The sequence below is a fragment of the Haliotis rufescens genome, unplaced genomic scaffold (assembly GCF_023055435.1).
Source record: "Haliotis rufescens isolate VD_foot unplaced genomic scaffold, xgHalRufe1.0.p SCAF_32, whole genome shotgun sequence".
Classification (NCBI taxonomy): Eukaryota; Metazoa; Mollusca; class Gastropoda; order Lepetellida; family Haliotidae; genus Haliotis; species Haliotis rufescens.
In genome coordinates, this window is record NW_025964024.1 from 5,091,232 (window position 1) to 5,148,244 (window position 57,013).

General features: G+C 39.6%; 4 protein-coding genes across 4 annotated transcripts; 2 read left to right on the forward strand and 2 right to left on the reverse strand.

Annotated features, from left to right (window-relative positions):
- Positions 1 to 375: 375 nt before the first annotated feature.
- Positions 376 to 19,333, reverse strand: LOC124147674 (importin subunit alpha-6-like). The gene is made up of 14 exons (XM_046518392.2): positions 19,235 to 19,333; positions 14,914 to 15,045; positions 14,059 to 14,151; positions 12,212 to 12,308; positions 11,799 to 11,890; positions 10,519 to 10,650; positions 7,581 to 7,669; positions 6,813 to 6,912; positions 6,359 to 6,522; positions 5,889 to 5,967; positions 5,054 to 5,179; positions 4,380 to 4,507; positions 4,089 to 4,264; positions 376 to 3,605 (listed from the first exon to the last, which is right to left on the reverse strand). Exons 1-14 carry the CDS (start codon positions 19,244 to 19,246, stop codon positions 3,412 to 3,414), a joined length of 1,614 nt encoding a protein of 537 aa, XP_046374348.1. The 5' UTR covers positions 19,247 to 19,333; the 3' UTR covers positions 376 to 3,411.
- A 158-nt stretch (positions 19,334 to 19,491) lies between these two features.
- Positions 19,492 to 25,172, forward strand: LOC124147675 (protein MIX23-like). The gene is made up of 5 exons (XM_046518393.2): positions 19,492 to 19,554; positions 21,801 to 21,926; positions 23,218 to 23,364; positions 24,346 to 24,405; positions 25,038 to 25,172. Exons 1-5 carry the CDS (start codon positions 19,504 to 19,506, stop codon positions 25,092 to 25,094), a joined length of 441 nt encoding a protein of 146 aa, XP_046374349.1. The 5' UTR covers positions 19,492 to 19,503; the 3' UTR covers positions 25,095 to 25,172.
- A 5,425-nt stretch (positions 25,173 to 30,597) lies between these two features.
- LOC124147677 (UPF0389 protein GA21628-like) lies at positions 30,598 to 34,590 on the reverse strand. Its single transcript, XM_046518396.2, has 3 exons — positions 34,323 to 34,590; positions 31,258 to 31,366; positions 30,598 to 30,957 (listed from the first exon to the last, which is right to left on the reverse strand). The coding sequence occupies exons 1-3, from the start codon at positions 34,495 to 34,497 to the stop codon at positions 30,762 to 30,764; spliced, it is 480 nt and encodes a 159-aa protein (XP_046374352.1). The 5' UTR covers positions 34,498 to 34,590; the 3' UTR covers positions 30,598 to 30,761.
- Positions 34,591 to 34,674: 84 nt separating this feature from the next.
- LOC124147676 (zinc finger-containing ubiquitin peptidase 1-like) lies at positions 34,675 to 45,839 on the forward strand. The gene is made up of 9 exons (XM_046518394.2): positions 34,675 to 34,826; positions 35,481 to 36,485; positions 37,945 to 38,039; positions 38,678 to 38,846; positions 40,416 to 40,607; positions 41,397 to 41,565; positions 42,033 to 42,160; positions 43,118 to 43,335; positions 44,757 to 45,839. Exons 2-9 carry the CDS (start codon positions 35,483 to 35,485, stop codon positions 44,790 to 44,792), a joined length of 2,010 nt encoding a protein of 669 aa, XP_046374350.1. The 5' UTR covers positions 34,675 to 34,826; positions 35,481 to 35,482; the 3' UTR covers positions 44,793 to 45,839.
- The last annotated feature ends 11,174 nt before the right edge of the window (positions 45,840 to 57,013 follow it).

Here is a 57,013-nt window from a genome sequence, read left to right on the forward strand (position 1 = left end):
GCACAGCTAATTGCGATGCCTTAAACAAAAGCTAGGCCACGCGTGCCCAGAATTAAAGAATGACATTATATGTTAAATCATACATAACCTTGTTGCTTTGAACTTGTGGAAACATGGAAAAAAGATCCGGGTTCGCGAAATGAGGGGAAATTAATGCTAAGTTGGATACTTGAGACTCCCAATTGAGTTCGAGACAACAAGGAGTTTGACACAATGAGGTTCGACTGTATTCCACTTGTCAAGGCTCGTCAAATACTATGTTTTTTTCCTAATACATGATATTTACCATCCCAGAACACACCATACATCCAACAAACCTGGGATGAAGTAGGTTCCCTGGAACAGCTTGGTGAACAAACAACAAGCACATGTAAATTGAACTGATATATTTTATTGTTTTGTCTACACACAAGATGTATGTCATGTTGGTGGATGGCATGTACTTGTGTGGGACTGTTTTATAGTAAAAGTTTGGCAATGTGTCAGTGAATGCCTGTCTGTACATGTACATACAAAAATGCCAGGGTTTTTCTTATGTACATATTAATGTTATGCGAGAGCCCACCCTTTAATATTTATCAGGCACTTGCCGGATATTTCCCCGACATTTTCAAAACCTAATCATGGCTTCAAAAACATTCTTGGCAGAGAAATCACCACTCACATAATGGAGTATTATTAGCACCATCATATTTAAACAAAGCAAAGACATTTTGCTCCTTTTCCCCCCCGAAAATGTATCTGTCTGGGCACCCAACTCCCTCACCTACTATCACAGATGGTGTAAGCCAGACAGAGTTATCTGCTCTTAACTCTTGCGGAAACAAATCGAGACATGTCACAACATTTCCCACAAGTTGCAACCCCACCCACGTCGTCTACAGTGTGAAACATGCACATCACAAACAGCATGCTTCGACCACCTACAACCATGGAATGCTACAGTACCAGAGAATCTTGTCTATCAAATGTCCCAAACCCAGAAATTGGCAAGTCTTTGGTGTAAATGGCTAAAGAACCTGGGCAACTGTCCACCATTGTATCCAGCATGCTAGATGTGACATGTGTGTCAATGCCTGTGATGCATCTTGGTTGTTGTAAGTTTGTCTTTTCTGTTGTTATCCTAGCTGTGTGTACATGTGTATGCATGTCTGCAGATGTAACACACGGTCTAGTGATGGCCACGCGCAAACCAATGTCTTTTGTGATTTACACATGCGTTATTAACACTGAATCATCTACATCTGCAACGCAGTTTAACCTTAAAAATATTTTTACATTTAAGTGTCACTCGGTTTTAGTTTTGTTCACCCTTTCAAAGACCACTGCCATCCTCATCCTTTTCTCTCATTGTACAAAGCAGTCCGGGAAAGGGTGCGACTGTGGCCATCACTCAAGACCATGTAACAGGTAGGGCAATGACAACAGTCAGGAACTACTATACACGATACACAACTATTGAGTACTTCAAATTATCTTCAACCATCGCCCTCCTCCAAGTGTACGAGCTGCTGATGTGTCGCCTGGCTGCTCCTGTCTTCCTGACTACTGCATATCCCTACACAGTTACAAGCAAAATACCTAACTTCCCACTATCATCATATCTACAAACAACATAGTTCAGATGCAGAGTCAGCATTATTAAATAGTAAGTAACAAAATATCAATGCAGCCTCAAAAAGTCAGTCAAGTCTATTCATATCACTTAAGGTTAGTATTGGGTTACATTTACTATGGCCTTTTTCATATTGCACATCACAGATGAACCACTACATGCAAATGTTAACTTTGCCATCAATAAATATTAATGTGATTCCGATTACACCGAATTCAAAGTCAAGGTTAATCTATAGCCAGATGATCATGACATATGTGTCATTGTTTTCATATAAAATGGAAATAATTGTTTAGATGAAGATGTCAATGAAACTGTGAGCAGCAGCATCCAAGAATAGGGTCAGCTGGGTAATCGAAATCGCATAAAGATTAATTAATGCCTGACAATAACGTCAGCAATTAATAAATGCTTTTAAGGGAGGTCAGATGCATGACTTATGAAACTGCATTGCACCAAAGATGGCAGCTCTATCCACAAAACAATATTTGTTCCATTGAAAACTGGTAGTCTTGCATAAAAATATCTTCCATTGTCGTAAATGCGAGAAGTCTTTTATGGAAGCAAGACTAAATACCTTCTCCTCCATATACTTGGAGAACTTGGATCCAGTGTACCATGCATCAGTTTAACAACAATGTACACATGGTTATCCTGAATAAGGGTTTTCTGACAAATTTACAACAGGCGTGCATCAAGCTGCCATCTTTGGATATCTAAATACAAATAAGTCAGGAATAATTCATTGACATCAATTAAAATTCGCACGACAATACAAGGGCTTTTTTGGTTTTGGTGTCATCCATTTCTTTGTTGTCGAAATGCATGATAAATAACCAAACATAAATAATCAAAGTACAAATCATTCAAATTTACATCATACTCATTATGAGGATTGTTTTCTAACAAACTAGAAATGACAGATGGTATCCTAAATATACTGCAGTCTTTCCTAGCTATTTAAGGGTTCAAAACATTTGTGGGTGAATTCCATTCAGATGATATTATACTTGTAGGTCAAGAATAAATCATCAACTCAATAAAATTCAACCAACAAATTAACAAATTAACTAGGCATGGCACAAAAATAATAATCTTAAATTGGAATCTGAAATACCAAAAAGATGGACCTAATTTTGATTCAGAATACATTTCACTCCGAAATGAGATTGCTTCTCTTGAAATCCTTATCCCCACCCCTTCTGCAACATCACCAAGCCCTGCCCCCCCAATCCCTTCCCATACCCATAGGCAGCCCGACTAGCCCTTCAATCACAATATACACATGACATTCAGTGGCTGCCCTATGAACACACCCCCTTCTTATATGATCTCTTGGATTGAATCCTTACCCTCCCTAGGCCCTTATTTCGTTCCCCATCACACTCGATTCCCAACTCCACCCACTTCCTAATACATCACAGAGTCCTCTGGTTTCATGTTTCTGTGGTTTCCCTTGAATTTCCTTGTCTGAAGAGATCAAAGTGTGAGATGGTTAAAGAGTGGTGTCCTGAACAGCACTTTTTGTAGTGGCACCACATTGTTTAAGTCTACTTGAAACTCGGCAAGGAATCTAGAGTTTGCTGCTGCTGGAAGCAAGTCCTGTGGAATAATGAGGTTTAACAAGATAAAGAATCTTTGATCTTCCCAGTGATATGGCAGTGGACTGACTAGTTGAGCGTCCAGAGCGAGGCGCTCCAACTGTGGTACAACGAAAATAGTCAACACTCCGCCCCATAACTATACAGGTGGAACCTGTAGGACTGTCAGATGCTGAAGGGTGGAGAACACAGAGTCTAGAACTGGAAGCCACCCACTGGATTGTTTTGAGCCTGAACTCCAAACTGGTATTGCTGTTGGTTTTCATCCATCTGAGGAGCAATGACACGATCCTCTTCTTCTGTTCCAAAGTATTTTTCAATGATGTCAAACGCTTTCTGATAGATATCTCGGTTCTCATGGCTCTGGAGGAACTCGATCTTGTCAAGTCCTACATTACAAACAATGAAATGTGTGAGTGGGCTGCTTTAAACAGTGCTTTAAACAGTAACTCGGTTATATCAAGGCTTGACATTTATATTAATCAATGTAATGGAAATGAATAAAGTACTGCCGACAATGTCAAAGTTGGCCATTTCCCTGGCCCTGTAGCTACTTTTAAACTAAAGGGAAGTACAAGTTTCTCTAATCTGAAGTTACTGTTGCTAATCAACACAGCAGGTTTAAAATTAACAGTTTACTGACGCATAATTGATGTCATATTTAACAGTAATTGTGACTATTGAAACTATCGATTATTATGCATACTATCGACAATAATATTGGCATTTTCACATTCCTATCGAGCTATGAAACAATTGCAATACATCGATAGTTTGATGCATTCCTTGAAAATATGGTACCTAATTTGTTGTGATGTGTACAGAGTAAAGAGATTCTCAAGACTGTGATTAATCTGTGGAAACAATCTTACCATAGCACTCTTCAATCATCACAGCATAGGGGTTGATTCCATTATTGTGTTTCGAGTCTTGTTCACCAAGTCGGAGGATGTTCTCAAGTCCGTTGAGAGCCACTTGGACAATCTTGCTGTCCATGACAGTGAGCAGGTCACACAGTGGAGATATGCAGCCTTGCTCCACCAGAAACCTACAACAGGATCAATGACTGACGACACATGGAGACAAGCTTGTATGCAGCTTACATGGCAAAACCGCTAGAGAATGACAACGCTTTACATGTCGTTGATGTTACTTCAACATACCTAATCTGTTCTGGGGATCCCCCTGACGTAGCATTTGTTATGGCCCAGGCAGCTTCTTTCCGTGTCTTAAATTCAGCTTTACCCAGGATATCTATCAACACTGGGAAAATGTTGGCGTCTATCACGTTCTGAAATAAAGATCATCTAGATTAAACAAGCATGAAATACTCATATCCCCCGCCAATATAATATGTCCAGTTGTGTGCAAGGTAAGAAATATTGTACGTTTTTCCAGATCTGCTCCGGAAATGAGCACTACCGCCATTTTCAATCTAAGTCAAAGTCATTACCATGGAAACTCGAAAAATTAATTTAAAAAAAAAGGCACCATGTTTGGAGAAAAATATTGTACGGTTTTCAAGATCTGCTCTGGAAACGAGCACTACCACCATTTTCAGTCTAAGTCAAAGTCGTTGCCATGGAAACTTAAACAAATGAAGGATACTTTAACCACCATTACCTCAACAATAACAGGGCAACCTCGGTGTTGAATAACAAAAGAGTCATCAATACTGTGAGCATTAATCCTTATTTAAACCATGGTCATAAAGTAATGTACATTACATTATACATGTGGACATTTCGCATCAGTAACATTCTCCATCTCAGTAGGAAGATGTTCTCACATACAATCGTCACAGGTATCACTCAAAGTCTGGGAAGAAGGAACCAACCTGTATTTGCATCCTATTTCCAGCAGTGATGTTTGATATTGTCCAGCAGGCTTCTTTCCGGATGGATTCCTTCGGGCTACTGAGAAGATGCAGGAGACAGGGCAGTGCAGAACAGTTGAGTATCACCTGCAGTCACAAACAACAGGTCATACATTTGTTCCTTGGAGGACATCTTTACATAAACAGCACTTACAGCCTGAGTTGTGAGAACCAGTTGGTTTTATGCCACTTTAGCAATATTCCAGCAATATCACAGTTGGACACATCAGAATTTGGCCTCACACATCAGGGCTCCAGATAAAGACCGTACATACGGTGTACATACATACTTGTACGGTCTAACATTCACTTATGGACATATACATGTATATACAAAAATATATTCTGATTTCAAGCAGGTTATTGTCTTGAGAATATTTTTTTCCCAAAAAACCACAGGTGTGTAAAAGGGGGGCACAGTATACACGCCATGATTTTTTATGGCTTTTATAGCTGCAATGGAAATTCAGACGGTGGTCTGTAAATAATCGACTTTGGACCAGACAATCCAGTGATTGACATCATGAGCATCAATCCACACAGTTTGGATACAATGACATGCATCAACCAAGTCAGAGAGCCTGACCACCCGATTCCATTAGTCGCCTCATACAACAAGCATAGTCGCCTTTTATAGGAAGCATGGGTTGCTGAAGACCTATTCTACACCGGATCTTCACAGGTCTTCACCTGTGATGAATAACAGAGATTTGGATTTCATACTCACTGGTTGTAGTGATCTTTTAAATTTTCTTAATGATGTTTATAAAGGCTGATTAGTGTTGTGAGTACTCACCTGAGTCTGACAGTCATCTCCTGTGACAATATTTCCTACAACGCGTAGCGCTGCTGCCACCACGCTTATATGATTATGCCTGAAAATAGGATCAAAAGTGATTAAGTCTGAAATTGAGTCCCTCAGATCAAGTCTGAACCCAGACATAGTAATGGCAAAATCGGAAATGGAGTCAGATGATAAAGATTGAAGCAAGAGCTGGTAATGTCTGAAAAGCATATCAACCCTGAAATAGGATCAGATATGAAAGTCTACAATAGATTATGTCATGTATAATGTATGATATAATATCAAATATGACAAAGCCAGTACAGTAGCCTATGTAGGAGTGAACCTGTTCAAGGTCAAAATGCTCTCGATCAAGTGATTTCAAGAAACTCCACAACATTTCATTCAATGGGAACATTCATCTCTATCACCATCTTCCATAGATCTTTCTACAGTCCCTGAAGAACTGTCTCCTGACTCACATTAAAAGTTCTACAAGTCGGCGACACACCCCAGAGTCTATAACAGCCTGGATCTTTTCGTTGGGTCCATCTGAGAGATAGGAAAGAGCCCAACACGAGTCAGCCAAGACGTCCTTGTCCGTGTGGAACAGCAGCCGTGCTAACACAGGCAGAGCAGGACATACCTGCCAACAGAGGGGCACCTCATGACAATGGTCTACAACAGCATTCACTACCAAACATACCACAGGCACAAACTTAAAGAGCTTGGAGGTGCAGGGAGTTAAGAAATGTTCAATGTATGATAAATGACTGATATGAGTTAATAACAGATGACAGTTTCTCACTTAAAGGTATGAGAGAACAGGCCTACTAATAGGCACTTTCCCACTGTGGAGCAAGGCAAGATGCATTCCCTACTGAATGGTCACAACAGATAAGACTTTTGAGATGTTTTGATGATCATAAAACAAACCTTTGCAAACTCTGGTGGTGGATTTTTGCCTCGGCATAAGTTAGATAGACACCACACTGCATTCCTTGTCATTGACAGACTGTTGCTTTTGCTTAACAATCTGTAAACAGTGGCACATTCATATCAGACCCCCAAAAGAAAGCATATTCTTCAACACATTTTGTAATCTTATCATGTCACATGTCAGATAGACTTATCCATTAAAGAAAACGGTAAAATATTCAATGCACAATGGTTCAAATCCAATGTTCATTCAAGTTGCCAAGACTGTAGGGCTCCCTGGTGTCATTTACAAATAAAGCTTAGCCCATAGCTACATTTCACAAGTACACTGCTCACGTTTGATACTAAGATACTGACATGAGGACATATTATAAGGGAGTGAGTGAGTGAGTGAGTATGCTTTTACGCCGCTTTTAGCAATATTCCAGCAATATCATGGCGGGGGACACCAGAAATGGGCTTCACACTTTGTACCCATTCGTGAATCGAACCCGGGTCTTCGGCGTGACGAGCGAACGCTTTAACCACCTGGCTACCCGACCCCCCTAGTTATAAGGGAATGAAATGCTAGAATACAAGATTATTATGCATTAAAAACCCACCCAAATGCTGCATGTCGAGATAAATCTTGCATTATGAATGAATTTGCTGCGACAATGCTGCACTGCCAGTTCTTGAACCAACACTGCACAAAGATATCCCTAAAAAAGCTGAATCTATTCACATAGATTTTCTTGGCCTCTTTAACAACAGCATGCTACTTACTGTAATAATGGTACAAGTATTCCTTCATTAAGTACATAGTCCCTGCATTCAGGGCTGTCACCAGCAATGTTTCCTAACGCCCACACAGCCTAAAAATAGATCATCATTAAAACCTGGATTAAAACAACATCAACAATAATACAACAATTATTTTTGCAATAGTCCTGCGAAACAGACACTTTAGACATAGAAATGGTCATCAAAGTGAAGGGTACTCTTTGGTATTACTGGTAATCACTGCCTCACAACAAGACCCATGACATGGGATTCATTGAGTGGAGAAGGTGAGGAGGTTTTGTTAGGAATTTGCTAATGGCCACTGTATGAATGTGCTAGAATCCTCAAAGCCACAACAATGAGAATCCCCACGGATGAGCTGCTACAACATCTCAACCCTATGAATCCCCACAGGTGAGCTGCTACCACATCTCTACCCAATGAATCCCCACAGGTGAGTTGCTACCACATTTCTACCCAATGAATCTCCACATGTGAGCTGCTATAATATCTCTACCCAATGAATCTCCACAGGTGAGCCACAACATATCTACCCAATGAATTCCCACAGGTGAGCTGCTATAATATCTCTACCCAATGAATCCCCACAGGTGAGCTGCTACCACATCTATGCCCAATGAATCCCCACAGGTGAGCCACAACATATCTACCCAATGAATTCCCACAGGTGAGCTGCTATAATATCTCTACCCAATGAATCCCCACAGGTGAGCTGCTAAAATATCTCCACCCAATGAATTCCCACAGATGAGCTGCTATAATATCTCTACCCAATGAATTCCCACAGGTGAGCTGCTACAATATCTCCACCCAATGAATTCCCACAGATGAGCTGCTATAATATCTCTACCCAATGAATCCCCACAGGTGAGCTGCTACAATATCTCTACCCAATGAATCCTCACAGGTGAGATGCTACAATATCTCTACCCAATGAATCCTCACAGGTGAGATGCTACTCCATCTCTACCCAATGAATCCCAACAGGCGAGCTACTACAACATATCCACCCATTGAATCCCCACAGATGAGCTGCTCCATCTCCACCAAATGAATCCCCACAGATGAGCTGCTTCAATATCACTACCCAATGAATCCCCACAGGTGAGCTGCTATAATATCTCTACCCAATGAATCCCAACAGGCAACTGCTAAAATATCTCTACCCAATGAATCCCCACAGGTGAGCTGGTATAATATCTCTCCCCAATAAATCCCAACAGGTGAGATGCTACTCCATCTCTACCCAATGAATCCCAACAGGCGAGCTACTACAACATATCCACCCATTGAATCCCCACAGATGAGCTGCTCCATCTCCACCAAATGAATCCCCACAGATGAGCTGCTTCAATATCACTACCCAATGAATCCCCACAGGTGAGCTGCTTCAATATCACTACCCAATGAATCCCCACAGGTGAGCTGCTATAATATCTCTACCCAATGAATCCCAACAGGCAACTGCTAAAATATCTCTACCCAATGAATCCCCACAGGTGAGCTGCTATAATATCTCTACCCAATGAATCTCAACAGGCGAGCTACTACAACATATCCACCCATTGAATCCCCACAGATGAGCTGCTCCATCTCCACCAAATGAATCCCAACAGATGAGCTGCTTCAATATCACTACCCAATGAATCCCCACAGGTGAGCTGCTATAATATCTCTCCCCAATAAATCCCAACAGGCGAGCTGCTACAATATCTCTAACCAAGGAATCCCCACAGATGAGCTGCTATCATATCTCTACCCAATGAATCCCAACAGGCGAGCTACTACAACATATCCACCCATTGAATCCCCACAGATGAGCTGCTCCATCTCCACCAAATGAATCCCCACAGATGAGCTGCTTCAATATCACTACCCAATGAATCCCCACAGGTGAGCTGCTATAATATCTCTACCCAATGAATCCCCACAGGTGAGCTCCTATAATATCTCTACCCAATGAATCCCCACAGATGAGCTGCTCCATCTTCACCAAATGAATCTCCACAGATCAGCTGCTTCAATATCACTACCCAATGAATCCCCACAGATGAGCTGCTATAATATCTCTACCCAATGAATCCCCACAGGTGAGCTGCTACAATATCTCTACCCAATGAATCCCAACAGGCAAGCTGCTACAATATCTCTACCCAATGAATCCCAACAGGCAACTGCTAAAATATCTCTACCCAATGAATCCCCACAGGTGAGCTGCTATAATATCTCTACCCAATGAATCCCCACAGGTGAGCTGCTATAATATCTCTACCCAATGAATCCCCACAGATGAGCTGCTCCATCTTCACCAAATGAATCTCCACAGATCAGCTGCTTCAATATCACTACCCAATGAATCCCCACAGATGAGCTGCTATAATATCTCTACCCAATGAATCCCCACAGGTGAGCTGCTACAATATCTCTACCCAATGAATCCCAACAGGCAAGCTGCTACAATATCTCTACCCAATGAATCCCAACAGGCGAGCTGCTACAATATCTCTACCCAATGAATCCCCACAGGTGAGCTGCTATAATATCTCTACCCAATGAATCCCAACAGGCAACTGCTAAAATATCTCTACCCAATGAATCCCAACTGGCAACTGCTAAAATATCTCCACCCAATGAATCCCCACAGATGAGCTGCTATAATATCTCTACCGAATGAATCCCAACAGGCAACTGCTAAAATATCTCTACCCAATGAATCCCCACAGATGAGCTGCTATAATATCTCTACCGAATGAATCCCAACAGGCAAGCTGCTACAATATCTCTACCGAATGAATCCCAACAGGCGAGCTGCTACAATATCTCTACCCAATGAATCCCCACAGGTAAGACACAATATCTACACCCAATGAATATACACACGTGAGACACCCAATGAAACCCAAGCATCTGGTGCACTTACTTGTTCCTGCACATCCTCGATTTCGGAACTGAGGAGTTTGATGAAGATAGGTACAGCCCTGGCTTCAATGACAACACGGGTCTGTAGCGAAGTTCCTGAAGCAATGTTTGTCAAAGCCCATGCTGCCTCAAACTAAACAGAATAGAAATGTGTTATGTGGTAGAAGAAAATGTATTTCTGGGAGTTGGTCAGTGGCAGCAAATGACTCAGGCTCTTGTAAAATATCCAGTGGCCTATCTGCACTGGAAGTGTGATTTAGAGTTATCTGCCCTTGATTGTAAAATTCCAGCTACATGTTTACAACAGCCTGTAAATAATCGAGACTGCACCAGACAATCCAGTGATTGATATTATGTACAATGATCTGAGCCATCAGCATACGCTGACACACTATCAACCAAGTCACAGAACCTAACCACCCATTCAGTTGCTGTTAATGACCTGCATAGGTTGCTGGAGACATGTATTCATAGTGTATTATCAAGGGCTGAAAAATACCTTTTCATGGGTGAGTGAGTGTCATTTTACGTTGCTTTTAGAAATATGCCATCACTATCATAGTGAGGGACACCAGAAAAGAGCTTCATACATTGTACCCATGTAGGGAATTGAACTTGGGCCTTCGGTGAATTTGTTAACCATCAGGGTACCCCACCACCCGCAATATCTCTTGAATAGTCATGGACGGTACCATGTTTCATAACGTGACCTCAGGTGAAAATTCATCATGACTAGACATCACTATAGAGATCACATATCTAGTTTTGTCAGACTTCTTCAGGCATTGCATATAGTTTTGCATATATATTTTTTCAAATATTTTACATGGCATATCTATCACTTAAAGTCTCTTCTTGTTGCATGGATGACAACAAAAACCTTTTCACCAAGATGTCGGATATACAATCAATCTTTAAACAGGGTAAAATAAATTTAATGAAACATGTTGAAATCATATTGTCAGCACTGAACAAAATGATGAAAAACATCAAGATAGGGTCAGGGGATTGTCTTATTTAATAAATCTGAGTAAAATGAGGTAGAATAGGGAGTAATGTAGGTAGGGTTGGGTAACCGGAACCAAGCATATTTTTGGATACGCCTAAAGTATGAAGTCATTGGCATGAGTAGGCAAACCAATCACCAACCAAGTTTGGGATGTGTATTGAGCAGGATTGCCACGTGCACATGTAGTGACAAAGCAGAGTATGGTGAAGGTGTCTCAATCTTTTTCAAGGGGACAGCTTAAGATCATTGGGTACTGGCAACGAATGACTAACCTGCAGTGTCCAGCTTCCATCTCTCTGTAGGAACTCTACAAAACGTGGGACAATTCCAGTTTGTATCACTTCATCTATCGGTGGGTTTGGTTCTGTACAGAAAGGATAGGCATGGTTACATTAATCATCATGTTTATATCTATGTAGCTCTAGCATCACCAATGTAAAACAAAGATAAATTAGTATTTTATGTTGTTTTGTTTGTTGTTTTACGTCGCACTTAGCTATATTCCAGCTATATGACGGTGATCAGTAAATAATCGAGCCTGAACCAGACAATCCAGTGATTGTAGACACATACACCATGAACAACAAGTAGATGTTTTGATAAGCATGTTGCAAGAATTGATGTGTGACTACATGAAAACTAAAATACCCAACAATTTTCTTTAAAAAATAAGTTCTCCACTTACCTCTTGATAACAGTTTCCTAAATTTTTGAGTTGCAGCTTCTAATTCCTCAACATTTTCACTGTATAAAGCTTGAACCATCTCTGTACTGATGCCACCCTGTATGGACAGATGTTGAACAATAAGGATGAGTCATTAACATATACATGTATACATGAAAGTTGCATCTGCTCCGATCAGTCGGTAATAATTGCCATCCAACCTTACATCATTGATGAACCTCGTTGTGTCGAACTTGGCTGTGTCTAATTCCTGGTTGTCTTGAATTCACTTGGGAGTCCCAAGTATCCAAATTAAGCATAAAATCCCCCTGATGTTAGATCTCCGGATAACTTGAACTTTTTTCCAGGTCACAACAAGGAAGGAATGTATGTTACTGCCATCAGGTAATACTCTTTGTATTCCACCTGTGTTTGCTAAAAAGGGGTTCCTGGGCTACTTCAGGTTTTCTGCTACAGTAATTGAATTGAAGGACCCCCAATAAAATTGTAATTCTTAACATTAGAGTTATGACAAGAACCCCCAGATTTTCATAAAGACACTTATAAGAAATTAAAAAAAAATTGTTTTATTCTTTAAAAGATTATTAATGATCTGCTGGTATTTTTGTTGTGTTCTTTGCTCAACTCCCACAGTTATATCAGGAATGCTTAACAACATATTTTATGTCAAATCTGTTGCCAGTATGAGTGAGTGAGTGAGTGAGTATGGTTTTACGCCGTTTTTAGCAATATTTCAGCAATATCATGGCGGGGGACACCAGAAATGGGCTTCACACATTGTACCCATGTCGGGAATCGAACCTTGGTCTTCGGCGTGACGAGCGAACACTTTAACCACTAGGCTACCTGACCGCCCCTGTTGCCGGTATGAAGTGGCATAGATAAGAATCATAGCCTTAAAGTCAAAATATCAATGATACATCTATATATGTATTTCCCACATAAATCTGAACATGCTGAATTAACTATTTTAATAAATGATGACCATTGCTTACAGCAAAATCAAATTTGAGTGCCACAACTTTCATTCAACTTTGACATAATTGCATTGTGATGTCATAGCATTGTTTTGTTTGTTGTTTAACATACATTCAACAATAATACAGATATATGACAGCAATCTGTAAATCATCGATTCAAGATAATCCACTGACTGACATGACCATTGATCTACACAATTCGGATATGATGACATGCATCAACCAAGTCAAGACAAGACAAGAATGGTTGCTGAAGTCCAATGCTAATCCGGCTGTTCATGTGCACATAGTATTAGTATTATATGATGTTGGAGTGTCTACGCACATAAACATTTTGTGTGCATATTTTATCTATCTACTCTAAACAAAGCACACAAACATACAGAATTAATGACATCATATGTAATAATGTTTCCATCCTTATCAAAATAATCATGTAAGTCTTTACATGGAGTGAGTGAGTGAGTATGGTTTTACGCCACTTTTAGCAATATCTCAGCAATATCACGGCGGGGGACACCAGAAAAGGGCTTTACACATTTTACCCATGTCAGGAATCGAACCCGGGTCTTTGGTGTGACTAGCGAACGCTTTAACCACTAGACTTCCCGACCGCCCCTCTTTACATGGAAATCAAATGGTACAAGCAATGGTACTCAGCAATATTCGGACTATTTCATGGCAGCCTGTACATAGTCAAGTCTGGACCAGACAATCCAGTGATTGATGACACGCTATCAACAGACCAACCAAGTCTGACCACCCAATCAACAAAGCAGCCTCTCGTGACCAGCATAGGTTTCTGGGATCAATTCTAACAGGGAATCCCCATTGGGGGGGTATATCAAAAGAATCAGGAATACATACAGTGAGGGTTGATGACACAGTGGCTTCCTGCACGTCTCCCACAGACATTTCATCAGATCCTGATGGCACAGATACATTTCGCCGTTTGAAAAGCTGTAAAAAATATGAAACAATTTAATTGGGTTGAAATGAATAATACAGTTTTGAGTTAATGAAATTAAAATAGTTGATACAGAAACAAAGCACGGAAGTTCTTCAAAGGAAATAATTTCTTACAGTATTTTGATATTTTAATAAATCTGAACTTTTCTTAAGATTTGGTAAATGTATTGAGGAGTAATGCAGGGTAAGTAAAACATTTATAGATTTAGAGCAATATGATATGAGTCCAGTCTTCTGGTAGTTCTTGTATGTAATGTCAATGTGTAGATAACTCAGGGTTACAAACTCAGGATTTATACTTCTATGTAGGTCAGCAAAAACAATCAGTTATAGAGTCGCCATGTACCTTATTGTTGAAGTAATAGAACACAAGGAAATGTCACTAGTCTTTCCAGAATTTGAAAACTACAAGACTAGCATACTTTTGATAAAGAATCAAGAATTTTGTTAATCTACATAATTACAGGGTTCGAAATTCTAGGCTACCTGCTAGCTCGGGGCTAGTACTAATTCCTGGGGGCTAGTACAAACTCCTGGTGGCTAGTACAAATTTCCCCATTGCTTTAACATTGCAAGGGCATTTAATCTTTATCCCCAGGCGAGGATAGTTCTAATCCTGCATAATTTCACGAAAATCTGTCAACATCAAAGAGAATTTACTGTTTACTGGAAATCTAGCAAAACATCAGTGAAGCTGTTGCTATGTAACCCCTGAAGAAAACAGAAGTATTATATTCCACAAGACTGTCCTACTTGTTCATCTCTTTTCTGTTTACGAAGTTGAATTCCTTCTTCCTCTCTCCTGCGTCTCAATTCCTGGGAGTCAAGTGCCTTATTTTTGTATGATTTAAGTCGGTGGTTGGCAGGTCCAGGGGCTTCCGACATCTGTACAGAAAAAGTATATATAAAAGACTGTCACATATATTTATCCTAAACCAAGGTGTTATTGTGTGTGTTGCCACCTCATACAGGGTTCCCTCCTTGATTCTGGTAAATAATCATGGTCTCTTGTATTGACACAGCAGTACTTGCTATCCAGCAAAAGGCTGCATGGGACTCTTAGCAAAACATTTGGGGGGTCCCAGGCAGTAAAATTAAGGTCCCAAGGTGACCACTGTACCAAAAACAAATGCCGTATTCGACGTAATAAGCGCCCCGCTCTAATAAGCGCCCATAGCGATATTTTCTAATATATTGGCTAGTGAACAATCCCAATTAGCACCCCTTCTGATTGATCAATGTACACAGGACTTATTCATTCGTGTATAATATGTATGTTATATGCATTCTTAATTATGGGAAATTAAATTCTGGAAAATATATATCTGTCGTATATAAACATTTCAGACTGTCAGCATAAACCACGAAATTTACGATCTTTCAACTCTGTTATTTTTTACCAAAATAATATTCTAATAAGAGCCCCCTTTTTTAAAATTTGAGAGAGCCCTGGGCGCTTATTATGTCAAATACGGTAAACTAAATAAGAGTCATCAGCAGATGACATATCCCCCCAGCCTGGTGCAATTCGGAAAAGGAGTTTGGCAACTAATACCCCACTTCTGGTGCATTGCCATTGGATACCTTTAGTTCTGTAAAGAAATATATACTCACCTCCAAAGAAACGTAAACCATAGGAACATATAGAGAAGTATGTACATTAAGAAGAGGTGTTTCCAAAGTGTACCACTTAATGACAAAAATAATAATCATGTCAAGTGTGTTAAAAAGCGTGTCTTTATTTTTATCACAATAAGCTGCACATGATTTCCAAACTGTACATACTAATACTGCACGAGACAAATGGTGCATCTCGGGTCATGGATCTGTGAAATCACAAGTGATGCTTTCATAAGCATTGGTTCAATGGTTGCCATGGAAACTCGAAAAGAATTATTGTCACCAGTTCTACACTAGGCCTATCTATCAGTTTGGTGAAGAAATATTGTACCGTTTTCCAGATCTGCTCTGGATCTTGCACATCTTGCACTGATCGTGTCCATTTTTATATCCCTCTCATAAAGCAAAAAATCCCAAATCATCAAAAGGCACCCATTTCACCACTAGAGTGATCTATATAGCAAGTTCCTTCTAGAAACAGTCAATGATTTTGGAATTCTGATCCAAAATGAGCACTACCCTCATTTTCAGTAAAGTCAAACTTGTCATTAAAACATAAAAACAGTATGAAAAATAAGAATCCCAAATAATCAAAAGGCACCAGTTCCACGCTAGAGTGATCTCTATAGCAAGTTTCAAACCTTGGGATAAAAAGTGGGTGTGATACCTTCTACTTATTATAGATGTGGATTTCCTTTTTTGAATTATAATTGATTCAGTGAATGAAATTTGGCATGTACTATTCGGAAGTGCATATCTTAATAATAATTTGCATAAGCTGCCATATTTTGCATCCAATAAACTCTGTGCTGTGAGAACACAATCATGTAATAATCATAGTTATTTGAACAATATTATCTTTTTTCTTAAATCCAAGAAGAAATAAAATTGTCTATTCTCTTGGGTAAAAAATATCCACTTTCAATAGTCACCCTTCACTTGGCAATGATGGTGATGATGTACATGTTTCTTATGCCTCATTTAGTGATTCAGAACATTGAATAAACATTGAAATGCAATCAGATAAACTTTCACAGGGATCAAAGTCACATGGCACCGATACTATAAGCTCCACCATCAAAATCACACCACACTTGTAAATTTGCATAACTCTGTGTGACTGAACTAAACATGCATGAACTTCATAATTCATCTGAAAGTCTATTTCCATATTACTTGCATAATAATTCAACTGACATACACAGACAAGTAGCTTGGGTTAATATGTTGTCAACCGATCTCGAGGGGTATATGGTGTGATGTGCCCTGTGTGTGAACCTATGTATCCCGAGCCGCCAGGCTCACTCAAACACAGGATATGTCACACTATAACTTATAGGCCCAGTGGGATCAGATGACAATGAATTCATCTCACCGACATTCATTCATACAAACCAAGAATATATGTCCGAAGTTTCACCAAGAATAACGCTTTGATACAGCCATTTTGACAGCTAGCAGACGATGCAAACTGAATTACTTCCCTTTGCCCAATGCATTCAGATGAACATTGGTTCATTTCAGCTCAACGATAATTATGTGAGATAAGCAAGTTATCTAAGGTGTGTTCCTATTGTTTCTCAGCGGGCTACATGAGCAGGCTACATGGAACATTACTGCCTGCTCCTTAACCAATCAGATGCAAGTATCTTAATGTAAAGTGAGACAAGCAGGTTTGTTATGAACAAACATGCATGTTTTTAATGGAAATAGCATATTTTATTTCACTAGCCACATATTGAATCATTGTATGAAGCTGATACAATCAAATACAACTGAACACATGATAGAATTCTTAGAAGAAGGGTAAAGCTGACATTGATAGGTTTAGTTAGAAGAATTGCACTATGTCACATTGCTTGATTAATGAAATGAAATGAAAAACAATTGTTATCAGTTCTCACTACCTTGATCAAGTATGTTTTATGTAGGTAACGTGTATGGTTTACTGCCCATCAAAAGATGATCTTCACTACTAGAATTGGTGCTCCTCATGCATCGAAATGGATTTAATCTTGCATCCTATAGGCACACCTTAAGCCTACAAATAAATGAATTTAGACAGCAAAGAGTTCTCAAAGAATAAAATAGTTACACAGACCACAGGTTCCCATCAATTGACTAAGATAGTAAACAGGGAATGTCGATATGAAATGTCTGTGACCTAAGATGACGGGTGATCGATAGAAACAAGGGATTTCAGGAAACTACATGCCCAGTAAACTGCAAATCTGCTTTGTTTCCCGTAACAAATTAAGCACTTCTCCCCTTGAAGCATGAATTATCCCTTTCGTCCAACTGTTAAAACTATGTTTATTTTCAAACTTCAATTCAATTTGAGAATTTCTTTTCACTTGTCTGTGAAAACTATGAAACAAACTGGCCAATTTGGAAGAAGAAACAAGCAATGTAGGGCACATTTATTTGGAATGGCGAACTGCGTCATAACATGGACTTCAATGTGGCAGTTGTGATCAGTGGCAGCACCGTTTGTGCAACACTCAAGTTTTAGGGCTGGGACGTGTAACTTGGATACTCGGGTCGGATGGGTACTGAGTAGGACCCATGTACCCACAGGACTACCCAGACCCGTGGTTAGTCACGTGATATATTGTTTATTGACAAAAAATATCGAAAACTCTATGGTTACACTACAAGCCACTATTGTTTGCATTTCTTTCTGACTATGCACCCATTCCTTCTGACCTTTATAGGTCTTAATAAAGAAAAAACTGCAGTCAACTTCAGTGTATGCATGATCAGATCGTTTAATACGTGTATCTAAATACATTTTACCAGGGCTACAGTCAAACTATTCCCAATTGGACTTTTTACACCCAACTCTTGAGACATATAGTGGGTAGCCGGGTAGGGTTGGGTAATAGTGTGGTGGGTACCCGGGTAGTAAATTTGGCCGACATGTATAGCCAGCTAGTGAAAGACTTGACCATGGATTTCTTGTGCCTGAAGTGTTATTCAACATATAAGTTTACAAGTCTATTTCCAATTTCATTTGTTTACAAGTTCTTTTTGTCTACGAGTTGGGAGTGTCTACGAAATCTCCTTGGCTTTAAATAGGTTCGGTTACGAATTCCCCAACAGACCTTCCATTCCACTGTATTTTGTTTGCTGTGACCGTCTGCAACTGCCCAGCCCATGTCTCGCACAACTGATCAAGCTTAGTTCGGCTTACATTCAACACGTTAAATAATATAGATCTTTTAACATCTTAAGGGAACGCGTCATAACGAAACCCACAATAATGAATCCTTAATTGATGTTTACATGTTGCTGACTTCCATGAACAGCTGATAAACACGCACTTTGTGGCTGATCGTAATGAACACTTTCTTGGAAGCGAAGTTGTCATTTGGTACTGATAATAGGATCAATACACACCAAAATATATCCAAATCTGCAACAATTGATTCGAAAATATATACAAAACACTTACATCTGTTGGCATTTACTGATCTGGTTTTGTCTTTGTTGTAAATTCGCTATTTTATCACTGAAATAACAAGCGTGTTTTTCTTTCTTCCCGTTCGAAACCTCACTGAGCATGTCATTCGTTGTATTTCTAATTCTTCAAAAATAACACTTATTGATAGTGATGCTCGACATTTATTGACTAAAGCATTCCAAAATAACACATAAAGACATTTATGACATTAAATTATGTGGTTTTATTATTCTCGTTACTGCGAGAATTTCGAAACAAACATGGCGGCGTCCAGTGACGAGGTCACATGTGATGACTTTCTTGGTTTCCAGGTATCTGACAGTTCTTTTAGCATATTCACGCGACTGTTTCATTTGCTTAAACGCATTTTAGTTCATCCCCAGTGCCAAATATTTAACTTTTTACATTTAAGCAACTGATGTCGTAACTACGACTACCCAAACGTGAATAATTGCTTGAATCAGTTTCTAAATAGGCTAATTTTGCATGTTACTGGGTATGGATCAGTCTTGTGGTTGGGTTGTTTGATTGTTACGAGGATAACCTTTAAGTTGGAATGTCAATTTACAAATCGAGTGAAAAATCTGTCCATCAATTTAACATACTAACTAAAAATTATTAAGAAGTTCAAAAGAGCTTTATAGCATTACAATAGACTATAATTATACTTGGAATAGAAGCCAAGAAAATATAGATATGTACTTTGACTTTGTTTGTCTTTTAATCCTATCATTTTTCAGTCACTGCGTCATGAAATATTAATAAACATAAAAAAATGTTTGGAATTCGTTATCAATTAAATAAATGGACAGATGTTTCATGACATGACAATTTGTAAAATACCCAGTAGGTGAATATTTAGCTGTTTTATTAATTGCCTTAGCGAAAATTTTAGTAATTTTACACATTGAATATTGTATATACACACAATGAAATAAGCAATGCTAAGGTGAAATATTTAGTGTTACTAGTCAAAATAGTGCAAACGAAAATCCGCAGTGCCAAGTGAATAACCAAAACTTTGTTACCATTCACCGATGCTTCCCCCAAAGATACCTACATTTTCTTATTATTTCCTAGGCAAAACTTTTTCATTTTGTTGATCAATGGGATGTACGCCTTATACAGAGACAAATTCGCTCAGCACAGGTCGCGAAAAGTCAAGATTTCTCATGTTTCTGGGATATCATCCAGGTATCCAGCCAGTCCTGTTGGATCAGTGCCCCTCTTAGGGTCTAGATGTTCACCATTTGGGCAATTGCACATGTTTTTTTTACCAGACCACATATATATTGTTATACGATTTATGTGCTTATATGCCAACCCTATTGTTTTGCATAATTATCTAGATCTATATACTACTACAACTGCCACAGTGATGTGCTTTACACATCAAAGTGACCGTATTGCTAGCTCTCCGTAGGGCTTTGATGACAGGACATGGAGGCCAAATATGCCAATGGAAATAGCTTTTCACATTTTAGGATATTTGAACATTTAATGACATATGTTTATCTAAATGCCAATCCAACAGTTTGAGAATTGAATCGGGCATGTGACATCACATTCGAAAATTATTTTTGCATGTCAAAAATGAAAATCGAAATGTTGATATATGCAATAAACCAGAAGTTGTATGTTTTCTTACTTACTCGCCAACTTCTAGAATGCCAATCCAACATTTTGAGAATTAAATCGGGCATGTGACATCACATTCAAAAATTATTTCTTGCATGTCAAAAATGAAAATCGAAATGTTGATATATGCAATAAACCAGAAGTTGTATGTTTTCTTACTTACTCGCCAACTTCTAGAATGCCAATCCAACAGTTTGAGAATTGAATCGGGCATGTGACATCACATTCGAAAATTATTTCTTGCATGTCAAAAATGAAAATCGAAATGTTGATATATGCAATAAACCAGAAGTTGTACGTTTTCTTACATACTCGCCAACTTCCAGAATGCCAATCCAACAGTTTGAGAATTGAATCGGGCATGTGACATCACATTCAAAAATTATTTCTTGCAATTCCCTTTAAAGTGAGAGAAATGTCTGCTTCAGTGATCACACCGTGGGTGTAGGTCATCAAATAACTGGATTTTTTTCTTGTTTATTAAGCACAAATGCCCTTATTCTGAAATTAGGAAGATGGGCATAATGCAAGCCTTTTAGTGTGCTTTACATGTTGATTTGCATAATTATATACATATGCTACTTAGGGCTCGCTATTGATACAGATCACAGATAATTATCAATCAAGTATTGATAAATATCGGGGAAGTAACTTTGAACTAATATGCAAAAAAGAGTCTTGGAAAAAAAGGAACATACTTCACTCCACTGGTGAGTAGTGACACCTTTATGCAGGGATTACTTTGAGAACATTTGAGACATAACAAAAACAGTTACTTTCCATCTTCAGCAATTGACTTTATTGACAATAACAAGCCTGTTTTGGTAATTCTAAACTTTATTTAAAAAATAGTTTCAGAACACCAAGGACTCATGTCCCTGAACTCATTCACCACACTTTGTTTATTTGTACTTCGCAGGAAGCATTAAAGAAGTGGAGGTTTATCGATGACCGTATCGTCTATGCCCTCAACACATCACTGCCCACAGCTTCCTTTGCAGGAGAAGTGAATGCAACCAGTCAGTGTAAACATCTATATGAACAGGTACAACCCTCAGTGTATGTAGGACTTAAGTCTATGGTCATCTTAGCTTGGCCCTGTGAGGGTTCCCAGTTAGAAGTGGTTTATTGTAGGAGGGGACTTACTGGATCAGGTGGTCAAACATGGTGACATTGTTCATAGAGTGTCATTGTACCCTTATTGTTGCTCGTGATATCAATCTCTGGAATTCCTGGTCCTGACTTGATTATTGACAGGTCACCTTCATACAGCTGAAATATTGCTGAGTGAGGCAACAAATCTAAATTCTCCATTGCTCACTATGTTCGACAACGTGCCATAGTGTATGAGATCCGTGAAGATATTCGGGGTAGAATAGGTCTTCAGCAACCCATGCTTGCTGTAAAAGGCGACTATGCTATTCGTAAAAGGTGACTAACTGGATCGGGTGGTCAGGCTTGCTGACTTGGTTGATGCATGCCATCGATCCCAATTGCGTGGATCGATGCTCATGATATCAATCACTGGATTGTCTGGTCCAGACTCGATTATTTACAGACTGCCGTCATATAGCTGGAATATTGCTGAGTGCGGCGTTAAACAGCAAGCCAAACCATAATGTATGATGTACCTTAGATAGGATATTAGCCACAGATCTGAGAAAATGGATCATACTCTTACAAGTATACTTCAACAAAGAAAATGAACCATTTCTCTTTTGAAGTGATGCCTTTCAGATTATATGGGATGTAAGATAAAGTATTTAAATCAGTTTTCCCTTGATGATATCTATCTGTACTATTTGTTTGTTTGTTGTTTAATGCCGCACTCAGCAAAATTCCAGCTATATGATGGCGGTCTGTAAATAATCGAGGCTGGACCAGAATCCAGTTATTCATTTCATGAGCATCATTCCACACAATGGGGATATGATGACATGCATCAACCAAGTCAGCGAGCCTGACCACCTGATCCCGTTAGTCGCCTCTTACGACAAGCATAGTCACCTTTTACGGCAAGCATGGGTTGCTGAAGACCTATTCTACCCCGGATCTTCGTGGGTCTATCTGTACTAAAGGAACTTGTTAATGAATGAGAACTTAATCCTTTGTAAGGGCACAAGTATCCCACTCTTCTAAGGCACCAGAATCCACTGTGCAGTTACTTTCCTGAGTTGTACTAAGATCCTTGGATTGTGGGTTCAAATCACAGACTACTGATTTTTATCAATCAAGGGCCAGTTGGGAGGTTGGTTTCACCACAATGGTAAAAAAATGTCCTGCATCACTTAAAGCTCACTTCTATCTTTCTGCCAGTTTGCAATATTTTGTTTCAGCTAGCTGAGACCTATGATGGCCGAGAACAAGCCATTAAAAAGTGTGTGCGTACAGTTTCATCAGTTGTTGGTGATCTCCAAAATCAGAAAAAGAATGACCCAGACAATGCTGAGATCATGAAGAGGCTGAGCAAGGAGAGAACCAAGGTATGTAATGTGTGATTGTGTTTAATACAATTGCTATCTCTCACTGTAGCTGGCCTACACCATTCTGGATATCTATTGCATAATCAATTCTACTACATGAGGGGTGGTGAGATAGCCTTGTAGTTAAAGTCTTCCCCTTCAGGTTTGATTTCTCAATAGGTCCAATGTATGAAGCTTATTTTTCTGTTCTCTTCAGTCATCTTGTAATATGGCTGAAACAGTGAAAACTCACTCACTCTCATACATGACCAATCTAATACTAGCATTATTATTGAAATTGGTTCCATCCGTCCATCTGTCTGTGTGTGCGTGCATAACTCAGAAACCATTTAATATTTCTCTATGAAACTTTGAATGTTTATCAGACTCATGCTGAACTGGTGCCTTTTGCAATTTAGGAATTTTATAAATTTTTATTTTTTATGTTTCCATGGCAACAGGTTGGACTTAGGTTCTATAAGGGTGGTGTTCGTTTCCGGAGCATAACTCAAAAAATGTTAAATACTTTCTTACAAAACTTTGCATGTCTACCAGGCACATACTGAACTGGTGCCTTTTGATATTTAGCATTTTTAGAAATTTTTATTGTTTATGTTTCCATGACAACAAGTTGGATTTAAGTTTTAATATAGGGTGGGTTCACTTATGGAGTAATAACCGTAACATGTTAAAATGGGCAGGGGATATAGATGACTTCGTTGACTATACGCTTGTTATTATCTTTTGCAGCATGAAAAATTTGATTGACTTTTGTCTTTCATCTGGCATCTCTTTGACTTTTATGTGTAGCAGCGATAGAAAGTATTGTTAATCCCCAATCTAATGCTTTCAAAAGGCTAAGTGTGATGCAAAAGGTCTTGTCCACTAATTCCATCTCACAGAATGATATTTAATTTCCTCAGTGACATAACAACTTGTCGATCTTGTCGAGTAATCCCATGAAAATATTTGTGATTCAAAGGGGGCCTGTTTTCTTTTCAGCTGCGTCTCATGCAGTCTGAACTGAACATAGAAGAAGTGCTACGGGACCGGAGTATGAAAGTAGGTCTTCATCAATCATTCATTCTACGCTTGTTGACACCTCATTTTATAGAGCCTTGAGAGAGCTAACTGATGTAGTCAAGCACTGTTTATGTGTATCAATCAGCTCCTTGTTCCTCAATAGCCCTGCTGTTATTCAGGGGAAGAATTTGTGTATGTGTAAGATTTTACATATGCTTGTCATAAGAGGCGACAAAATGGATGCGGGAACAGGCTCGGTGACCAAATGGAACGTGTGGTCTTAGTTGACATTGTCTCATCATAACCCAACTGTGTGGATCACTGGTCACTATATCAATCACGACAATATATACAGGGTGCCATCATGAAGCTGGGATATTGCTGAGTGTGGCGTTAAACTTCAGACATACAAATAATACAAGCTTTAATAGTTTTTTAGACGACTAGTTACAAATGTAATGAAATGTAATGTAATGAGTTTCGTATTGAAGATGGGTTGCTCAAGTAACTTGAAACATTTATATATATGATGTCTTAATGGCAGACCCTGCTTTGGGGAGCAATTCAATTCTAGCCTGTCTCTTCTTTTAAAGATGTTGTATTGTGATTAATTCTGTTGTTAAAATAATTATTAAATTGTAAATTCATCGTAAACTCTTGTTGTTTTTCAGGTATTTTATGAACGATGTCGAACAGTCTATAGGCCTCCTTCTGCTCCGATAGTATGACAACAGTTTACTTAGAGTATGAAAGTGTGTGCCAAGCAGTCACCCAGTACGTTAGCTGCAGACAAAGTACTAACCTTGACAGGGGGGGGGGGGGGGGGGGGGGTAGAAAGAAGTACCAACTTTTGGCAAGGAGATAAAAATGGGAGTTGGTTATTCTTTTGTCAACATATAGTTGTAATATCCTTGTGATCGAGTGTTGGGAGGTGGTAATTTAAAATTGATGAACTTTTGAAGAAGTAATTTGTTTTTGTACGCATGGAAACACTGGCCCTCCATCTATACCTTGTAATGATGACTGGTTCAGGACAAGACGTGTATGCTAGTGAGACTGTCAGGTAACAGAAAGCTGTGTGTTGATTATGTGTGGACACTAGTACTTCACAGTGACAGTTGAGTGTATCAAAGAAAGGTGTCTTCTTCCTTGCTTGTCTCCTGTTTCAACTTAAACAAGATCTACAACCATAATATAATATATCTGACTTAACAATATCATACATATGCGGGTAGATTTTGTGTTTTTAATTAACAATTAAATCTTGTATAATGTCTGAAGGACCGGTTTGCCTCAGTGTGTGCAGTCAAGTTTTGTAAATACAGTATCTGTTTTAAAATAATGCTTGGTATTAAGTACATTAACTCGCCTTGAAAATAAGTACTCGGGAAATAGATGAATGGACAAACTGTGAATGGTTCAATTTCTGATAGACATTTTTATATCGTGAGCGATTTGTGTGTGTATCACGTCATAACCTAACTATGTGTACCATTTTGTGATGTGAACCTTTCTAGAGAAGAGACCCCGAATCAAGTAAAGAGCATGCATGTCAGAATGGCTCATTGTGATTTAGAGAGAAGAGTTGTTGATGGGGCTGAAACGATACATCGGTGCACTGCGAGGTTTCATGCGACGATATGATCCACAGTATGTTTCGTTCTGTATCGATACAATACAATACACTGTCTAACATAAATTACAACTCGTTTAACGAGCCCCCAGCGTTTTTGTCAGTCAAATACTGCAAAATGTGTTGTAATTATCGATGTAAGTTCTTCACTAAAAATAGCCACTAAGAACATGTCTACAACTAGATTTTCCTTTTGAACCTGTTTTGGAATGCTCATAGTTAAGAATTTTCCACATGGTTTGTCGTTAATATGAGTATTGCGATACATACTGTATCGTGACCTATAGCGTAGAGACCTTGCTGTATCGTTTCTCCCCTAGTTATTGATAGAACTGTGACTGTTCGTATCTAAGGGCACTCAAGGTTATGTCCGTGGAGTGTGCAGTCCAGACCTGTATTCTGCACTGACTGAAAGTGCAGGCCACAGTGCGAAGGATCTCTACTCCCGAGGGTCAAGTCAAAGAAATTATTGTGTGCTGAAATGGTGTCATTTCATTCATCAGCTTGTGTCATATTGATTGAATGGATGATTGGAAATGTATTATACTAGAGAATATATTTGTGATAAAAACAACCTGTTTCTGTTGTTATATTTATAAGAAAGTTAACGAGTTAGTCAGTGTGAACAAGTTTACTATACTAGGACTGCGGTGGGTACTCAAGTACCTGATAATGGGTCAGGTACAGATGGACTCAGTCGCCAAGGAGGGGGAGATAACTCAAAATGAAAGTTGTTGACAAGGACAGATAACTCTTGCCTCACCTAGACCGAAGAAATGGATGAGAAATGTTCAAGCACTGCACAGTATGGCTGCACTTTGACCTTGAAATGGCCAAAAAAGAAAAAAGATGCAGTTTATGGGACCATAACATATTTACACACAGACACTGCCAAGACACACAAATGTAAACATTTTATAATGAAACACAAATTGGTGTCCAGTTCTCCTGGTCAATGGGGACGGACGGGTAGCCTAGTGGTTAAAGCATTCGCTTGTCACGCCAAAGACCCGGGTTCGATTCCCGACATGGGTACAATGTGTGAAGCCTATTTCTGGTGTCCTCCGCCGTGATATTGCTGGAACACTGCTAAAAGCAGCGTAAAACCATACTCACTCACTCACTCCTGGTCAATGTAGAGCACTATGCACACTTCGCAACTTGGGCACATTCACATGGAAACTATCCAGCAAGGTTTTTACTGGCGAGGCAATGCATTTGTGTGTGTGTGAGATCTTCAGTCTCTTAGTTTTGTTTCGCACTCCGTCCATATTCCCTGATGCCATGTCTCAGAACTATTCATAGATATGTTGTTTCAAACAGTTTGACATCCAAAGATTTTTTACGTTATGATTGTTATCATCTTATGCTGGTTTCATAGTGCTAGCCCACTGAGATATTATGCTGCAGTTTAACATGGATACCCTCGCTGGTCAGGCCTGCTGACTTGGTTGATGCATGTCATCGATACCAATTGCGTGGATCGATGCTCATGATATCAATTACTGGATTGTCTGGTTCAGTTTTGATTATTTACAGGCCGCCGTCATATAGCTGGAATATTGCTGAGTGCGGCGTTTAACAACAAACCAACCAACCAACCAACTTTAAATGAGGTTAGTGCTCGTTTCTAACCTTTCTGGATGGAACTTGCTATACAGATCAGTCTACTGGTAAACTGGTGCCTTTTGAACAAATAGAATTTTGAAAAATTCTAGAACAGCATTATTTTCTTCTTCACTGAACTGAAGGTGTCCAATGGCAATGAACCGAAAGTGTGGTGTAAACAGCTGACCTCCATGTCTGATGTGCACCAGACCGGGGGGATATGTCATCTCCAGATGACTCTTGTTTATCCCCTTAGTGCCGAGCGTCAGGCATTACTTTAATTTTTTAGAATGATGCGGCTGGTGATCAAACCACCGACCTTCCACTTTCCCAATCTCAATAAAATCAGATCCTACATTAGGGGTCACGTCAGCAGGACCTTTCATCCGACCAATCACAGCATCGCTTACCAGATTCAGTGTCTTGTGATGATGCAACCTCGAAATGGTAAACACGAGGCAGTTCGAATGACAGTTACGGGCTCTACACTTGATTCCGTCCAAATAACCATCTACATGGGATAAACATTTGAAATGGAAGAGTCTTTCTTTGGGAGTACTGCCATGCAATCTCAGACATATGTTACACATTAAAGATTTTTTTTTTCATTTTGAATCGATAATTTTCAAAGCGAGGTTGCCAGTTTGAAACTAGTGCGGTAAAGATCGAGAAAGCTGCTTTCTGATTGGTTAATAGCAACTTCTTGGCATTTCATTTGATCGATCAAAGTTCAAAAAAGGTTGTTCTGACATAACCTGTAATGGGATCTTTGCTTAGCAGTAGCGACACATTTGTGTTTCAATACACAAAAAATCAGTAAGATTGTATGTTGCAGCAAATTCACATATCCACAATGAACAGCCACTTTGACCGCCCAATGATTAGGGCTGGGGCTGGGATGAGTCCAAATTTACTACTCGGGTACCCATCTCCCTATACCCTTCCCTACCCGGATACCCTCTGTAGGTTTCAAGAGAGGAGTACAAAATATCCGACTGAGAAATGTTTGAATGGAGGGCTGACAAAAAGTATTTGGATACACTCCCATACACTATGAAATGATCTGATCATGTACACACTGCAGTTGACTGAAGCTTTATTTTTATTCAAACATATAAAAGTCACAAGCTATGAGTGCATTGTCAGAAAGAATTACCAATCTAAGCAACTTGAAGTGTAACCATGGAGTTCTAGATAATTTTCGTCATTAAACAATACATTATGTGACTAACCACGGGGCCGGGTAGTCATCTGGGTACCCTGATCCTACTCAGTACCCACCGGCCCGAGTACCCGAGTTACTCATCCCTCCCTAATTAGTACAGTTCTCTTTACTAAGACTTGACGCCTAGGAGAGTGAGTTAGTGAGACAATTTCAGAGATACTGGTAGATCTGGGAGAAAATGTGTGTACATCAGGCTGCTCTTTCCAATGATAAGGTCACACATGATAAGCTTACTGTCACACAGTATTTCAGTCATGTTGTGACCGGTGAATGATTTGTTCATTGTTTAACGCCGCACTCAGCAATATTCCAGCTATATGATGGCGATCCGTAAATAATTGAGTCTGGACCAGACAGTCCAGTGATTGACATCATGAGCATCAATCTACGCAATTGGGATCGATGACATGCATCAACCAAGTCAGCTAGCCTGACCACCTGATTCAGTTAGTCACCTCTTTTGACAAGCATAGTTGCCTTTTAAAGCAAGCATGGGTTGCTGAAGACCTGTTCTACTCTAGATCATCACGGGTGACCAGTGAATGAAGACAGTGTATCAATCTTATTAGGATTAGGCTATGTTTGAGATGTTACAATATCCTACCAGAGTTTGAAAGGAAAGCATACCCTAGTGTTACTGTAGCAAAATTCAAGGATAAGCTTCTACCTCTTACAAACATACATTGTACTGACAACATTTCACAAAATAGTCATCTTTATGCCACACAACTGGCCAGAAAGGTGTAAATACATTCATTTACTGAGGTTACATCAATCTCATTAAAATCAAATCATGACAGTAGTGAGCATCTAACATCTGATTTTAATGAGATTAAGATCATATTTATACATGAATACCAGTACCTACATTTGTGCCATAATCAAAGACGGAAACTACATTTGATGTGTAAAGACGCAAGCAAACCCTGGATGACTGAAATTGTCAACTACAACCTTCACAGTGAACACTGTAACAAGAATCAATGGAAGCAGAGGCTACACATAAACATTCATGTAACTTCGGGCCCTATTATTCACTAAGAGCTTGGTAAGTTTAGGTAGAGCTGTTTGGGTTAAAATATGCTACTAAAAAGAGGTGAGGTGAGGTGAGGTGAGGTGAGGTGAGGTGAAAATGGATTTAACGTTGCGGCCAAGATTATTGCACTTATATAGCGACGTGCATGTACGTGTGTGTGTGGCTGCTTGTACTAGTCCAGACTGATGCCAATTTATAGTGCTAGCCCACTGAGATACCATGCCGCAGTTTAACATGAATACCCCACTCAGACACAGTATACTGATTCTGAGCCGACCAGTTCTTGTTTTAGCCCCTTAATGCCTAGTGCCAGACAGGGTAACAACAAGTACCATCTTTTAACGCCTTTTGGTATGACGTAACCAGGGATCGAACCCCTTACCTTCCGCTCCTTGGGCGGACGCTCTACAACTAGACCACGGTGGCGGTCCTACTGAAAAGAAGTTAAAGAACAAAGGTTTTTCCAATAATTATAGTTAGTCAGTCATGGCTGGTGGGTGCTGCAACACACCACCTTCTTATGGGGTGTTCTTTAACTTGTTTTGAGTAGTATACGGCCATGACATGATCTGTTTACCATCACTGACAAGAAGAGTTGTGAAATAGAAGCATTTTTATTATTATTATAAATAACTATTGTATATTATTGTAAAATTATCTTCGATCATGAAATGCATTCCATGATTGCCACATCAGTGTCAACATTGAAGAGAAAGCCACATCAGCAGCTTTGAAGATTCCCATAATACCTTGATAGCAATGAATGCATGCATAACAGATCTGTAATTTGACACCTAAAGCTCAACACCCCAATTCTGATTTTTTTCAGCTTTATGGAACATAAATGTTCATTACACAGCCAGAAGATACTGAGACAAGCTTGTGGAGGCCATTTATGTTTTCTTCTCCTCTCCTTCTTCCCGGAGCTTCTTCTGCCACTCCAAAGACTGTCTGGATATACTCTTGCCTTGCTTCGCTTCTCTCTTGCCCACATAGATCATCAGGAAACAGGCCATGATTGTCGCAACTCCCATTCCTAAGTTCACACGAATTCGGAGCCAATCTCTGGATTTCAGTATCTGAGAATGTCTGAAATTAACAGAAAGTATATTTTAATATTGAATATCATTATGTTTATTCTTAGAGTCATTGAGTATGGCTTTACACTGATTTTAGCAATAGCCCAGCAATATCACACCAGGGGACACCAGAAATGGCTTCACACATTGTACCTCTGTGGGCAATTGAACCGGGGCTTCGGGGTGACGAGCCACTACAAAAAATTCATGGTATGAAACATATTGTTCCCTTTCACATGTATGGCTCAATATAAATGATAGGGATTTTGTAAGCAAGTTAAATGTTAAAGCAACAACAGGTATGACTTACGATATTTCTTTAGGTACTGCCTCTACCGAGGGATAAACCTTCTGGAGAACGAGAATCTTCTTGTCGAAATTGGATGGGCGATGTGTTCTACCGACTGGTTCTGGCCGACCTGTAAAATAAAGCACTTGTGTTCCAACCTCAACCTTGCTACTGCCCTCGTCTTCGATCATCCAGTGTAAAATATATCTGTTCTGTTTTCATAAAAAACTAGACCCATTTACCACCATAGCTTTGTTTTGTGTCTGGGTGGAATAGCAAAATGCTTAAAATAGCCCTCCAATAAAATTACCCTGTTCATCACGATTAAAATAAGAGGCAACATCACCATATCTCTGGGAACTGGGAACTAGTGATTCGGACGATCGTTACTCTAGCTGCCGACTGACACACAATATCTGAAAAATGAAGGTTGTGCAAGAATTGTGGTTGCAGCAGCAGTTGTGCTACCTCTGACTTTGCAACTTATTGGAGAAGGAAAGTACCAAAATTTCTACCTCATAAAATTAATTGCAAATATAAGACTGGTTTGAAAAGCAGACTGTGCAAAATATTGTCCTTCGTTAATAGAAAACTTTCAAATGTTGCCACTTTTTTAATTTATTGTACACCATTCAATGTGAGCAAACCAAATACTGCCTTATATATCTTAATGACATGTCATTTAATGTTATTTGTGTTATGCCAAAATATGTTTGCCAAGTTTGTTTTTAAATATAAAATATATCAACTTGTCCTTGTCACTATATGGCTGAAATAATGCTGATGCATCGTTAAATTTAACTCACTCAATCACTAATGTATATTTGTATGATTGTGGACATAACGTAATACATTTGATTAGTAAAATAACTTGAGGTATAATTATATATATATAATATAATATATATGTATAATAATATAAGGCAGAATTATCTAATGGACTCATCCAGTGATAATGCATCTGGCAGCTTGGGCACATTGCTGTATAGAGAAAGGTACATTGTAGGGCTGGGCAACTCGGGTACTCGGGTACTCGGGTACTCGGGTCAGGTGGGTACTGAGTAGGACCTGCCTACCCATAGGACTACCCGGGCCCGGGGTTAGTCATGTGATACACTGTTTAATAACAAAAATGATCTTAAACTCTATGGTTACAAGTCACTAATGTTCTCCTTTCTTTCTGACTATACACCCATTCCTTCTGACCCATATAAGATAAAACTTCCGTCAACTGTAGTGTATGCATGACCAGATCATTTTATATGAGTATATAAATACATTTTGCCTGGGCTACGGTCAAACTTTTCCCAATCAGACAGTTTGTACCTATATCTTGAGACCTACATCAGGTACTGGGGTAGGGTTGCTTAATAGCAGGGTGGGTTCTTGGGTAGTAATTTGGGCCTACCTTTAGAATACAGTACCACAAACTTTTCAAACATGTGACAATACCCTATGACGTAATTTGTAGTATTTTGTTGCCAGTCACATCGGTGAAACAATGCCCTATGACATCAGGGGTCATCGAGTGCATAAGCTCCTCCCAGTGATCTATCATCTCCACACACAATGTCATTGAATACGCCCAGCGGTGTTGAGAGTTTTGAATATTTGTTTACTAAATATAGCCTGTGACGGCACATTTTATAGCAAGCTCTAGTTTACGAAAGCACTTTTATTTTTTTATATATTTTTTATTTCGTTTTTCTCGTAATTCAAGTGGCTAAAATGGTTATGAATGGGAACTATTATACATATATTTTTTTATCGGTTAATCAATTTTCATTATTATGCATAAGAATGAAGTTTTTTAGGGATATTAAACACATCCAAATGTCGCCAGTATTAGGTTAGGTTACCCCGAACTCTATCCTTAGCCCTTGGATCCCCTTTATGATCAATCACCCCATTATGATCATTAGGGTTAGGTACCCATTTTGAGGCTATAAAATTACCCGCACTCTATCCGTTGCCCTTTACGATCAATCACCCCTTTACGATCATTTGCGTTAGGTACCCGTTTAGTGGCCATTATTGATTCAATGGCGGCTCCTAATATTCTTCACACAAAAACGTCGAGTAAAAAGGATGAAATGGTTTTGTGTCGAATATTTAGGCGACTGGAAACTGTCCTGGAACATTCACACTCGCCACTTTCACCGGCTACATTTTTTCAGTACTGATTCAAAAGCGAACTCACCGTTGTGTCATCACTAGCCATGCTCATGCCTCCCTCGTTCCTCACTATTATCCATATCATCCTTACATTGTTCCCCACCACACTTTCCTGTCACAAACATCACCCGAAGAATTATTAAATAGGTGAGTTGAAATGGGGTTTATGTTGTGTCCAAGATTATTGCACTCATATAGGAACGTGCATGCATGATTTATAGTGCTAGCACACTGCGATACCATGCCACAGTTTTTAACATGAATACTCCACTCAGACACAGTATACTGACTCTGAGCTGACCAGTCCTTGTTTTAGCCCCATAATGCTGAGCGCCAGACAGGGTAACAACAAGTTCCATTTTGGTATGGGGCGGCCAGGGATCGACCCCGGACTGGACGGACGCTCTACCACTAGACCCCTGAGGTAGTCGAATTATTAAATACCATGTCATGTATGCGTACCCGCGAGTTCGACGTCTGACACCTGGAGCCGTTTTCAGTTTGCGCCATACCGGCTCATTCCTCACCACTCGGTATCTTGTAGATTATGGAATGGGACGAGTGTGCCAAATAGCATTGGGACTGAAGTCACTAAGTTTCACAGTGTGGATGTAGCTCAGTCGGGCTAACAATCTGAAGGTTGCGTGTTCGCGTCCGACAGATTCTCACATAAACTGGTTGCTTGTCTTTGAGACATGTGACCTACGGCAGAGATCGTCCTCACGAGAAGTTGTGGTATTGTATTCCAAAGGAGCTCCGTTAGTTCATATTTCATAGGGATAAGAGTTTATGTTTTAGCATTTATAAATTAGGACTGGATCTCATATTCTTGTAACATGAAAACTTGGTAACGTGCCAGACGGGCCATCGCTCGCGTTTCTTGATACTATTTGATAAAAAGGCATAAATACCAGTTGGTTTTGCATTCTCGCAAAAGGATCGGCCTTGATTTTGACAGATCGGGGACCTGTTCATCAATCCCTGACAGTTCAGCACAATCGATTTGTCTGTCGCTTTGTAACATCTTGAGCCGACCAGCTGTAGGAGATCGTACGCCCATCTTCTGTAGGGCGAGCAAAATGCCATCGGACTGGCGGTGGAGAGTAGCAGATCTTTCACAATGCGTCCAAGTTGCTTAGGTTGACCTCCAAACGTGATCACCACAGCTTCCGGGGAATCCCAAGTTCCTCCTTTTAAGAAACGAATATTTTGATTGGCTTTCAAATCGCAACATTTAGTAAAACACGATTGGATTGGATAATGTCTGAGAAAATCCCCTTTAGTCCGTATGTTCCAACACATCCTCATAGATTAAAAATTATAATGCTGTCGAGAAGAGGGTTCTCCACCATGCCGGTGCCAGGGATTGAATCTGATATGTGAAGGGCGGGAGAGTTTCTTTTATACTCTCACTGGTATGTGATCATGTTGTGATGTTTTTATTACGACAAAAGAACCCCGAATGTTTACTTTCAAATGAAACTGAAAGTTCAAATGGAAAATTTGGAAACTGTGTAGCTAATCTACATAGATTATTTATGAAGTGTGTGAGTGTTCGCAATTATGACAGCACTCAAGTATATTTCATAAAGTAAATTACTTGGCTAGTATCATATATAGAGGCCACATGTATTATTCATGGAATAATTTATTGATTCATTTCTAAATGTCATAGACGTTGTGAATGAATGGATATCTCTTTGCCGCCTGATAATCATTCTTATGTATGTATGTCAAAGCCTGTACTGTGTTCTTGTTACTTTTTTTAATTGTTTATATGGTAATTTATATACCAAAATACAGGAATGTACATGTATAATTATTCTGGTATTTGAATAATTACAAGAATTGCCATGACATGATATATTCATGAAATTCCCTGTCATGTCCAAGCCATTTCACATCATCAGTCAGTGCCAATATAATTGGTCTTGAAAGCCTGGGATGGGGTATTGGTTACACCAGATTGTCGGCCTATATGGTAGGCCTATATTGTAACTCATGATAAGCTGTTTTTAGCAGAGTATTGCATGTGTATTTATATGGTAATTTCAACAGCATTGTTTCAGAAATGGCAGAGGGGCGAGTTGGCGACACAATGGAGTCTGACAACAAAGACGAGACATTCACCTGCATCCTGTGTGGGAAGGCGGAGTTGTCGGAAGATGAGATGAAGTTCCATATTATGGTGGAACACATAGAAGAAAATGTCTGCTGCCCCTTCTGTGACCAGAACTGCCTCACTCCAGAAAAGCTTAACTGTCATATTAACGATGAACATATGGATCTCCTCAGTCCTGTGAATCGAGACTCTGATGAGTTTCCAGAGGCAAGTGGCACCAACGGAGAAATGGTCATAGATAAATCTGACACAGAGTTTGATAATATTGAAAGTTCAAAGGTTATCATCAACTATGTGAATGACAGTGACAGTTCAGAGCAGGGAAACCCTCATGAAGATGGAAGCAGAACTATTGTAAAACAAAACGAAAAGAACATAGAATCCAGTCAGATAAATTCACAAGATGATGTCACATCAAAAATTGATGTGAAACGTTCAAAGCTTTACTTAGATGTACCAAAGTCTTTCAATGGTGCTCAACAGCGCCGGAACAAGTCCTCAGCTGGTTCTGAGGACACACAGACTGGGCCAGTTGTCTCCCTTGCCACACCTGATCACACGTTTCACTGTCCAATCTGCAGTTATAGCACAAACTCGGAGGTGTTGATACAGCAGCATGTCAACCGCGACCACCGGGACATCCTAAGCCCGATGAAGGCACAGGAACATGCCATGTCGGAAGACAAATATGATATGTTGTATTCTTGTCCAATCTGTGGCATGAGTTTTGATACTCCACGCACACTAGAACTGCACATCAACTCCAAACATGTTGACATTTTGAGTCCAAATAGTTGTAACAAGCAGCAGCCAACAACACCAGGCGCCCAGTCAGCAAGTTCAGGAGAAAATGGTGACCTATTGTACTGCCCAGTGTGTGACCAGGAGTTTGGGGACACCCTCACTCTGTCTGCACATGTAGATGGCCATTTCTCAGCGGAGCAGACGCCAGGTAGGTGATCCCTGAAAGGTCGCCAGATGTGTTTCAAATTGACCATAGTACAATATCTGTGACTTTTTGACAGGTAAGGTATTTTTTTCTGAAAAAATAACCATCCAGAGCTCCACATAAGATGCATATTTGCTTAAAATATGCAAAATAAATCCCCATATCCCAATTAAATTTGAGATGCTTGCATACAAATATAACTGAGAAAAATACCAATAGTATAATAACACTGTGCACAATTACAAAATGTAGCTTATGTCCTTACAGATCTTTATGAAATATTGATCAAATGCAGGCATGACATAAACATGAACTCTACTCTGGTGGATAATGCACAAAAGTGCATTGATAATCATCAGTAGTTTGTCTATCACAGGAATGGCTGCATATTTACGCAGGAGGTGAAAATATTCTTCCATGACATTTAAGAATCCTGCATTCTTATTGATCATGCAGCAAGAAGTATTTTATTTATTTTTACCATGGATTTGTTGATGACTACACCATGTCTCCTGTATATTTTGTGTCTTTGTGAAACTGCTGTATGTCCTGTTGATGTGAAACTGCTGTATGTTCTGTTGATGTGAAACTTGTATGTTCTGTTGATGTGAAACGGTTGTAAGTTGTGTTGATGTGAAACTTGTATGTTCTGTTGATGTGAAACTTGTATGTCCTGTTGATGTGAAACTTGTATGTCCTGTTGATGTGAAACTTGTATGTTCTGTTGATGTGAACGGTTGTAAGTTGTGTTGATGTGAAACTGCTGTATGTTCTGTTGATGTGAAACTTGTATGTTCTGTTGATGTGAAACGGTTGTAAGTTGTGTTGATGTGAAACTTGTATGTTCTCTTGATGTGAAACTGCTGTTTTGTATTGATGTGAAACTGCTGTATGTTGTGTTGATGTGAAACTGTTGTAAGTTGTGTTAATGTGAAACTGTTGCATGTTCTGTTAATGTGAAACTGTTGCATGTTCTGTTAATGTGAAACTGCTGTATGTTCTGTTAATGTGAAACTGTTGCATGTTCTGTTAATGTGAAACTGTTGCATGTTCTGTTAATGTGAAACTGCTGTATGTTCTGTTAATGTGAAACTGTTACATGTTCTGTTAATGTGAAACTGCTGTATGTTCTGTTGATCAGAAACTGTTGCATGTTCTGTTAATGTGAAACTGTTGCATGTTCTGTTAATGTGAAACTGCTGTATGTTCTGTTAATGTGAAACTGTTACATGTTCTGTTAATGTGAAACTGCTGTATGTTCTGTTGATCAGAAACTGTTGCATGTCCTGTTAATGTGAAACTGTTGCATGTTCTGTTAATGTGAAACTGTTGCATGTTCTGTTAATGTGAAACTGTTGCATGTTCCGTTAATGTGAAGCTGCTGCATGTTCTGTTAATGTGAAACTGTTGCATGTTCTGTTAATGTGTTGTCAGTGTGTAACTTTACTGTATGTGCTGTCAGTGGCCGAGATGTCAGATGCTCTCCTTGCTGAAGAACTACAACGATGTGAGACTGCGTCAGTCAGTAGAGAGAAGAAAGACTTCCAGATGCTCCAGGTGAGAATCTCTCCTTCGATATCCTGTTACCATGGTTACTATAAATATATGCACAAACACTCAAAGATATCGTCACTAGTACATGATGGATAAATCATGTCAGTTAGTCTATAGTCTATGAATTTACCTTAGTATCTATTTGACACATCTTTATAATCACCTTTCAATGATCGGCCATCTGATCTGTAATGACTAACGCATTTAACTGTCACAGGTTCATTAACAACTTCGGAAATTTCTCCTGTCACGATTATCATGTCGGCCATTTTGACATCTTGTACTTGATGTAAATGTATTATGAACTATCATTGTGACTGACTTACTGAGGTAGTTCTTAACAGACCTTTCTCACCCAATGATGATATTATTTGAATACATTTCTTGTAAACAAACTACAACAGATCACGTCACCTCTCTTTTTGGGGAACTATTTCATTTGGCGATACAGGTGCTTGTTGTATGACTGTAAGTGTAAACATGAAGTCACACATATAGGGTGAGGGTCTCGCAAGCTCTGATGTTCCTACATTTTTGCCCCCACCCTGTGAAGGTTCATACTCCGATGAGCTCACACAAAGTGAAAGTCAGTTCTTAAATTGTATCGTTACTGATTCCTGCACTACTTATATCTGCTGCAGGCGATGTATGGCATGGATGAGAAGGCCAGCTACAAACAGCAGTATGAGAAGAGTCTGGAGCGAGCTGTGTGGAAGGGGGACCTCACCATCTCTGAGTTCTACCAGCAGAAGACTCGGTTACAAGCCAGTGACATGAACGGAGTGGACGATGGACATTCCTGTACCAGAGGTAGGCAGACACAAACTCAGTGGTGTGGAATGTGTTCTGTTGTCCATGGACATTCCTGTACCAGAGGTAGGCAGACACAAACTCAGTGGTGTGGAATGTGTTCTGTTGTCCATGGACATTCGTGTACCAGAGATAGGCAGACACAAACAGTAGTGTGGAATGTGTTCTGTTGTCCATGGACATTCCTGTACCAGAGGTAGGCAGACACAAACTCATTGGTGTGGAATGTATTCTGTTGTCCATGGACATTCCTGTACCAGAGAGGCAGACACAAACACAGTGGTGTGGAATGTGTTCTGTTGTCTATGGACATTCCTGTACCAGAGGTAGGCAGACACAAACTCATTGGTGTGGAATGTATTCTGTTGTCCATGGACATTCCTGTACCAGAGAGGCAGACACAAACACAGTGGTGTGGAATGTGTTCTGTTGTCCATGGACATTCCTGTACCAGAGGTAGGCAGACACAAACTCAGTGGTGTGGAATGTGTTCTGTTGTCCATGGACATTCCTGTACCAGAGGTAGGGAGACACAAACTCATTGGTGTGGAATGTGTTCTGTTGTCCATGGACATACCTGTACCAGAGGTAGGCAGACACAAACTCAGTGGTGTGGAATGTGTTCTGTTGTCCATGGACATTCCTGTACCAGAGGTAGGCAGACACAAACTCAGTGGTGTGGAATGTGTTCTGTTGTCCATGGACATACCTGTACCAGAGGTAGGCAGACACAAACACAGTGGTGTGGAATGTGTTCTGTTGTCCATGGACATTCCTGTACCAGAGGTAGGCAGACACAAACTCAGTGGTGTGGAATGTGTTCTGTTGTCCATGGACATTCCTGTACCAGAGGTAGGGAGACACAAACTCAGTGGTGTGGAATGTGTTCTGTTGTCCATGGACATACCTGTACCAGAGGTAGGCAGACACAAACTCATTGGTGTGGAATGTGTTCTGTTGTCCATGGACATTCCTGTACCAGAGGTAGGCAGACACAAACTCAGTGGTGTGGAATGTGTTCTGTTGTCCATGGACATACCTGTACCAGAGGTAGGCAGACACAAACACAGTGGTGTGGAATGTGTTCTGTTGTCCATGGACATTCCTGTACCAGAGGTAGGCAGACACAAACTCAGTGGTGTGGAATGTGTTCTGTTGTCCATGGACATTCCTGTACCAGAGGTAGGGAGACACAAACTCAGTGGTGTGGAATGTGTTCTGTTGTCCATGGACATACCTGTACCAGAGGTAGGCAGACACAAACTCAGTGGTGTGGAATGTGTTCTGTTGTCCATGGACATACCTGTACCAGAGGTAGGCAGACACAAACTCAGTGGTGTGGAATGTGTTCTGTTGTCCATGGACAAGAAGCCTTAAGTTTGTCTCAAGACAAAGACCCGTGTGGGGATTTCTTGGCAGAAAAGGCTTTCATAATTAAATATTTCCACTCGTCTGCTTGCCCCAAATTTGATTATTTATACTCTCTGCCTTAATCTGTCATAAATAGTGGTCACTTGGCTGTCGAAATTATTTTTTGAGATTGAGATTGAGAATAATTTATTATTCCAGGCATAATCCCTCACCTCCAGCAATTCTACAGGAAGTGCCCCGGTTTTGTCAATCAGGCCTGGCTGTGCTCTGCTGTCGACCATTACAGTGGTTCCTATGGCGACAAGGGCTGGGGCTGTGGCTACCGGAATCTACAGATGCTGTTATCTTCACTTTCATCAGATCCAAACTTTTGTAAAGTTCTCTTCAATGGTGAGTGAAGAAATGTAATAAGATAATTGGCATAAAGTTTGGCAAAAGGCATTTTATATGTGAACATGTAGAGTTCGTTCAAAGCACCATTGTGGCATTTAGACCTGTAGGTTTAAGGTGACGGATAATGATTGGTGATGGCCATGCAGAATGTCTCCCAAAATTGATCACAGAATTCCAATAACATTTTAAACATGGCTGCCATGGGAGCTGTATTGAAAACGTTATATAGAAATATATCTACATGCCCCTCAAAGTACAAAGATTATGGAGCTGACACTTTGTATTAATGTTCACAGTTATGGTGTCTCTAAATTTTGCTGACTGCCTCTGTTGTCTAGTGTCCGCCTAGAGAGCGGAAGGTCTGGGTTTCGATCCCAGGCCGCGTCATACCAAAAGTCGTTAAAAGGTAGTACTTGTTGTTACCCTGTCTGGAGCTCGGCATGAAGGGCCTGAAACAAGAAGTGGTTGGCTTGGAGTCTGTGTACTGTGTCTGAGTGGGGTATTCATGTTAAACTGCAGTATATTATCTCAGTGGGCTAGCACTGTAAAGTGGCATCCGTCGCTATGTAAGTGCAATAATCTTGGATGCAATGTTCAACCTCATTTCACTTCACCTCTAATGTTTCTAATTTCTATCCAATTTTAAACATGGACACCATTATTTCTTTATAATTCAGGTGAGCTTATACTTTGTTGCTTTTAAACTCAGTCAGTCGAAAATTTAAAGAAAGCGTTGCCTTACATGTTTACCACAAAATGATGGTGACATTGGCCATGTGTCATCAGGTCGCCCACTAATCCCGTCCATCCCAAAGATCCAACGTCTGATTGAGGCCGCCTGGGAGAAGGGTTTTGACAAGCAGGGCTGCGAGCAGCTCGGGGGGCGTGTTGCCAACACCAGGAAGTGGATCGGCGCCACAGAGATCGTGGCCACTCTGTCTTCCCTCAAGATGAAGTCAGTTCCTGCCTTGTGTTACTACTATATATTCTAGCTACTGTTGAAACAAAGTAGGGGATATACGGCATGAAATTATGAGAGATTAGTGTGGGTTTACAAATTATTGATGAACAAGTGAGCCTTGGCTTACAAGATACCAAATAGACTGGACAAAATTAAAGCAAATTTTAAAAAAATGGTTTCAGCAGTATTAAATTCTGTACTTAGAGAAAAGAAGTATGATATCTGAGGATAGCCAATGGTGATTGACTTGTGAAAGATAAATGTTTATTCAAAAATGAAATATCCTCATATTTACCTATAATGATCTCCTGTAGGAACAAAAGCCAAAGTAAGAGATGTTCCGGCTTGTGTTTTGATATTCCGTGTTGTTTGTTGACATGTTGATACCACCTCAGTGCCACCTCAATAGGATATGCTCACAGATAAACTAGCTTTGATGAGTAAACATCTTTTATTTCCAGATGTCAGTTGATCGACTTCCATTCCCCATCTGGCCCTGATGGGACTCACCCAAAGCTGTTCCAGTGGGTGAAGGAATACTTTAGCCGTCCCGGCGCCTTTAAGCCCCCACTCTATCTCCAGCACCAAGGTCAGCCTCAGGACCTTTATAGCATTGTTATGTCTCAATTAAGAATCTTTGAAGTTCCAGATTTGACCTGATTATGATCCTTGCTTTGTCAGTCCCAGATGACTTCTGCAATTCCGCAATCATGGAAAGATTTACAGAAGATGTGACTTATCGCAAAATTTCAGAAATATCACAGAATTTGCCTTTTTTATCATTAACTTTTCTAACAAAATTTTTACTCGAATGATGGTCAGACATACATGTATAAAATATAAATCCAATAATAAAATTAAATTTGAAATGAATAAATCTCACTTTTAAGCGTTCTTGTGCTATTATAACGACATAAAGTTGTTAAACCGACCTGTCTAAATGAAAGAGATTACAATTTGTAAAGAAGAAAAGTGAGTTTGTATTAATTTTTTGGGGAAAAGTGGTTATGTTTTTACCACATACATTTGGTAATGTCACAGCAGAATTTTGGTAATTTTACCGTAGAATTTTGATAATTTTACCGCAGAATTCATCTTGGACTGGCCATGACTTTGCTCAGGGGAATCACCAAGTTGTAAATGTTGATGGTCCTCCTTCCTTCCTAAAGCTGACATGCTGTGAAGTATTTGTTTGTTTTTTGTATAACGCCGCAATCAGCAATATTCCAGCTGTATGATGCAGTCTGTAAATAATCGAGTCTGGACCAGACAATCCAGTGATTGACATCGTGAGCATTGCGCTACGCAATTGGGATACGATGACATGCATCATCCAAATCAGCGAGCCTGACCACCTGAACCCGTTAGTCGCCTCTTACGAAAAGCATAGTCGCCTTTTACGGCAAGCATGGGTTGCTTAAGACCTATTCTAGCCCCGGATCTTCAAGGGCTGTGAAGTAACTGTAATATTATTCAAAGTGGTATTACCCAATTGGTGTCTTTTATCCACTCTTGACCTCTGCCACTAATTGAGCAATGTTTTCAGGTCACAGTCGGACAATCGTAGGCTATGAGGAAATGCGAGACAAAACTGGGCGTCTACTTATATTTGATCCCAGCACTCCCAAAAAGCAGATGATTCAGTTCACTGGCTTCATCAACGGAAACATGATGAGAACTTTACGTCGCAACATCAACGGACTCCGAGCCAAGCAGTACCAACTCGTAGCTGTAGTAGCTGTGTTGTCTGACAAGGAGTATGAGGTGGGTGTGTCAGGCTAGAGTAGCCATGAGTCAGGCTAGAGTAAGGGTGTATCAGGCTAGAGTAGCCATGAGTCAGGCTAGAGTAAGGGTGTGTCAGGCTAGAGTAGGGGTGTGTCAGGGTAGAGTAGGGGTGTATCAGGCTAGAGTAGCCATGAGTCAGGCTAGAGTAAGGGTGTGTCAGGCTAGAGTAGGGATGTGTCAGGGTAGAGTAGGGTGTGTCAGGGTAGAGTAGGGGTGTGTCAGGCTAGAGTAGGGGTGATTCAGGGTAGAGTAGGGGTGTGTCAGGGTAGAGTAGGGGTGTGTCAGGGTAGAGTAGGGTGTGTCAGGTTAGAGTAAGGGTGTGTCAGGATAGAGTAGGGTGTGTCAGGGTAGAGTAGGGTGTGTCAGGGTAGAGTAGGGTGTGTCAGGCTAGAGTAGGGGTGTGTCAGGGTAGAGTAGGGTGTGTCAGGGTAGAGTATGTGTGTGTCAGGCTAGAGTATGTGTGTGTCAGGCTAGAGTAGGGGGGTGTCAGGGTAGAGTATGTGTGTGTCAGGCTAGAGTATGTGTGTGTCAGGCTAGAGTATGTGTGTGTCAGGCTAGAGTAGGGTGTGTCAGGCTAGAGTAGGGGTGTGTCAGGCTAGAGTAGGCATGAATCAGGGTAGAGGAGGGGTGTGTCAGGCTAGAGTATGTGTGTGTCAGGCTAGAGTATATGTGTGTCAGGCTAGAGTAGGCATGAATCAGGCTAGAGTAGGGGTGTGTCAGGGTAGAGTAGGGGTGTGTCAGGCTAGAGTAGGGGTGTGTCAGGATAAGTATGTGTGTGTCAGGCTAGAGTAGGCATGAATCAGGCTAGAGTAGGGGTGTGTCATGGTAGAGTAGGGGTGTGTCAGGCTAGAGTAGGGGTGTGTCAGGGTAGAGTAAGGGTGTGTCAGGCTAGATTAGGGGTGTGTCAGGGTAGAGTAGGGTGTGTCAGGCTAGAGTAGGCATGAATCAGGCTAGAGTAGGGGTGTGTCAGGCTAGAGTAGGGTGGGGCAGGTCAGTGTAGCTGTTGGACTGAGTAGAGCAAGGGGATTGTGCCCTATTTTATATGAATTTCTAACTAAATGACAATCTGACAGTTTTCTTTTGTCGATGACCTAAGCACAATATGTAGGTTTGCAGCTTTTCAGATTTGTTTTCACTTTTCATTTATTCAGATTTGGCAGATGAGTTAACAAATTGTTTTTGAAAGAGTAGTAACTACATCTTATCTAACATCTTAGAAATCTATCCTTGCCCCTTTGACTTAAACATGATTTGCCATTGTGTTAGAGAAGTAAAAAATAAACTAACACAGTGGAAAAATGTTAATCTATTCTCGCATCTGTAGACAACATAAGAAACTGGCTTTGCACAGGACGAAGGTACAACCAGCTGACCCTGCAAATAAATTCTTTATGTTTCAGGAGAGTAAAGTAATGAAGTCGGAGCGAATTAGTTGAGAGTTATCTCCCTTAGAGGCACTTCACACGTATAATATTTAGCAGAAGTCAACTGCTGCCTCCTGTCTATGCACAAGATGTCTGAGAGTGTGAGAATATCCATCTGTCATCATCCACGTTGGTCATAGGGACATGTTCCTGCATTAGTCAAACAGCCTGGCTTCACAGTATTCTTAGATATCTGACACTCAAACAGTTGAGGCTGTCAGGCAGAATCAGTCCATCAAAGTTATTTCCTGAGAAACTAGGGTAGGTGTAAATGGCAGGCCACTCAAGTCTGATTCAAGTCGTTGAAACACCAGTTTGGTTATTGAACTCAAACTTGATGTATACTACTCAAAAGAAGTTAAAGAACAAAGGGAGTCTGTCATGCCATGACAGATTCACTATAGTAACATGAAAAAGTCTGGTGTTCTTTAACTTCTTTTGAGTAATATATATCAATCTTGCTGTACCAAGTAAATGATTATGAGATAAGGCCTAAAGAAAAAATAGTCTTGGTTCTCAGGCACCGCCTGCATCATCATTAAGTTCGCTGCACATTTTGTTTTTATTTCCAGTTTTGACAAAATTCGAAAAATTCTAATTCTTAAAAACGGTGTGATTCAATAACGCATGCAGTTACTTCCCTTTACGTGTGCACTGCTTTACTGCACATCTCGTGTTATAGTCCTGGCGGCAATAGGAGTTTGTATGCTTCTTCATGTAGGGAGGCCCTTTCCAAGGTTGATGGTACAAAACTGTTTATTTGGTTACATACTAAAAATAACACTGCCTGCCTGCCCTATATTTTCAAAAGTCATTGCCTGAGAACCAATTCTTTTATTTTTGTTAAGCCTAATGTCTAAGCCTAGACCAAGACTGAAAATTGGCTCTAGACCTTGGGGTCCCTCAGTAACATTACATTATAACTTAGGCCAGAACAGTGTTTTTCTTGTCTGGTAGATGAGTCTGTCCTGTGGTTGTTGATAGTTTCAAACTTCCCTTCTATTTTAATTTGAAACAAACTTGTCTTGGCATATATTGAAAATAGCATCCTGAATTCATAGTTTATAAACTTAACATTCACCTTTTTCAATGATGTAATTGAAGTGACAAGTTCAAAAGTTTCATGTTGGATATAAATCTTAATTCCTCAAGTTTAGGGGGATGTCTCAAAACTTAAGAATTTCAATTTGTAATCCTACATTGAACTTTTGAACTGGTCCTTGAGCTTGACAGCATTCATATTTGTTAGTTTAATGGCACAAAAGGGCTTGCCTGGTATTATGGTATTTTTTGTGAAATAATGTGTAATATAAGAATTAAGGTTTAAAATTGAAAATGTGTAAATATGTCACTTTATGTGTAAAAGGTTGTAAATGTTATAAGTGTCATAGTGAATATTGAACATGAAGGTGGAGTGGATTTATTCCAGTGTGCAATAAGGTATGCTTACAAAAACCATGAAACACATTATGGCCTCTCGGGCAGTGAGCACTCCAACTACACATCTGTTTTTGAAACCGTGTTTCTGCTGTGACGTAGTGTACTTTTGTACACTAACAAAACAAAAGGCTTCTTGCACCAAGTTTTCAGCAGTCATTCCCCGAGAGGCAATTGTTTTTATGTTTTTATCTTAATACAGTTGTATTAAGCTGTACAAATGTGCCATAGTGTAGCATAAGAGTATTTATATGTCCATTTTCCACTGATATATTGTCAGTCTATACAGTTCATTGACCGATACAGCTTGTCAACCATTTCTTGTGCCTGTCTGTGTCATTGATAAGCAGTCATCATCATCATCATCATCATCATCATCATACATCACCAGACATCTTCCCCAGGCAAGGGAGTTTAGTGACTATAAAAGCCCAGTTTCCACCCTTGCCGAACTAGGCTGGCATTATAGAGTTATATATTGGCTGGACTAATGAGTCTATGCAAAGTCCAATCAAAATCGTGTAACGAAATTGACATTTGGTTCGAAACTGCCATACAGAATTTGCATAGCACCACCAACTTACTGTCAACAGATATTTTCCAACTCATTTCATGTTTTCGATCAAGGTGCTCACGTGATTTGATGCACTTTGTGAAGAAAGACCCGTTTTATTACAATAGATATTTTGATTATCGATCAAATCGTCTTGTCTGGGCGCCGCCATTTTGTTTGAAGCAAGTGTAAGTGATGTGAGAGGTGGAATCTGATTGGTCAATAGGAGGGACATAGGAGGGATAACTCGTAATAGCCACTGGTGGTGCTACGATAGAGCCCAGAAATTCAAGCCTAGTTCGGCAAGGATGGAAACTGGACTTTTACAGTCAGTTAACTCCTTTGCCTTGGGAAGATGATCACCAGTTCGTACTGCAGTATGTTTAATGCCAGTTGCAAACTACAACCAAAACTTGGCGGCATGGTGGCCTACTTGTCCCAGGCGCCACAATTCCTAGAGAAGAGTGTCCTCCCTTGTTATTGCACCTTTGTTTCACAGCATTGCTCCAAGCTTATGGGTTTTCCTCAAGTCGTTAATGCCTACAGCAAGCATGACATTGGACTTATTTCCCACAGTAAGCTGACACGCCATGATAGAACTACAACACTGCTAGAAGCAGAGTAAGGCTGTAATATTCAATACAGGTGCACCGTGTCATAGGCCAATAGGACAGTGTTGTTTGTATACTCACCACCAACAGAAACGTGAATACTATATATGTTGATTAATATGGGAAGAATTATTCATATTCAAGAAATATTAGATTGGTTTGATGCACAATCGAACATGCTGTCATGTTGTGTGAACCGATGCTTATGAACGCATCACATGTGACATCACAGACCCATGACTTGAGATGCACCATTTGTTCATGCAAGATGAGCGTTTGGACGTCACATGCAGCATATCGTGATAAGAATAAAGTCACTCTGTGGTAACACTTGACTGATTGTTAGTTTTGCCATCATTAGTACACATTGGAAACTCTCTTTTTAACGTACATACTTCTCAACATGTTGCTATGGTTCCCGTTTCTTTTGGCGGTGAGTATATATTGTCAGGTTTCATGAGACACTTTGTGTAGATATAAGTTCATGTTCTGTTTAGAAGGAGTTCTTGTGGATACAATACACAAGGAATAGAAGGTTCAGAATTATCATTTTGTGGATGACATTCCAACATTGCTATCAATAGTACTGTATGATGACATTGTATGATTACAGCCCTAGTGAAGGTTTCATTTTGAAAATGAAGTCATCTTTTTACAGGGTTAGACTACTTACGAATTTAACCTGGAACTATCCAGTGGCATAAATGGCACATCTTATATATCAGGGCCTCATTCCACAAAGTGATCTTAGCGCTATGATGATCTTAAGCTTGTGCTAAAGTATGGGAGTTGCGATCACCTTAGGGCTAAGATCACTTTGTGGAACAGGCCCCAGGGTTGGGTGGGGTGTGATATTATCTGATGAGATTTTGCTTTGTTTTCACATGTAACTGTTTTTTCTTGGTTTGTGTACAACTTATCTGAAGTGAATGTTCCTGTAAGGCAACCCTGGTATGGATATGCCTTTAGTTTTCATAGTATATTTTCACAACATTATTTGTATTTGCATGTTTTTTGGCAAGACAATTTTTATTACAATATATCATCTATTCCTTATATGCTTCAAGGTCTATGTGCACAAAGTGACCGTAGCACAGGTCTGCAGGGTGGAGTCGGGGAGGGGGGAACGTTACAGATCCACAGACATGAAAAATAGCACAAGGGAAATATAATCAAAGGTCTAATATTTTTTTAAATACCAGCGACTCTTAATGTTATTATAAAAATAGTTAACATGAAATATCACTCAAATTATATTTCGTGTTGAAAACAGGGGCATTAATTCGTGTTCTTTTGAAGACCATTTTCCATGTTATTTTTTCCGACTATAATCGTTGTACACTACATTTTCTGCAGCTTTAGTTCTGAGGTCACTTATAGCCACTGGATCCTCAACTGAAATAATAAAACGAAGCATAATCCTGACAAAAGACAACATTTTGCATACACACACACTGTCATGTCAGAGCTTCCCCATCACTGAACATTGGAGTGCTGTGTAAACATTCCATTTCTCCTGGGTTGGATCAACCTGACCTGTTACCTGTTAAAATCTACTTTGTTTCCTATTTAGGTCACACATTATTTATTTTTGTTTCACAATCCCCTAATCCCAACTGAAAAGCATTCCGAAAAGACAAAAGATTATACATAAAAAGATTTAGTTTTATTATGTCTCCAGCTAATAATATAGCCCTCACTAAATAATGTTGTATATAAATTCCATGTCTACATCGCTATCCGTAATTCAAGAAGCCAGCTGCTGTTTTAACTCCACGGCAGAATGATTTTCATATAAATATATAATAATATATAATATGATTGATGTAGCTATGTATTATTATTTTTATTTTGACCAACCTTGTGTGGAAAAGCTGGATTATATCTGTGAAACATAAAATTTAAAAAGTGTGGCCTCAAGGTATATAAATAAGTGTAAAAAAGTCGAAAGGGAAATCTTAAGAAGTCTTTAATTTAAGCCATAACAGTTGTTTTGTGGAGATGAGGATAGTGGTCCTACCAGTAGTATGTACACAGGTGATTGGTGCGTGCGTGCGTGATTTGACTTAGTAGCTAGACTATTATAGGCTGCTGGAAACAGGATCTTTATTTGCTGTTCAATTTTTGATGGGAATATTCTGATAATTTTCATGGTTATAAACTCAGAAAAGAGGTTTTGGAAATTTGTTTATTCTACCTTATTTTAGCTTAAGTTGTAACTGTGTCAGCTCCATAGCAATATTGACAACAGTTGCTTACATTCTGTGGCCAGCTTGCCAATCATAATATCCCTATCATAGGCTCAGTAGCTTATTTGTATCTCTCTCTACCTCACAATTGTGAAATAAAATCAGGTCCATAAAACCGTTAATGTTTAACCCATTGCATTGAGTTTAAAATCTTTGATTAGGTGATATTAATCCTCTTTTCAGGTAAGAATTGACTGTAATTGTAAATCTGCTCAGTGCGCACATCGGTTTTAACATTTATATCTCCATAAACCCAAAAATATATTGAAATACATTGTTATAAACACATCAACAATAATAACTGCTCATTTAATGATTAACACACAAAAATTGTAGACAATATGAATCTGTGACATCATTCAGCCCAATAATTCAACACAAGCCTCACCCATTCTATTATCAGCTAATCAGGAAGCAGTAGGGGGCGTGGCCTATCTTGTGCGTTGGTTTACAGAAACTTAAATGCAAAGAAATTTGCTTGGTTAGCCAATCAAATGCCATGGATTCATTTGCAGGTTATTTACATATTTGGGGGGGCACGGGTGGCCCAATCGTCTAAGGCGCCGCGATTCGCTGTGCAGAGTTGCGTCCCTTTGGCACGCCAGAAACCTATGATTGTGGCTTCGAATCCAGGTTCGCCCCGATTATGTTTCTAGGTTTGTCAGCACCATACCCGTGTTCGTGGGTTTCACCGAAGTGGTAAACGTCTGAGACCTGCATCACTTCGGGCTTTCCTCCCACATTAAGCTGACACGCCGTGATATAACTGGAAAACTGTTAGAAGCGGCGTAAAACCCAATTCACTCACTCACTCACTCAGGTATATGATCAGACATTTACAGGTATTGATGTCACAATGTACTTAATCAATGATTACCTGGGTTCACAAGTTTGAGTTTGGTTGAGTCGTGGAATGTGATGTCACCAGACAACTCAGTGAAGTCTGCTTGATATGGTTAGATATGTCTACTATAAGTTGACAAGCAGGGCCTGGAGTGTCTGACTAGACTAGATGTATTGATGACTGGTCGTTGTGTGTCTGGGATAGACGACATGTACTTAACATTTACACTTCTAACAAGTTTGAAATTGGGTTATTCCAAACTCGGGGGGCACGTGTGGCCCAGTCGTCTAAGGCGCCGCAATTTGATGTGCAGAGTTGCGTCCCTTGGGCACACCAGAAACCTATGACTTGGGTTCTAATCCCGGTCCGTCCCGATCATGTTTCTAGGTTTGTCAGCACCATACCCGTGCTCGTGGGTTTCACCGAAGTGGTAAACGTCTGAGACCTGCATCATTTCAGGCATTCCTCCCACATTAGGCTGACACGCCTCGATATAACTGGAATACTGTTAAAAGTGGCGTTAAACCCAACTCACTCATTCTAAACTCCACTAAGGTTTAACGTACAAGTTCCAGGCAGTGATAAATGGCGACCCTGTTTAACAGACAGTGTCTCAGTTCAGCATTGGGTAGAACTTAAATAGCAGTCTGGCCAACTACTTTTAACAGTAAGGGTGTGTTACTGGTGGGAAATCAGTTGCTAGTTATTTTGACTTAATGTTAAGAGTTCGACTTGATATTGCAAAATTAATTGCAAAGTTTGACATTTATTGCACTGCATTGGGTGTCAATTTCCGGTCTTAGACAAATGAGTGCTACAACACAAGTACTGCATACATCATAATAACCGCATATTGCGATATGTCGCTAAATGTAATATGCATAGATTATGTAACATATTTGGTAATAGATTTTATCAAATTATTCATTGTAAATTAAACTGGGCTGTTGTGATTTAAACGAACCCAGATTTTACAGATTTATTCATGATGATCCTACTTTCAGTGGTCATCATAACGAAGACAGTCTTCATCATTTATTTATTCCAATGAATTATTGTTATATTAGATTAACATGTTATTTTTGTGTCAAGGGCTTGATATTGAGACCATGTTGTTTGGAAATACTAATCTACAAGATGATGTTAATATTAAAGTATTGAATCTTTACTACATTACCCTTACAAATATATTTTGCTAGGCTAATTTATATTATAATGTATCCTCTTACAAGTTTGTGTTACATGTAAATTTTCCTTATTCAGGTTTGCAGTACTGTTTTAATTTATGATTTATATTTTCTCTGGGTTAAGGTTTTTATAGAGACTTTTACACTTGTATGTCTGTTGATCAATCCCATTTCATTTTTTAATAAATATTGTTCAAACCAAATACACCGGTCACTTAGAAAATTGACAAAGATGGGCACTTACAGGTATTAAAACTACACACAAGTTAAATTTGTTTTTCAGAGATCAGTCCGTGGTCACTTAATCTAAATGTCAGTAAAACTAAAATATTTTCGATGAAAGTTTTTAGCCAATATATACCCCGTCAGCGCTGCTGTTTACTGTAATGTTGCTTTATCTGATGAAAACTAAACAATAGGAACTTGGGATTTCCACCAAACTAGACAAGATGGGGAAAAAAGCTCTTCACTTATGACAAAACAACCCAAAAAGCAAATACTGTAAAAAACAGAGTTGAAAGATTGTAAATTTTGTAGTTTATGCTGACAGCCTGAAATGATACAAAAGAAAAAATTATGTGCGTACGAGCATCATACACGACAGATATATTTTCCAGAATTTAATTGCCCATAATGAAGGGTGCATATAACACACGAGTGAGTATTATACTCGAATAGATAAGTCTTGTGTACATTGATCAATCGGAAGGGGTGCTAATTGGGATTGTTCACTAGCCAATATATTGGCAAATATCGCCGTGGGCGCTTATTAGACCGGGGCGCTTATTACGTCGAATACGGTATTTGATTGTTTTAGATTTGTCTTCACTTAATCAATGGAGATATTATATAGTTCACATTACATTCTTCAGCAAGGCAGACAGTACTGACATACACTTTTGCACCTTTATTGCAAGAGTTGAAGACATCAGATAGGAGTCAGTAGTACATATAGTATGTTTAACTTGGTAAATAATGATTATATTTACCTGTACAATAAAGAGCATCATAGAATATACGTGTTTACTACGTGGGTGAGTTTGGGTAATGAATCTTGGTGATAATTGCTTTGAGCATCTTTATTCAGAATCTTTCTCTTTGTGTGTTTTCAAGTCCACTGATACATAAAAGTGAAAATATTCTTTTCACTATATTTTGCAGCCATTTTCAAATTAAAATCTATATAAACAAATACCAGAAATGCTCTAGCTTGTTAATATGTCACTGAAATATCACATCCAAGAGTATAAAAAGCCAAGGAAACAAAGCATGAAATTTCCCAAAAAATAATTATTTACTGATGTTGATGACGGTGAAACTTTATGCTTCAAGTTCCTTTGTTATTTATAATGTTGGGTGTGAAGCTAATACTACTGTTTGTCAGCTGACACCCTGTGATATAACTGAAATACTGTTTAAGGCTGTGTTAAACCCAACTAAAAACCCTCACTCACTCTACAACTAGTGAACATCAGTGTGTGACCAATCAACAACTAGAACCAAATAATGGCTTGAAAACTGACCTGTGATAACTAGTCTGTATTACTTTGGGTTTCTCTGGCTTTTCCAACTTCCTTGAATCGGACATCCTCCAACACACAGATTTCCCCCACCCAAACCAATGTTTTATAGCCTGAGAACCAAGTATTCGTTTTTGCTCTGAACCTCAATTCTCTTAGGAAGAGAATTTTTGGATGTCAACTTCATTATGTTGATATCCATAAATTCTCTTCCTCATGTGTATCACTTCTAAATGCCTTTCAAAGACTCAGTCCTTTAACATTGTTTCCTAGTACTAACATGTACATAGCATATGTATGTATGTAACATTACATCCATACCATTCAATGTGACTTGCTGTTGTAATAGCTGCTGGTTGTATGGATGTGATCCAGTATGGTGATAGTGTGCTGAATCAGATGAGAGTTGGATGTTAGGTTTAGAAGAGGGCTCCATATTCAAATGTAAATAGAATTGACTGTTTCTTTGTCCTAATTGATATAATGAAACATGATTTAGCTGTTTAGAATAATCAGTGATACCAACATGTGGAGATCCAACTGTACAGCCTCACTCTGATTTGGCCAGCCTCATTCTGATTTGGCCAGCCTCACTTTGACAAGGCCAGCCTCACTTCTTCCATTGCCTGCCTTTGAACAACAGACACCTCATAACGAAGTGCATGGTCTTTATCTGGTGTGATCCCATTAATGGGCCATGATTGCTCATAATGGTGATCTACTTTTGTTTCATGGTTGTTTAAATGAATGGATTCAAGAAATGATATTGCAAATCACCTCACATGCTCAAATCCAGGGACATGGCATTCTGTGTGGCTCCATTATCTCCATGGAGATCTTGATCTAGGAAAGAACAAGTTTGTTACCGACCTTGCCATCAGAGCTGCATTGCACAGCTTCATAGCAAACAAGTAAACCTCTGCGTTTGAGCGCTTCCATGAACCACGGATGCTATCAAGTTTGAAAAAAGAAGTCTGATTGGCTGAAGGTGAATGGGGTTTCGTAGCCTTTATCCAGGGGCATAGTAGAGATACAAAGCGTAACATGGCCCTGGTTTTCTGGATGATTACAGCACTTGTACAACTATGTTTAGCTTCTCACTCAACTGACTTACTGACCAAACTCTTTTGAATTCTTTGCTTATGAATTTTATTATTTGAAATTGCTATTTACTGAACTGTTGGTGTTTAACATATTTCTTTGTCAATGAAACCATAGGATAAAACATAAGCAATAAATTTTTGATGCCTTCTTAAAATGTGTTTCTCAGAGGCAAATGATTTATAGTTACAATTTGTATTTTATATCAAACAATACGTCTATATTTCTGCATCTTTGGCAAAAACAAAATGGTGACCCAATGAGTTTGTTAGAATTCTGTAATGGAGATGTTACAACTATTTCACCTTTGAGTATTATGTGTTTCTAGAAGTGCATTCCTGAAACTAGACATTGTGTAGGGGACCAGTCATGTGTTGATCCAAGTATGTTCTGAAAATCCTTAACAACATATTTTCAGTTATTTCATCAGCTGTTGGTTATACACTACTCAAAGGAAGCTAAAGAACACGCAATTCTTGACAGATTTACAAATGTAATAGGAAAGAATTGAGTGTTCTTAACTTCTTTTGAGCAGTATATACCATAATCCTCCCCATGATTGTAAAGTACCAAGAATGTGTTTGGTGACCCTCCAAAGTGAACCCCCATAATCTCAATCCTTATGTATAACAGGGCGGTCGGGTAGCCTAGTTGTTTAAGCGTTCGCTCGTCACACCGAATACCCGGGTTCGATTCCCAACATGGGTACAATGTGTGAAGCCCATTTCTGGTGTCCCCTGCCGTGATATTGCTGGAATATTGCTAAAAGCGGCGTAAAACCATACTCACTCACTTATGTATAACATGACTGGTCTTTAGAATCGGTAGAACCCTAAAATGGATTAAATCATGATTTTATCAGAGATTTGTTCTAGCTGGGTACCAGTCCATTCTGACTGTCCGAGTTCATGTGTATGTTTATTTCATCACCTACTGCTTCCAAAGCAACATGTCCACGTGTTAGTCTTTGTCTCAAGGTTGTGTCCCGTCTCTTGTAATGGATGTATATTACAACATCTAAAAGTTACTTCATAGTGCTATTTCATTACACTTTACGGTTTCTTTTTTATTCTTCGGGATGCTATTACCTGTTTGCATAAATCTTGATTTTATGGTAATAAAGTTGATCAACTTTATAGATTAACACCTTGTTTTCTTCAGCCAGTACCCCATGTTCTGTCAATGAATACGCATGTCCTTGTGGGATTGTTTTTGGTTGGAATGTACAGGGTTTTACGTGATGAACAAATGAGTGTCCAGTACGCACACAAATGTAGAAAATGGACACAGAAAAAATATACTGTGTCCCAAGAGACGCACAATAATATTCATTGTGCCTACAGCGCATCAAGAGCAGTTACGGGTGTGTCATTTCGTCCATCAATCATAACCACTGTCCACATGATCATTGATTCATTCAAGGTTTTAAAGTAATTATCAACACGTACAGTACAGATCAGCATTTCATTACAGGACCGTCATAAAGCCTGTAAGGACCCTCTAAAGTAATTACTGGTGGTCCCATGGACCCCCACTTTCTTAAGTCCAGGTAAAACCCTGGATGTAGCAAGGTCACGTTGAGGGCATTGGTTCGAAATGATTGGTTGTTTAACGCTGCCCTCGGCAATATTTCCACTATATGATGTCAGTCTGTAAATAACGGAGTCTGGACCAGACAATCCAGTGATCTACATCATTAGCATTGATCTACCCAATTGGGATACGATGACATGCATCAACCAAGTCAGCAAGCCTGACCACCCGATCCCGTTAGTCGCCTCTTACGACAAGCATGGGTTGCTGAAAACCAGTTCAAATCCAGTTCTTCGCGATGTTTGAAATGATTTAGTTTACTGGTATTCTGATCAGTTAGTTCGTGGGAGTATTTGGGGGTAGAAAAATAGGCCATGCTTATCTAAACTGACGCCTGGTGGTCAGTGTGTGGCCAGGCTGATGTATGTTACTGTGCCCCAAAGGGAGATTCTTGGTGGCATTGTGATAGGGATTTTCTTGACACGATTATTCATGCCTTGAATAATGCTGACTGAAATAAAACGTCTTTCACTCACTCAGTTGGAAAGAAATATGGGTATGTCAGCAAAAGTGATGATATGTAATGAATGGTGTGGATTTAAGGTTCCACTGCTGGTCCTCGCATATTTGCACCTGTACATTGACAAAAGGGAAACATCAATCCCTACCATCACCAGCAGTAACAGCTTACAGCTACCTGTTATGACCTGCATCGGTTGCTAGGAACCAATTCTAACCCAGTCTCCATCAGTTTTGTAGACAGCCTCAAGAAACTTGTGAAATCTCCAGTAAGGTCGATTAATAAACTAAATATATCAACATCAAAATATACTGACTATAATGAAATTAAAGACAAGTTGGCAGACTCACTAGTGTTGGGCAGAGACTATGCAATCAGCATGTGTTGGGCAGAGACTACGCTATCAGCATGTGTTGGGCAGAGACTACTCCATCAGTATGTGTTGGGCAGAGACTACGCCATCAGTATGTGTTGGGCAGAGACAACGCCATCAGCATGTGTTGGGCAGAGACAACGCCATCAGCATGTGTTGGGCAGAGACTACGCCATCAGCATGTGTTGGGCAGAGACAACGCCATCAGCATGTGTTGGGCAGAGACTACTCCATCAGCATGTGTTGGGCAGAGACAACGCCATCAGTATGTGTTGGGCAGCGACAACGCCATCAGCATGTGTTGG

Coding starts and splice junctions, on each gene's coding strand:
- LOC124147677 (XM_046518396.2), bottom strand. CDS start 34,497: ATGGCATTTTGCTCGCCCTACAGAAGATGGGCGTACGATCTCCTACAG. Junction 31,367..34,322: donor CGAGAATGCAAAACCAACTG/GTATTTATGCCT, acceptor TTTATTTTACAG/GTCGGCCAGAACCAGTCGGT. Junction 30,958..31,257: donor GCAGTACCTAAAGAAATATC/GTAAGTCATACC, acceptor TGTTAATTTCAG/ACATTCTCAGATACTGAAAT.
- LOC124147675 (XM_046518393.2), top strand. CDS start 19,504: ATGGCGGCGTCCAGTGACGAGGTCACATGTGATGACTTTCTTGGTTTC. Junction 23,365..24,345: donor TGAGCAAGGAGAGAACCAAG/GTATGTAATGTG, acceptor TTTTCTTTTCAG/CTGCGTCTCATGCAGTCTGA. Junction 24,406..25,037: donor TACGGGACCGGAGTATGAAA/GTAGGTCTTCAT, acceptor GTTGTTTTTCAG/GTATTTTATGAACGATGTCG.
- LOC124147674 (XM_046518392.2), bottom strand. Junction 12,309..14,058: donor CTGTGTCATCAACCCTCACT/GTATGTATTCCT, acceptor CTGTCCATACAG/GGTGGCATCAGTACAGAGAT. Junction 5,180..5,888: donor GAGATGACTGTCAGACTCAG/GTGAGTACTCAC, acceptor TTGTGACTGCAG/GTGATACTCAACTGTTCTGC.
- LOC124147676 (XM_046518394.2), top strand. CDS start 35,483: ATGGCAGAGGGGCGAGTTGGCGACACAATGGAGTCTGACAACAAAGAC. Junction 38,040..38,677: donor AAGACTTCCAGATGCTCCAG/GTGAGAATCTCT, acceptor TATCTGCTGCAG/GCGATGTATGGCATGGATGA. Junction 38,847..40,415: donor TGGACATTCCTGTACCAGAG/GTAGGCAGACAC, acceptor TTATTATTCCAG/GCATAATCCCTCACCTCCAG.